This window comes from Chiloscyllium plagiosum, unplaced genomic scaffold (genome assembly GCF_037043375.1).
Source record: "Chiloscyllium plagiosum isolate Xiang-an unplaced genomic scaffold, Cpla_swu_hap1 HiC_scaffold_27, whole genome shotgun sequence".
In the NCBI taxonomy this organism is placed as follows: Eukaryota; Metazoa; Chordata; class Chondrichthyes; order Orectolobiformes; family Hemiscylliidae; genus Chiloscyllium; species Chiloscyllium plagiosum.
This window is the reverse complement of record NW_028270165.1, coordinates 1,469,799-1,541,887: the sequence shown is the minus strand read 5'-3', so window position 1 is coordinate 1,541,887 and position 72,089 is coordinate 1,469,799. Positions and strand designations below refer to the sequence as shown.

General features: G+C 45.7%; 2 non-coding genes and 1 pseudogene across 2 annotated transcripts; 2 read left to right on the top strand and 1 right to left on the bottom strand.

Moving 5' to 3' along the window:
- Nucleotides 1-13,519: 13,519 nt before the first annotated feature.
- Nucleotides 13,520-13,591, bottom strand: trnae-cuc (transfer RNA glutamic acid (anticodon CUC)). Its single transcript has one exon. It is a non-coding gene; the product is annotated as a tRNA-Glu (tRNA).
- Nucleotides 13,592-41,825: 28,234 nt separating this feature from the next.
- LOC148142823 (uncharacterized) lies at nucleotides 41,826-53,671 on the top strand (annotated as a pseudogene).
- A 15,973-nt stretch (nucleotides 53,672-69,644) lies between these two features.
- On the top strand, nucleotides 69,645-69,718 carry trnan-guu (transfer RNA asparagine (anticodon GUU)). Its single transcript has one exon. It is a non-coding gene; the product is annotated as a tRNA-Asn (tRNA).
- The last annotated feature ends 2,371 nt before the right edge of the window (nucleotides 69,719-72,089 follow it).

The following is a 72,089-nucleotide window of genomic DNA, read 5'->3' as shown; positions in this document are numbered from 1 at the left end:
CTTGCCCATAATGTTTGCCATGCCTGTATGTTCAGTTTCTGTCTGGTGTCGGTGCCAATGCCTTGATATCTCATTTCCTCCACCTCCCCAGATGTTAACCATTCCGTGTCTGGTTGTTTCTCAAGAAGCTGCATTGAAGGTTCATCCTGAATTGGTACTTTTTTTGCTTCCCAAAATCAGACTTACTCACTGCTACATATCGTGAAAGATACTAACTTTCAGGTGGAGGTATCCAAAATTCAGAGGTGTCTGTCTTGATGTTTTCACTTTTCGGTCTCTGTAAGATCCTGAATCAGTACCATCGGGAGAATTAGTTTGAGCGGAGTGAGAATAGAGGAGTGAGAGGGGGTGGGATGGTGCTTTCAATTTTGTGGAAAAAGAAAAGAATGTTCTGCGTAAAGTAGAATTGCTTGTTTGGAATTTCTAACCTGGACTGACAGTGATGATTTTTGTAATCTCTTTTTACAGATTATTTGAAGATCTGAAGACGGAAGTTTCAATATCAATAGATGAAGGGCTTTGCCTGAAACATTGACTCTGCTGCTCCTCAGATGCTGCCTGATCTGCTGTGATTTTCAAGCATTGCACTTTGACTCTGACCTTTCAGCATTTGCTGTCCTCAATTTCAGGTCAATGTCTGACAGTCACTGAATCCATCGGGACTATAACAATTTTCGACCATGATTCTGTGAGAAGGAACCAAGCTTTTTGGTTCCTGTTTCAGTACTTTTTCAACATCGGTGAGACTGGAAGAGAGACACTACTGTTGCAGCACTCTGATTGTGGAGCCAGAAAATGTTATACAGACTGGGAGGTGGAATTCACGGCAGAGAGGTGCTGTACACGCGTTTGTGTGCAGGTGAAGCTTCGGTCATGGAGAAACCTAAGGAATCCCGTCCCGTGGAGAAACCGTGGAAGTGTGGCGACTGTGGGAAAAGCTTCCATTTCTCATCTGAACTGGAGACTCATGGGCGCAATCACACCGGGGAGAGACTGTTCTCCTGCTCTGAGTGCGGAAAGGGCTTCAGCAATTCCACCCGCCTGAATTGTTACTTTTTTTGCTTCTCAAAATCAGACTTACTCACCTAGATGCCATGAAAGATACTAACTTTCAGGTGGAGGTATCCATAATTCAGAGGTGTCTGTCTTGATGTTTTCACTTGATGAGCCATCAGCGGGTGCACATTAGGAAGAGGCCCTTCAGCTGCCCTGAGTGCGGGAAGACCTTCAGCAATTCCTCTGCCCTGCTGAGGCACCAGCGGGTCCACACCGGGGAGAGCCCGTTCTCCTGCCTCAAGTGTGAGAAGCGCTTTACCCATGCATCCCACCTTCGGATCCATACGGGGGAGAGGCCCTTCCCCTGCCTAGAGTGCTGGAAGGCCTTCAGCAATTCCTCCCACATGCTGAGGCACAGACGGGGCCACACTGGGGAGAGGCCGTTCACCTGCCCCGAGTGCAGGCGGAGGTTCTCATCATTCTGCACCTTGCAGAAGCACCAGTGGGCACACCAGTGCTCCCAACAATCTGATTCTGCTGGTGAAACTCCTGTGGATCACTGCGAGGACTGAACCCCTGCCCATTCTGACAGTGCTTATAGTGGGAGAGTCGGTCGGATTGTTTTGTTTTATGACGTCGTGCTCCCCCACCCCCGCAACTTTGCTTCCAGTGGGGGAGCCCAGGAGCCCAGGAGCTTTCTCTCTAGTGTTTTCTGTCCAGTTAAAGGATTATTGCCTCTGTCTGGGAACGGGCTCCAGTCTGTAAGAAATAGTTGAATACTTCAGGGTGTCCATTCACATTCAACAGTGACATTGAAATTAAATTTACAGTTATGTGCCTGTGAACAACTCATCATCGAAGGATTGCCCAACGGCTTGGCAATCCATTGTTGGGAACTGTTTGCTTGAATTGATAATTTAAAAAATTCTCTTCCTTAATTTACCCCTTAATTTTGTGTCTGTGGGATGCTGGAGGACTTGATCATAAGGCTTAAATCATTGCTATTAACTGGATTATCTTGTTTAACTTTGCCCTAGTAAATTTGCGGTATTCATAATTGTTTGTTCTTGTTTAAATTATAATTCTGGTCTGCAAGATCTGTTCATCAAGTGTGGTCCTCTTGATGAAACTGCTGTGGGTCACTCCCAGGACTGAGCCCCTGTGCATTCTGACAGTGTGTGTGCAGTGGGAGAGTCAGTGGGCTTTTTTGTTTTATGCCCTTGCCCCACCCTGCCCCGCCGCCAACTTTGCCTCCATTGGGCGTTGCTGCTTGTTGAGCCCAGGAGCTGTTCTCTCTAGATTCTACTGTCCAGTTAAAGAATTGTTGGCTCTTTCTGAGAATGAGTCCCAGCCTGAAAGAAATGGCTGAATACTTTGGGGTGTCTATTCACATTCAGCAGTGACTTTTAAATTAGATTTACAGTTACGTGTCTGTGAAAAACTCATAGTCCAAGTATTGCACAAAGGCTTGGGAATACATTATGTGCAACTGTTTGTTTGAATTGGTAAGTTTTAAAAATAAATTCTTTCTTAATTTGCCGCTTAAATTTCTGTCTCTGAGATGATGGGGGACTTGATCAAAGGGTTTAAATCTTTGCTATTAATTAGATTATCTATTTAACTTTGCCCAAGAAAAGTTGCCTTATTTATAATTGTTGGTTTTTGTTTAAATTATAATGTTGATGGTGCAAGATCTGTTCTTCATCAAGTCTGGTTCGGAACAGTTGAGAAATTGAGGGACATTGCACGTATTAATTTCACTGTTTTGTGAATCTGGTGAGAGTGACATTCATTTGTATTGGGTTGCTTACCATTAGTTGTAATGTCTTTCACCCCAACTATTCACTATGGTAGTGAGTTCCACAGTCTCACCACACTCTGAGGTTTTTCATGAAATCCTTAGTACAGAATTGGAAGGGAAAATGTTGACGAGGGCAGAATAAAGGGTGTTAACTGCAAAAGCCAGGAAGTCATTCGACAAAGTAAAACCATGACAATGTAGGGACAAATAAGGAACTTTGACAGCAATGAAGACGTCACACGTCAGAGTTCAAGATAATGGTCGTGACAAAAAGAAAAAGTACTCTGCTGATATTGGATATTGTAATTAAGCAAGTTTCGAGATGCTGCAATTGGTTGAATATAATAACGTAAGAGATGAAATAACCAAAACCACGAATGTAATTTGATGTCGGTAACCATAAAGCAAGTGTATACTATTGATTGATAGAGGTCAATTGCGTGCAAGTAGGCCATTCAGCCCATCGAGTCAACATTGACTGACCGTCCCACCCAGACCCAGTTCTTTACCCTATCTCTGTAACCCTGCATCTCCCATGGTCAATCTACCCTCACCTGCACATCCTTTGGATTGTGGGAGGAGGCCAGAGCACCAGAGGAAACCCACGCAGACACAAGGGGAGAATGTGCAAACTCCACACAGAGAGTCGGCCCGAGGGTGGGATCAAACCGAGGTCACTGATGCTGTGAGGCAGCAGTGCTAACCACCGTGCCACCACCACATGCTGCTCTCTAAAGAAGTGAATTTCAAAGACTCGGGAACACTTGAGAGAAAAACAAAACTCTCCTATATTAAATGAGAGGTTAGTCTCTGGCTAGAAATGAGTGGACATTACATTTACATAAAGTCCTCTCCAGATGTTATACAGCTTCATCAGATCATCTGTTTCTTCTAAACTCAAACTGATACAAGCCCAGCCTGACATCCCCTTGTCCCCGATTATAAGTTGAGTAAATCAGCGACCCTCGACCTGACTGGCATGACACAGGATGCCCTCAATCCAAGTTGACCTTAATTGTCTAACCTCTTGACGCCACCATGTGGTCAGCCGCAACTCAGCCCTGAACGAGAGCAGAGGAACTGAAGAGACAGCAGTGAGGTGGACATTGTATTCCCAGAGAATATTGTGCAAGTGAGAAAGTTGTTCAGCTCACATTCGGATCATTGCAGGGACCATGTCTCCTGTCATTTAAATATCATAGATCCCAATAACAGTCTACTTTTGTTGTACATTGTGTGTGTTTTACCTGATTTACTGTTGCTGTTATTCCCATGAGGGTGTGTGAATTCAGTACCAGATAATAGTCTCAGTTCTGAATTATCCTTGAGGATTGGTGTAGAACGTACTAAGTGTCAGTCATAATGGAAGAAGCTCTACTGTGCATTTAACCCTTTGCTGCCATTGTCCTGGGACTAAATGAATGGGGAAGTGTAGAGGGAGTTTTACTCTGCATCTAACCCAATGCTGTCTTTGTCTTAGCAGTGTTTGTTGGGGACAGTGTTGAGGTAGCTTCACTTTCAATTTAAGAGTAGAGGAAGCTTTATTCTGATTGTAATCCCATGCTGTCCTTGTCCTGGGAGTGTGAGATGGCATCTGTAATTGAAGTGAATGCAGACTTGCTGTGGGAGTGGAGGTTACTTCTACCTGAGCACACCCATCTTTGAGATTGCTGTGCTAATCAAGACACTCTCATACACCTTCATTCACTTTTCCAACCAACCACAGGGTGGTTAAGGATGGTATAAATGCAAACATTGCCAGCGATGCCCACACCCCATGCATGAATAAATACTTTTTGTTTAAAAGTTACATTCACGTTCCAAACCCTCTAATGTATGATTACTTATATGGAAAATTCCTGTCAGTTTCGAATATCATTTTAAAACATAGGAATGTGTCAACCATGTAGAAATATAACAAGAACAACAAATGGAGAAGTTAACAGGTAATGAGCAGGACCAGAATGCTGAGTCAGTCTGACCTCCATGGCTGAGAGAGTTCTCCCAGATGTTGAAGTTACACCAGTGCCTTTTACTCTTGCAGCTTCCCCAAAAGTTTGTCCCGATTTAAGTTCATTCAATGACCCGAAGAACTAACTATTTTTATCTCCATCGCTGCTGCCAGACTTGCTGAGTAATTCCAGCCCTTCTGCTTTATTCTTTTATCGGATTTGAGCTTCCCTAAGTCAGTGTAATAAAGAACTGCAATGCTGGAGATCTGAAACACAAAAATGCACCAATTGCTGGAGAAACTCAATAGGACTGGAAGCACAAGTGGAGAGAGAAGCAGAGTTAGCATTTCAAGTGCTGTGACCCTTCTTCACAACTTTCTGGACGAAGGTCAGGATATTGACTTTGTTTCTTTCTCTCTCTCTATCCAGCGGTGTTACCAGACTGGCTGAGTTTCTCCAGCAATTTCTGTTCTGACACTTTCAAAAGATTGATGTTTGTTATCCATCCCTAAGTGCAAGGTGTCTTGCTTATGCCAATTCAGAGGGCAATTTAAGAGTCAACCACATTGCTGTGGGTCTGGAGTCTCGTGTAAGCCAGACCGGGTAAGGATGGCAGTTTCCCTCCTGAAAGGACATTGGTGAACATGGGTTTTTATGACAATTGACGTCAGTGCCATCGATACCATACTGAGACTAATTTTGTGTTCCCCATTTATGATTTGAATTATTCACATCTCACCTCTTGCTGTGGTGGGATTTGATCTCATGTTCCCTGGATTACTCATCCTGTGACATTATGTTCACAGTGTTGCTTCCCATCGTTTGCTATTTTGTGTTTGCCCTTTACGTCTTTGTCCTCTGATGTTTGGGAAATTGAACCTGTTTAAAAGATTGCCCTAAACCTGCCCCATTGACCAAGTCTTTGGTCACTTGTCCTAATCTGTGCTCCACTCTTGTGATTTTAAAGGAATTCTCATTATGTTCACGTGAAGCACTTTGAGATAGTTAACTGTACCACAGAAGTTATTTGAATGCAGTTTGTATCCCTATCTTAATATCTGAAAGTAGAGGGTCATATTTTAAAAGTAGAAGACAAAAATGAGGATGATTTTTTTTTTTCTTTCTGATGGTTGTGTGTCTTCCTCAAAAGGCAGTGAATTCAAAATCTTTAAGGCAGATGTAGATAGGTTCTTGATAACCAAGTGGATGACAGATTGTCGGGGATGTGTAGGAATGTCGAGTTGAGGTTGAATTCAGATCAGCCATGATCTTATTGAATGTTGCAGCAGGCTCGAAGGGCCGAGTGGCCTACTCCCGCCCATTGTATGTTTGTATCAAGCAGTCTGTGTCTCCCTTCTTATAGCTATGAACTGGGTCATTCCTTTCCAATATTGCGTCTTGTAGACAGTTAAGTGAACACCAGGTGGCCTCCTATTGGGAGCAGGCATATTGTCGGAATTGCAGTATTTCTTGTGTTAATTTTGTTGCTTCTCGCTCAGTGTTGCTGAGAATCATCTAAATAAAAACCAAAACACTTCTATTATTATCGCACCAATGGAAGTGTTGATTTGGATGTAACATTGTTGAATAAGCCATTCCCAGCTTTTCCAGAATTCTGTGTTTAAAGCCCTCGAGTCTGGTTTCTACCCCTGAAACAGTTCTTATCAAGGTCATATTTGGCATCCTTTGTAACGGTGATAGGGATGAACATTGCCTCGTCGACCTGCGGACAGCCTCAATCAGGGTTAACGACAGTACTGACCCTCTCCAATATCGCTGTATGCTCTGGGAGGGTCTGCTTTTCGCGTCTTCCGTTCTTATTTATTTAACCGTAGTTGCTGGTGTTGGCATCTATACTGATGATATCCAAGTGTGCCTGAACACCACTTCTCTCCCGACTCCTCTGTCATTTATAATTTACCAATAATTTCATCTGAATGCCTGCCCAATTTCCAGCATTGGATAACCATAAACATTCCCTTAGTTAAATATTGTGAAGGGTGAAGCCATTGTTTTAATCCCCAAGTTCGACCTGACACCCCCTCCAACCCCAGTAACTCTGTTGACAGCCTTCTTGTCACATTTAAAACAAGGATCGATAGATTCGTGAACAGCCGGGGGATGAACAGTTACAGGAAAAGGGCAGGGAAGTGGATGTGGGGAATGTCAGATCAGCCACGATCCTACTGAATGGAGGAGCAGGCTCAAGGGGCTGAATGGCGTATTCCTGTTCCTATTTTTTATGGTTCCCGAGCCCTTACCTCTGATACAGGGCCATGGCTTCAGTATGTGCCATTACTGAGCGTGCTGATGTTCCCTTGTGTAATATCAACAACTTAGCAGCTGCTGCAACCTCTCGCTCCTTTGTTACCTCTAAACACAATATGCCAATGTGTCCGGGGAGGCGATGTCCGACTTTATTGTCACCAGACTATTCAGCCAGTTAATGTTCTGGGGACTTGGGTTCAAAACCTGCCAGGGCAGATGGTGGAATCTGAATTCAATATAAATCTGGAATTAAGAGTCTAATGGTGAAATCGTTGTGGTTTGTTTTAAAAACTTATCTGGTTTCCTGCTGTCCGAAACTGGTCTGATCTACATGTGATTCAGATCTACTGTCAGCTGGTTGAATCTTCACTGCACTTTCAATCAAAACATCCAGGCGGAGGTTCGCTTTCACCTCCCCACTTTTATACTCTATTTAAAGGCCAATCTCCCTTTTGCCTTCCCTATTACTCACTGAACTTAGATGAAGAGTTCATAGATGCTTCCAAATCCTCCTATTCAGCAACTTTCTCCATTTAACATTCAGCACATTTCCTGCTGGCAAAGTACACAACCTCATTTTCCCACATTCTATTCCATCTGCCAAGGGTTTGCTCATTTGCTTAACCTGTCGATATCCCTCTCCATGTCATCCTCACCACCTGCATTCCAATCAACTGCAGTCTTGGCAATAGTACATTCACTTCATGTTTCCAAGTAATTCATATCCATATTGTAAATAATTTTGGCCCCAGCCCTGATCCCTGTGGCACATTGCTCGTTACAAGTTGCGATCCTGAACATGCCCCTTATCCCTACTGCATCATTGGTTAGCCAATCATCTATCCATACGATTAGACTGTCCTCGATATCGTGCGAATATCATTGGCTCTGCCAGCAAATCTTTCCAAACTGTCCTTGGAAAAGTGGTGGTGAGCTGCCTCTTAAATTGCTTCACAAATATGATGTGGTCTATAATAAATGTTCAGGAGCGAGTTCCAGGATTTTGATCAATAACATCGAAGCAATGCGTATATGTCACAGTTGGAATGTTGTGTTTACACTTATCTCCTCTTGCTGGTTGAAGTGATGGAGTGGAAGTTGCTCTTGAACAGTCGCCACTCATATAATCAAGCCAGACAGATCGATTGTGGCCAGAGACTCTGCCATTTCGACTTCTCATCAATCTACATTCTTTCCATCCAAGTTTTAGTCACATCAAACTGCCACAGAACACTGTTATGGCCTCAGTAAACTATAATAACGTGAAGATCGCTGGGATGACTTTCTACATCCTAATATAAACACAGATCATTGTTTCCAGTTTTGGTGGAACAAAATACATCATATTGGTGGATAATTACAGTTAGTGCAAACACAGCTAGCCTTCGATAAATATTAATCCTGTTCACTTCAACGGCCAAATTTCAATTCAGAAACCAAGTGCACTCGGTTGCTTGTAACAGAGACAACATGACAAAATGACTCATAGGAGGAGAAATGGGACATTGAGGAGGAGTGAAATGTTTGCTTTTGGTCACCTCCACAATTGTTAGAAAAACAGGTTGAAATGATTCTTTAAAGCTGGCTGAAGTAATGGTGAAAAAAGACATTTCTTATTTCTGAAAGAATGGGGAAACAGAAGAGGGAATGAAATCTGACTTGGGAGCTATTTCCTATTTGTTGAGGATGTTGCTTCATCACAGTCTTGGTTTAGAGCATAAGCTCTTCATCAGGAATAAAGGGTGGCCCAAGGGGGCTGAGAGATAGCTGGGAAGGAAGTGGGGCTGGAGGGAAGGCAGCTGGGAGTGCAATAGATAGATAGAGGTAGGGATTGATGGTGATAGGTCAGAGATGAGGGTGGAGCAAATAGGTGAGAAGCAAGGTGGACAGGTATGACAGGTCAAGAGGTTGGTGTCGAATTGGAAGGTTGGATCTTGGACAAGGTGTGGGAGAGGGAATTAGGAAACTGATGAAATCGATATGGATCCCATGTGGTTGGAGGGTCCCAAGGCAGATGATGAGGCGTTTTTCCTACAAGCGTCGGGTTGCAAGAGCTTGGCAGTGTAGGAGATCCAGGGCTTGCATGTCCTTGGTGGAATGAGAGGGGGAGTTAAACTGTTCAGACACAGGGCCGTCGGTCGTTTGGTTTTATTGTCCCAGAGTTGTTCCCTGAAACGTTCCGCTAGTTGGCATCCAGTTTCCCCAATGTGGATGAGACCATATTGCGCGCAGTGGAAATAATCTTATAAATAGATTGCATAAATCTTAGCCTGCCAGAGTTATTTTCTTCAATTAAATTAAAGAATATTTTAATTAAATTGGGTGACTGCATGAAACGGTTTGTTGGTCAGATTTGAATCATCACTCCCAAATGAGACAATGCCATGAATATCAGTGAACTGCTCTTTTTGTTAAAATCCACAAGTTCTTGATGTATTTTCACAGCTTACTGGAATTCACATCTGCACATTCAATGTCAAACTCTGACACCAGAAATGAAATTACAGCATTAATTTTGACTTACAATATTCGAAGAAACAAATTAATAGCACACAGTGAATACCAAGTCTGATTAATATGAAATTAAATTTGACCAAAAAAATATAAAATCAAGATGGGAGATAAGAAATGGGAGAAGTGCATTAAGGCAAGAAATGCAGCATCATAGAAGGTGCTCCTCCAGAGAGTGTATTTTACCAACTAGCACTGCTAAATATAAACACTCTGATATGATCCTCTGGTTTTAATGTAAACCATAACCCCATACAGTAGGTACCATTTAAATGAGTTAAAAATACAACCCTTGATCAAACCCAGCCTCCAGCCTTACCGCCCGCTTCTTGGAGCTTGGACCTTCCTTCAGCTCCGGGGGGTCGTTGGACTTCTGGGCTCCAGCTGCCACTCCTCCACTGAAGAAGCTTTGGGAAGCAGATGCAAAGGCAAGACACAGAACAGACCATCTTTGTAAATGAAAGCAGCTTACGGAGACATTGAGCAATAGCGTCACATGGTTTTGACCCATCGATCTCTGGTTCATCTGCCCAGCACACTCACGCAGCACTACTCTGCTTCTGTGCTCCCAGAAGCTGGATTGTGGATCAGTTTAAAGTAGGTCCTATATCTCTGATAACATCGATACACAAGGCAGTGAAGAAAGGTTTCAGCACACTGGCCTTCATCAATTAGGGAATTGAGTATAGATGTTGGCAAGTTATGTTGTAGTTATACAGGACGTTGATGAGGCTGCACCTGGAATATTGTGATCAGTATTGGTCCCCTTGGTGTTCTGACTTCTGACGTCTTTAACTCTGGGTTTGTTTTGAACTTGATGGGATACTTTGTGCAACTCAGCATGTTTAAACAGTATCTCTCAGAGGGATTCATTTGAAACTTTTCAGGAGGTGAGCTCAACAAGATTGAACTATTCAAATTTACTTGGACTCTCTTTTAAACTTACTTCAGGACCAGTAGTCAGAGACACAAACAGCATGGAAACAGACCCTTCTGTCCAACTTGTCCATGCTGAGCTGATATCCTAAATTAATCGAGTCCCATTTGACAGCACCTGACCCATATACGCTGGCAGCTTATTTCATATATATACCACCCTCTGCATGAAGACGTTGTCCCTTTAATATATTTCGCCTCTTACTCTAAACCTATGCCCTCTAGTTCTGGACTCCCCCATCCCAGGGAAAAGACCTTGTCTATTACCCTGTCAATATCCCTCATAATTTTGTAACTTCTATTGGGTCACTCCTCTGCCTCCGATGCTCCAGTGAAAACAGCCCCATCCTATTCAGCCTCTCCCTGTAGCTCAAACCCTCCAACCCTCAGCAATATTCCCGTAAATCGTTTCTCACAGAGAAGTTAGCGTTTCAGTCCTGAAGAAGGGTTAATACCCAAAACGCTGACTACTCCACATCCTGGTGCTGCCTGGCTTGCTGTATTCTCCCAACCTCCTGCTTGCCTGCTACGGGTTGCAACATGTAGTGGCTCAGTGTTACGACTGCAGCCTCATAGTGCCGTGGACCCAGGTTTGATTCCAGCCTTGGGTGGTTGTCTGTGAGGAGTTTGCACATTCTCCCAGTGTCTGCGTGGGTTTTCACTGGATGATCCTGTTTTCTTCCATAAACCAAAGATGTGCAGGTCATGTGGATTGGCAATGCTTAATTGCCCATAGAGTTAGGTACATTAGTCAAAGGGAAACGGGTCTGGATGGGTTAGTCTTCGGAGGGTCGGTGTGGACTTGTTGGGGCAAATTGCCTGTTTCCACACTGTAGCTAATCTCATCTGCACTACTTTTGTCACTAAAGAATGGCAGAGAAGACTTGACGGGCCGAATGGACTAACTTCTGCTCCGATGGTCTTGCGGTCTTAGGTTTCTCTGGAACATTTCATTGGCAATGTGCAGTCCCGGGCTCAATGAGCAGCAGTGTCCATTGAAAGCAAAGCTCATAGTATCGTAGAACTCCTACAATGTGGAACCAGGTCCTTCAGCCCAACACATCTGCACTGATCTTCCGAAGAGTAACCTACTCAGATCCATTTTTCTACCCTCCGTATATTGCACACAGACCCCCTAGGGTGGAATTGATCCTGGGTTCCGGTGCCATGAGGCAGCAGTGCTAACCCTGAGGCACCATAGGGTTGTGGTTGTGGGGTGTAGGGGAGGCACTTGCAGTCCAGCAGAAAACAAAAACAGCCCACCTACTCTCCCACTGCACCCACTGTCAGAACTGGCAGAGGTTCAGTCCTGGGGTGTGACCGAAGGCAGCGTCACCGGTGGGATCTGATTGCTGGGAGCGCTGGTGCCCCCGGTGGTGCTTCCGCAAGTTGCAGGAAAACATGAACCTCTTCCCACAGTCGTGCCAGCTGAAGGGCCTCTCCACGGTGTGGACGGACTGGTGCCTCAGCAGGGCTGAGGAATTGCTGAAGGCCTTCCTGCACTTAGGGCAACTGAACGACCTCTCCCCAATGTGGACCCACCAATGGGCCAGCAGGTCGGAGGAAAGAGCAAAGCCCTTCCTGCACTGTGACATCTGGGCAGAAGAATGGCCTCTCCTCGGTGTGGACCCACTGGTGTCTCAGCAGGTGGGAAGAACTGCTGAAGGCCATCTCGCACTTGGGGCCGGAGAACGGCCTTCCCTGGTGTGGACCAACTGGTACGTCAGCAGGGCAGAGGAATCACTGAAGGCCTTCCCGCACTCAGGGCAGCAGAAGGGCCTCTTCCCCTCTGCGGAACCATTGGTGCTTCAGAACAGTTTCAAATTTCACAATATGCTTCTGATAGGAGGGAGACCAGAATTGCACACAATATTCCAAAAGTGGTCTAACCAATGTCCTGTACAGCCACAAAATAACTTCCAAACTCCAATACTCAGTCAGAGGATTGGGAAAGCTTTCGAAACCCACAAAAAACAAGCAGGAAAGAATGGAGGGACAAACCGAATTTTTGAGAGTCAGCTTGGAAGCATCAATGAGAAATCGGCGGACTGGGTTTATTGGGTACCCGTTCTCCTTAAATGCACTATTTCCGTATTTCTCTTGTGCTCTTCGTAGTTTCTCTGTGCTGCAGTGTGTAGTGGCTCGTTGATATAATGTCCTGATGCAGCTTCGTTTGTGGGTGTTGGGATGATTGCTTCTGTGGTTAAGAACTTGGTTTGCGTGTGTTGTTTTTCTGTCGACGCTAGTTTGAAGTTCCCCATTGACTGTTCGTTCTACTGTGACATCTAAGAATGGCACTTTGTTGTTGTTCTCCTCCTCTTCAAACCAGGAGACCCCTCAGGCCACAGTCTCACTACTTGGAACACCAATATACAGACTAGTCAAAGGCCTCCACTGAAGATTAAAACACCAAGTCGAAGATTCACGTCACTCCATTTACTCCATCCAAGAATTCCTGACCACCAAAGACACCAAGATAGAAGATGATGGAATAATGTTGTGCTTTAACAAGATAACAGTGTCAAGCTCGTGGAACTGTGCCTTATCACCCACTTCATATTCAGTAACAAGCCCTACAAACAAATCAACGGAACACCCATGAAACCACCAGTGTCAGGATTCCTAGCAGAAGCAATAATGCAGAGACTCGAACAAACAGCCCTTTCAACGATCCAACCCAACTTTGTGACGGCTACAGTGATGACACTTTTGTCATCAAAAAATGAAACAAATTAGAGGAAACCTACAACACCATCAACAATATCCTTACGGACATAAAATTCACAAAAGAGGAGAACAACAACAAAGTGCCATTTCTCGATGTCACAGTAGAGCGAACAGTCAATGGTAAATTCAAAACAGCGTCTACAGGAAAACAACGCACGCGAACCAAGAACTTAGCGACAGAAGCAATCATCCCTGCACATACAAACAAATCTGAATCAGGACACTATTTCAGCGAGACACGACACACTGGAGCACCCAGGAACTTCGAAGACCAATCGACAGCGCATTTAAGAAGAACGGGTAGCCAACAAACCCCACAGAAAATTGCTTCCCTGACCGGGAATCGAACCCGGGCCGCGGCGGTGAGAGCGCCGTATCCTAACCACTAGACCACCAGGGAGATGTCAATGCATGGTGTCAGATCTGCTAGAAATGACTAACCTGCCCGAAAATCGAACCCGAGCCGCGGTATATCGAAGGCTTTCACCTGTGCAACCACCAATATCATTTCTTGTATCCATTGCTCCCGGTGCGGTCTCCTCTACATTGGGGAGACTGGAGACTCCTCGCAGAGTAAAGTCACAGCGCTGAGGGAACATCTCCAGGGCACCCGCACCAATCAACCCCATCGCCCTCTGGCCCAACATTTCCCCCACCTCCCTCCCACTCTGCCGAGGACATGCAGGTCCTAGGCCTTCTCCATCGCCGCTCCCTCCCCATCAGATGCATGGAGGAAGAACGCCGCATCTTCCGCCTCCGATACATTCAACCCCCAGGACATCAATGTGGACTTCACCAGTTTCCTCATTTCCCCTCCCCTACCTTACCTCAGTTCCAACCTTACAGCTGACCTGTCCTACCTTCCAATCTCCCTGACCACCTATCCGCTCCACCCTCCTCTCTGACCTGCCACCTCCACCCCCACCCCCATTCACCTATTGTACTCTTTGCTACCTTCTGCTCAGCTCCCCCCCCCCACCCCACCACCACCAATTTATCTCTCCACCCTGGAGGCGTCCTGCCTCTATTCCTGATGAAGGGCTTTTGCCCGAAACAGCGATTTTCCTGCTCCTCGGAAGCTGTTTGACCTCCTGTGCTTTTCCAGCACCACTCTGATCTAAACTCTGGTTTCCAGCATCTGCAGTCCTCACTTTTGCCTAACCAGTAAACCCAGTGTGCCGATTTCACATCAACAAACTGACTCAAGCAGACGCAACGTGTGCAGAAACCCGAGCCACATTACTTTACATTCAAGACATCTGGGAAATGATGTCCAGACAACTCAGCCCTCTCAGCATCATGGTAGCCCACAAACCTACCAACACACTTAAACAGCGGCTAATGAACCTGAAATACCCGATACAAACAACCAGCAAACGAATGTTATTTACAAAATACCATACAAAGAAATATATACATGAACTCTGCCGCACAGTTCTCTGTGGCAAGAAATGCTGGGATGAGATAAGGAAGATTTTTTTTCAGCCAAAAAGAATCGGCACTGACTGGACAGCCATTTAAAATCAACGCTGTCAGCCCAGGATGGAAGATCCAAAGGGATGAACAGCTTTCATATTTCCTGAAGATTTACAAAGCTGAGACTGGGTTTTGGTGTTTGTTCCCTCTCCACTCCCAGGAGCCGCAGTGGTTGGGGCGGTGAGTTGGGGAAATTGAAATGTGCCCGTGAGCAGCGTGTGGGGCTCTTTCAGCGTCCCCTCCTCTGACAGCGCTGTGGCTTGACTCTGATGTTCTCAGGGACACTTACTGACGCGAGACAGTGAAAAGATTCTCGTTCCTGCAGATCAGGAATTCAAACCGTATGCCGGCTTCAGGACAATGAGAAAGATTAATTGGGGTGTGTGAAGAAGCTGTGAGTTGCATTTCAAACATGTAGGTGGAGTCAGATGCGTCATCCATTGCGCCCCTGGCACTGTGCGTATCTAACGCCACCATGCTGCAGAGCTCTGACGTGAACACGGACATGCGCAGCAATGGGAATATTCACAAGGTGAACAGCCAACGATAATCACCGTCACTGATTCCCTTCCATTGTCTCAACTTTGTGAAGCAGTATCTTTCATTGGGAAATAAAACACCTTTGTTCTTAGGTACCTGCTTCATTTCGATCACGACTTCATGCCCCTCACTGTTCTAGTCTCATTTCCAAACACTTGACTCATTGCCTCAAAAGCAGCTCTGTGGGTATCTGCTTGTTCCACCCTGACAGGCAGTGGGTTGCAGATTCCCGACCAGTCTCAACGTGATTGAAATATTTCAACCCCTCCACTGATGTGCATCTAAAAAAAAACCGTGGAGCAATCTCCCTTTCTTTCTGACGACAGTTCTCAACTGTAGTCGGCAGGGTTCACACCTCCGTGGGGAAACCGCAATGGATTTCAAGTCTGTCGCATTAACCACTCGGCCCACGAATACAGAACCACACTGACAGCTTCATTTCCCAGGTCTCTCTGTCTGTGGAGCTGAGAAAGAGTGAATCATTGCAGAACTTGTTTGAATCCAATCACTTAACAGGTTTCGAAAGTGTTAAATATCTGCAAATGGCGAGTCTGGGTGTTTCATCCCGAAAGATGAAATGGACGTTCAGTTAAAAACAAAAAACTGAAATTGCCGGAGCAACTCAGCATGTCAGGCAGCATCTGTAGAAAGAGAATCAGAGACAACATTTCAGAAATCTTTTTTTTCCTTATCCAGGTACAGCCAAACCTGCTGAGTTTCTCCAGCCGTTTCTCTTTCTGTTTCGGATTCTCAGCATTCGTAGTCCTTTACGTTCGAAATTAAATCAATTCAGAAACCCCTTTGTGCTTCCTCAGTGGAGAAGATTTCCGTTTGGGAAACATTTTCCTGACACCATTAAAAACGCTCATCTTCGCAGCCAAGAAAGCGGTAGGAGCGAGAACAACAAACACTCCGTGCCTGGGTGGTCTCCAACCACCAACCTTCCGATTAACAACTTACAGGCTGGCCAATTGCGATAGAGAGATACGTAAAAGCACAGCTTGCACAGTCTGTTAGAGGAGGCGGTTCGTCAATGCATAATTCTGTCTGTCGTGCCTAGCATGTACACTGTCCTCTACAGTTTTACTTTTATATGCTAAAGCCTGGGCCATTCATTGTGAAGACATGGGGACAGTCTGATCCCACCATCTGCAGGCACATCCATGTCACTAGGAACTAGCTTTCCTACACCGGGGCCATCGCCCTTTGAGCCTTTCAGTGTTTTGCCTGTTCCCGACTTTTCATAGTGACCCGGAACCGAGAAGGGGTTTGAATTCCTGATGTGCAGCAACGAGAATTTTTTCAATGTCTCAGTTCAGTTCATGTCCCGAGAATAATAGAGTCAATCTCCCGGCCTCTTAAACAAGGGGACGGTGTCTGGACTGTCTCTGCTCAGTCGGACAGTTCATTCCTTCATTCTCCTCTAATTCCATTTCCCAAAGAGTTTCTAAAGAGTCACAAAGCGGGAGACTGGGATTTCTGTTTTACTTCATGAACATTTTTCCACCTGCTAACTGACAATATTTTGCCAAAATCTCTTCCCGATTGTAACACTTGCATCATGTCCAGGCATGAGGTATTTCCACTTTTGGGAATGTTCTCTTTGGAGCAAAGAAGGTTATCTGGAGATGTCCAGGGGCTGTTGGCAATGATGGGAGAACAAGTGGTGGGAATGGGCAGGTTAATGATCAGAAGAACCTATTGCCACTGACGAGGGTCAGTTACTAGAGGAAAGGGATTGAAGTTCTTTAATGGAAAGCCGCATTTGTGTTGAACAAACACAGGGAATACTACAGAAAGCCAACGGGTCGAGCAGCATCTGTGGAAAGGTAAACAGAGCCGACGTTTTGAGTGTGCTGCGGTTTTTGTTCAGAACACGAGTTTCCTGCATGGCAATAAATTCCCAGACGTGAGAAAACGTGGCTTTATTGAGACGGGTTTTGTGAAGTTTGAGCGATAATGCAACCAATAGGAAGTCATTTAAAATCGCCAGCGAAGAAAGCATAGTCAGCAGGTTACCACACTGGGCGGGAGAACCCCAAAGGGTGTCTAAGGCAGCAACGTAAATGTTCGGTCACAAGTGGAGGCCTAATATTTCTCATGGAATGTTTCCAACAGGAAAGGTGAGTATTGGGCTTGTCAGCCTATTTCAGCTTCCCCTCCTCTGACAGCGCTGTGACGTGAACAAAATTAAATCTATGGTATTGAATGACATAGCGTCGGATGATGTGGAGTCTGTGTGTGTGGAATTGAGGAACCACAAAGGCAAAAAAAACATAATTGGAGTTGTGTATAGACCTCCTAACAGTGGTCAGGACCAGGGTCGCAACATGTGCCGGGAAATAGAGAAGGCGTGTCAGAAAGGCAAAGTCACAGTGATCATGGGAGACTTCAATATGCAGGTGGACTGGGTAAATAATGTTGCTAGTGGATCTAAAGAAAGGGAATTCATGGAATGCTTACAGGATGGCTTTTTGGAACAGCTTGTCATGGAGCCCAGAAGAGAGCAGGCTATTCTGGACCTAGTGCTTTGCAATGAACCAGACTCTATAAAAAATCTTAAAGTACGGGAACCCTTAGGAAGTAGCGACCATAATATGGTAGAGTTCAGTCTGGAGTTTGAAAGGGAGAAGGCAAAATCTGATGTAATGGTGTTACAGTTGAATAAAGGTAATTATGAGGGCATGAGAGAGGAACTGACTAAAATAGACTGGAAGCAGAGGCTAACCGGGAAGACAGTAGAGCAAAAATGGCAGGAGTTTGTAGGTATAATTGAGGACACTGTACAGAGGTTCATTCCCAAGAAAAGAAAGATTATCCGGGGAGGGATTAGACAACCTTGGCTGACAAAGGAAGTCAGGAAATGTATTAAAGAAAAAGAGAGATCCTATAAAGTGGCTAAGAACAGTGGGAAATCAGAAGATTGGGAAGGATACAAAAGCAAACAGAGTATAACAAAGAGTGTAATAAGAAATGAGCGGATCAAATATGAAGGTAGGCTAGCCAGTAATATTAAAAATAATAGTAAAAGTTTCTTTCAGTACATAAGAAACAAACGACAGACAAAAGTAGAGATTGGGCCATTTCAAACTGATGCAGAAAGCCTAGTGATGGGAGATAAGGAAATAGCAGGAGAACTTAACAAGTACTTTGCGTCAGTTTTCACAGTGGAAGACATGAGTAATATCCCAAAAATTAAAGGGTGTCACGGGGCTGAGTTGAGTATGGTTGCCATTATGAAAGAGATAGTGCTAGAAAAGTTAAAAAGTCTTAAAATTGATAAATCACCTGGCCCCGATGGGATACACCCTAGAGTTCTGAGAGAGGTGGCTGAGGAAATAGCAGAGGCATTGGTTGAGATCTTTCAAGAGTCACTGGAGTCAGGAAAGGTCCCGGATGATTGGAAGATGGCTGTTGTAACCCCCTTGTTCAAGAAAGGATCAAGGCAAAAGATGGAAAATTATAGGCCAATCAGTTTAACCTCGGTTGTTGGTAAAATTCTAGAATCCATCATTAAGGATGAGGTTTCTAAATTCTTGGAAGAGCAGAGTCTGATAAGTCAACATGGATTTAGTAAAGGGAGGTCATGCCTGACAAACCTGTTGGAATTTTTTGAAGAGGTAACAAGTAGGTTAGACCAGGGAAACCCAGTGGATGTGGTCTATCTAGACTTTCAAAAGACCTTTGATAAGGTGCCACACGGGAGGCTGCTGAGCAAGGTGAGGGCCCATGGTGTTCGAGGTGAGCTGCCGGGATGGATTGAGGATTGGCTGTCGAACAGAAGGCAGAGAGTTGCGATAAAAGGTTCTTTTTCAGAATGGCAGCCGGTGACGAGCGGTGTCCCGCAGGGTTCGGTGCTGGGGCCACAGCTGTTCGCATTATATATTAATGATTTGGATGAGGGAACCGGGGGCATTCTAGCGAAGTTTGCCGATGATACGAAGTTAGGTGGACAGGCAGGTAGTACTGAGGAAGTGGGAAGGCTACAGAAGGATCTAGACAGGTTGGGAGAGTGGTCCAGGAAATGGCTGATGGAATTTAACGTGAGCAAGTGCGAGGTATTGCACTTTGGCAAAAAGAATAAAAGCATAGACTACTTTCTAAATGGTGAGAAAATTAATAAAGCCAAAGCACAAAGGGATCTGGGAGTGCTAGTCGAGGATTCTCTCAAGGTAAACATGCAGGTTGAGTCCGTGATTAAGAAAGCGAATGCAATGTTGTCTCTTATCTCAAGAGGGTTGGAATATAAAAGCAGAGATGTACTACTAAGACTTTATAAAGCTCTGGTTAGGCCCCATTTGGAGTACTGTGTCCAGTTTTGGTCCCCACACCTCAGGAAGGACATACTGGCACTGGAACGTGTCCAGCGGAGATTCACACGGATGATCCCTGGAATAACAGGTCTAACATAGGAGGAACGGCTGAGGATACTGGGATTGTATTCGTTGGAGTTTAGAAGATTAAGGGGTGACTTCATCGAGACGTACAAAATAATACATGGCTTGGAAAAGGTGGATGCTAGGAAATTGTTTCCGTTAGACGAGGAGACTAGGACCCGTGGACACAGCCTTAGAATTAGAGGGGGTCATTTCAGAACAGAAATGCGGAGACATTTCTTCAGCCAGAGAGTGGTGGGCCTGTGGAATTCATTGCCACGGAGTGCAGTGGAAGCCGGGACGCTAAATGTCTTCAAGGCCGAGATTGATAGATTCTTGTTGTCTAGAGGAATTAAGAGCTACGAGGAGAACGCTGGTAAGTGGAGCTGAAATGCGCATCAGCCATGATTGAATGGCGGAGTGGACTCGATGGGCCGAATGGCCTTACTTCCACTCCTACGTCTTATGGTCTTATGGTCTTATGATGTTCTCAGGGACATTTACTAACGAGAGACAGTGAAAAGAGTCTCGTTCCTGCAGATCAGGAATTGAAACCGTAGGGCGGCTTCAGGACAATGAGAAAGATTAATTGGGGTGTGTGAAGAAGGTGTGAGCTGCATTTCAAACAGGTAGCTGGAGTCAGATGCGTCATCCATTGCGCCCCCATGCTGCAGAGTTCTGACGTTAACACGGACATGCGCAGCAATGGGAACATTCACAAGGTGAACAGCCAAAGATAATCACCATCACTGCTTCCTTCCATCGTCCCAACTTTGTGAAGCAGTATATTTCATTGGGAAATAAAACACCTTTGTTCTTAGGTGCCTGCTTCATTTTGATCACGATTTCAAGCCTCTCACTGTTCTAGTCTCATTTCCAAACACTTGACTCATTGCCTCAAACGAAGCTCTGCGGGTATCTGCTTGTTCCACCCTGACAGGCAGTGGGTTGCAGATTCCTACCAGTCCCAATGTGAGTGAAATATCTTTCCCCCTCCACTGATTAGAATTTTAAAGAAGAAACCGGGAAACAGTCTCCCTTTCTTATTGACGACATTTCTCAACTCGAGTCGGCAAGGTTCATACCTGCGTGGGGAAACAGCAATAGATCTCAAGTCCATCGCATTAACCACTCGGCCCACGAATAAAGAACCACACTGACAGCTTCATTTCCCAGGTCACTCTGCCTGTGGAGCTGAGAAAGAGTGAATTATTGCTGGGTTTGTTTGAATCCAATCACTTCACAGGTTTCGAAAGGATTGAATATCTGCACATGGAGAGTCTGGGTGTTTCATCCCGAAAAATGAAATGAACTTTCAGTTAAAAACAAAAACAGAAATTGCAGAACTCTGTTTTCTCCAACCGGTACTGCCAAACCCGCTGAGTTTCTCCAGCAGTTCCTCTTTCTGTCTCGGATTCTCAGCATCCGCAGTCCTTTACGTTAGAAATTAAATCAATTCAGCCTCATGTGCAGGAATGAGAATCCTTTCAATTTCCCAAAAAAATCGGCAGAGATTTCAAGGCGTTTGGAAAAAAAGTAAAAGTGACACTAGGAAGAACATTTTCGCACAGGGAGTGGTTCGGATCCGTAAATCCCTGTCTGACCGTGACAAAGAGGCAGATTCAAAAACACAAAAGGGAATTCGGTGGTCATGTTCAAAGTAACAATGTGGAGATTTACAGGGAGAAGGCAAGGGAATGATACGAATAGAGACTCTCATTTACTTGCTGTGTAGAACCAGCAGAGCTAAGGTGGGCCTCCAAATGCGCTGTGACACGTGTTGTGATTCAGAGTGAACTCACAGTTCGACCAACGGAAGGTGGGAATTTAGAAAAAGTTTATATTTACACAATCTCCTCACGTCAGCGCAACAGCAAAATGGTTTAATTATCCACCAGTGGAGGGAGCCCTGTTCCTGGAGATGGGACAAACAGCTGACTCAGGGATACCAGTCCACATTGCTACCTTTGCTGCCAGTTCAGTGGGAGAACATTGGAGGGACAAAGGCGTGAATAACGATCTGTGTAGGAGGGTGACTAACTGTTAATGGAGACTGTTCCTGGCTAACAATAAGTCGTGTGTAACAACAGACTATGTGATAACAAGGCCTCGTGTGGGTGTGGTAAGGATCAAGGGCATGGGGGAGTTCGGGTCCAAACAATATTGAACTCGATGTTGAAGACTGGAGAGCCATAGGATCTTCTGCAGGCAGAACCAAGATAATTCTGCGAAGTAGTCACCCAGTTTATGCTTCATGCTACGTTGGGGAAACCACACTGTGAGCAACGAATGCAGTAGACTAGTTTGTGGCAAATGTGCAGGTAAAGTGCTGCTTTACCTGGAAGATATGTTCGAGCCCTTGGATATTCAGGAGGGAGCAGGTAAAGGGGCAGGTGTTACGCATTCGGCGGTTGCAGGGGAAAGTGCCTTGGGACAATGGGAGGTGGGTGTGGGATGTTGCGACAGAAGGAAGAGTGGACCCGAGGTGTAAGCCCTGCCCATTTACTTCCTCTCATATATAAATCCGTGAAGTTGAAAGAACTTTCCATAGAATGATTCAGTTCCACGTGACTCATGAACTAATTTGTATTCATGTTGCGGGGCCAGCATCATTATTGTGCAGCTGCAGGCCATCGTCGGCGGCTCGCCCTGTAACGTCACGGCACGGCTGGAAGCCCTCGGGCAGTTTATCAAAGAAACCTCCCTGTGGGTCAGGGCAACCTGCATCGGGAAGCACTGGGATGGTCAACCACCACCAGTTCACATTGGGAACAAATCTCCACATTACACAGCCCTCGAGGCAAACTTCCTTTCCTTCGACTTAAAGTTCAAGAGTCCTCAAATTTCTTCCAGGTGTTCGCTAAATATATCTATGAACACTTTGTTAAAGCTGGAACGTTGCGAGTGTTGAAATTTTGTGCTTTTGGCGAAATCACAGTTCGAAAAAATAGAATGTGGGAATTTAGACAGAGTTTATATTTGCACGACGGCGATATGTCTGTGGGTGCGTGATGGGAACATCACCCAGAAGGGAAACTACTTCTCCTATTCAGTCAATGTCGTCTTTACCAGCTTTCCCATATAACGGCGCTCTGTTCTGCACCCCGCCTTCTCATCTCTTTCCCAAAAAACGTCGACATAAATATTTCACATTGATATTCTGGCCCAATGTGCACAGTTGAGATGATACCCTCGTGGAGATCTGAGTGGTCTTCTGTTGTTCTCTGTACCCTATGTTGAGGAGGGCAATGCTTGTCACTGGTTACTCCGGTGTGAGAGAAAAGTTTATAAATAAAACTGTTCAACTTTCTGCCAGTCGAGCGGGCCCGGGACAAACAGCAGCAGGGAGACAGAATGAGAAGCAGCTGTTCTGGAAACTCTTTGCCGCTTGCAATTCTCAGAGCAATGTCAAATGTATTTCACACTGAGCAAGACTCAGCTGGTTGAAGACGTGGAGTGGCAGTGGCGGCTTGCGATCTGTGTCGCTCGTTCGTCTAGGGGTATGGTTCTCGCTTTGCGTTTTCCCCTGCGAAACATCCCGGGTTCAAATCCCCAGCGAGCCCGCGTTTCCTGATTTGTGCAAAAGTGCCCGATTAACTTTCTCAACCTCGCTAAACGAGGTTGGAGAACGAATTGGGCAGAAAGCAAGCAAGGAAGTGAAATGATGGAATATTGCGTTGACTTCAGTGGTGCCGTGTTTAAGGAATGTCAGCAATGAAGCAAGATTGGAACATTAGGACAGCTCTCCTCGGAGAACAGAAGTTTGAAATCTGGCCTGATTGAAACTTTCCAAGTCATGCGGGATCCAGGCAGAGAAAGTAATGCAGTTAAAGTGCTCCCACGCCTGAAAGGATCGGCAATGATTCGGCAGTTTTAAATTCACGAGGAAAAGAACTAAAGGTGACATGAGGAAGAACGCTTTCGTACAGGGAATGGTTGGGGTCAGTAAATCCCTAACTGACATTGACAAAGAGGCAAATTCAACAGACGCAAAAGGAAATTCGGCGGTCATGTTTAAAGTAACAATGTGCAGATTTACGCTGAGAAGGCAAGAGAATAGAGAAACACGTTTACTTACTGTGTTGAACCAGCAGAGTGAAGGTGTGCGCTGTGACACATGTTGTGACTCAGAATGAAATCACAATTCGACCAACAGAATGTGGGAAGTTAGAAACAAGTTAATATTTACACAGCCTCATTTTGTCTGTGAAACAGCATATTACACGACAGTAGTGGAGATTAGATTAGATTACTTACAGTGTGGAAACAGGCCCTTGGAACCAACAAGTCCACACCGAAGCATAATCCACCCAGACCCATTCTCCTACATTTACCCCTTACCTAACACTGCAGGCAATTTAGCCTGGCCAATTCACCTAACCTGAACATTTCTTTTGGATTATGGGAGGAAACCGGAGCACCCGGAGGAAACCCACGCAGACACGGGGAGAATGTGCAAACTCCACACAGAGTCGCCTGAGGTGGGAATTGAACCTGGCGCTGGTGCTGTGAGACAGCAGTGCTAACCACTGTTCCACCGTGCCGCCCACTTTCGAACGTGCATGCCGCGTGTCAGACGAAAACCTGAAGTGTTCTGTGGAAACCGGGAGCGTGCTGGGCCCATAACCCAGCGGTCGATGGATCGAAACCATCCTCTGCTATTGCTCAATGTCTCCTTCAGCAGCTTTCCTTTGTAATGGTACTCTATTCTGTATCTTGCCTTCGCACCTACTTCCTGAATATCCTGTATCATACCGATACACTCAGGAAACTCACACGGTTCAAGTAACATGCTTTTTGGAGGTCTGAGTGGTCGTTTCCTGTTCTTCGTCGGTTTCCTATGAACTGATTCGCAAAACCACTTCTTTGAGGTGCCAATGAGCTGATAAAGTTGAAACACATGCCTTGCGGTTTCATCCATTCCCTGCAGTAATTCGCCACGCCGGTTCGGACGTGAATGACAAAAGGATCAGCATGTCACAAACCGTATCACCACTCAGACACAGCCCCTTACTATTAGGACAGATATCACTGATTGTGAATAACCTCAGAGAGAGAAAAGTGGCAGAGAGTCGCCGTGGACTCGATGGGCTGAACGGCTTCTGTCTGGGCGAGAATGATGTTATGTGTTTATGCTGTCCCACTGCCTGTCTCTGGGACAGAGAGGCTGAGGGAGCGACAATGGTTCATTTAACAGTCCCTTCCGTGTTGGACTGCCTGCAGTCCCTCAGCTCAGGGCCGTGGGGATGACTCTCAGTGAGTGAAGGTTTCACTCGGATTCTCTTCATCTTGGACACTTGGGGCTCAGATGTTAACTGCTGCGCGGTCGCAGCGATGAAAGCGATGCCCACTTTGCAATAGACTTCCTGTAAGATTACTGCGTGAAGACGAATTCTAGAAAACCAAGCAGGCTGCACAACAATGTGCTCATATGAATTTACTTGAGGGAAGAGTCCTCGGTGTCCATTTCTCTCTGCCCCGCCAGCACAGCATCTTTCTATCTCTCCGATAACAGACTTTGGAGGAAATTCATCATCAAAGTTACTCACTTCCCACGCATTAGTATAAGTGATACCTCTCACCCCAAGGGATTGAGAGAGAGAGCAGAAGAGCGAATGACTCTTCCCTCCCTCCAGAAAAACGGACAAGTAGAAACAAATTGGTTTAATTATCCGCCAGTGGAGAGAGTCCAGTTCCTGGGAATGAGACAAGCATCAGCGCCCCGGGGACAGAATGACAAGCAGATCTTCTGGAAACACTTTGCTGCTTGCAATTCTTGGAGCAATGTGGAACGTATTTCACACTGAGCAAGTTTCAGCTGGTTCAGAGTCTCTAGTGTACATTGCTGTCTGAGTTTATATTTGCACATCGGCGACATGTCTGCACAACAGCACATGACACTACAGCAGTGAAGATCTTTTGACGTCATTCTCGAACATGCAAGTCACACGCCAGATGGAAAGCTGAATACTTCTCTGGAAAAGCTACCGTGCAATGCAGGGGAATGGCACAGCGGGTGCATGCTGGGATGATAAACCAGAAGCGAAACCATTTTCTCCTATTCACTAAATGTCGCCTTTAGCAGCTTTCCCGTATAACGGCGCTCTGTTCTTTTCCTTGCCTTGTGATTTGCTTCCGAAAACTTCGGGTATCTGAGTTAAATATGTCACATCGATACACAAGTCAAATTTACACAGTTGCTCTGGCACCCTTGTGGAGCTCTGAGTTGTCTTGTCCTATTCTCTGTCAGTGTGTCCTGATCTCGTGTGAAACCTCTTCTCTCAGATGGTAATGAACCGGTGAAGTTGAAACACATGACTTTCTGTTTTTGTTCATTTCCTGCAGTAAAGAAACCAACGCCCGTGTCACAAAAAACTTTCTGCAGGATCGCTGTGTCAAGACAAATTCTGAACACCAAGCAGGCTGCACAAAAATGTACTCATATCAATTTACCTGAGGGAAGAGTCTCCGGTGTCCATTTCTCTCAGTCTCCATCTTTCTGTCTCTCCGTTAACAGGATCTTTGGAACAAGTTCAAAGTTGCCCATTTCCTATGCATGACTGTAACTGACTTATCTTGCCTCAGGTAATAGTGCGAGAGAGCAGAAGAGCGAATGGGCTCTGCCTTCCACCAGCACAGCTTGCAAGTAGAAACGAAATGGTTCAATTATCCACCAGTGGAGAGAGCCCGGTCCCTGGGGACGGGACAAACAGCAGCGTCCTGGGAGCAGGGAGACAGATTGAGAAGCAGATGTTCTTGAAACTCTTGCCAGCTTGCAATTCTGGCAGCAATGTACAATGTATTTCGTACTGAGCAAGTCTCAGCTGCTTCAGGAGGTGGCTGCACCCATGGCTGGTGGCTGGTTAGTCTGGGATATGATTCTAGCTTTGGGTCTTCCAGCGAATGCAGACGTGTGAGAGTTCCTGGGTTCCAATCCAAGGCGAACTCTCATTTCTTAAATTGACCTGAGCAAAAATGCCCAATCAATTTTCTCAAAAAGCCGCTTCGTTAAATAAGATCGCTCTGCCTGAATTAGGGACGGTGCAGAGCTGCCATTGCAGTGAACACGGTGAAGAGAAACACTTGTTCAAAGTGAGAACAAGTATTGCAGATTTTTCGCCCGCGCAATCCGAGTCTGAATGAATCCTCCACTTGTATTACGCTCAATTCTGAGGGTGACACTTCAGGAAGCGGGGAAGTGAAGTGATTGCAGATGGCGCTGAACAGGTTAACGTGAATGGTCCCGTCCTGAGGAATGTCAGCAATGAAGGGAGATTGGAAAGTTTGGGGCAGCTGTCTTTGGAGAACAGAGGGCTGAAAGCTGGTCTGATTGAAGTTTTCCACGTCATGGTAGTTTTAGACAGAGAAAATAATGCAGTGTAAATGCTCCCAGGCCTGAAAGAATCGAGAATGATTTGGCAGAGATTTAAAGTCATCAGGAAAATAAGTAAAAGTGACATTAGGAAGACCGTTTTCGCACAGGGAGTGGGGTCAGTAAATCGCTGTCTGACAGTGACAAAGAGGCAGATTCAATGGACACAAAAGGGAATTCGGTGGGCACGTTCAATGTAACAATGTGCAGATTTACAGGGAGAAGGTGATTCTGAGTGAAATCGGAGTTGGACCAACAGGATACTCCATCACAGCAATGAAGGTGTTTTGACGTCATTCTCGAAGGTACATGCCACAATGCAGATTCAAAACTGAGTATTCCTTTGAATCACGGAGTAATTTGTTTACAGTTATTCAGTTGAGGTGAGTGGAGTTGACCATTGGGAGCCACTCCAGTTGTTAGGTCGAAGCCGTTTTCTCCTGTGTGATAGTCCCACCAGCACTCCAATTTGCTGTGCTTCCAGTCAGTAGATGCAGATTACTATCCGATACTGATACACAGACCACGATGACCCAGCTGTGGTGACAAGCTTGTGAAGATCTGAGTGCTCTTCTCCTGTCCTCTGTCTGGCTGCTATGACCCGAAACATCAAACCTCTCTTCTCCGAGATAGAAATAAACTGGTGAAGGTGAAACACATCAGTTGCGGTGTGTCCCATGCGCAGGAGGCCCTGCAGTAATTCCCCACGCTGTTTCACACAGCAGCATCCTCTCGGTGAATTACTCTTGGCAAAAAAATCGATTGAACCAAATCAGTGTCCGCCACTGGATTTTACTGCCACCGTTTATAAAATTCAGGCTCACCGTTAATGTGGAGAGAAACCGTCAGACTAGAGTTTCCGCTTCTCCTGTTGAGTAAAGATAATTTTAACTGTGTCCAGTGAGAGGAAAGGATTTGCTGTTGGTGGGAAACATTTCTATCTGAACTCGCTATCACTCTCCTAATAGATTGAAACAAAAAGCTGGGGGTCTCTGCATATGTTGTAAAATTATCGGCATTACATTAATTCACACCGCGCTGTCATCAACTGAACGAAGCGGCTGCCCAGAGGTAGGCGGCTGTGTTTAAATCCCGTGATGAACTGGGGGAGCTGAGCATTTACTCAAACAATGGGCACACCACCTCCCTGACACAGTGTTCACAAATCAAACTGACAGCAAAGCTTCACGTGTGATCGAAAATTTCCGCAAAGAAGATTTGGCTCAACCGATATCCGGAGTGAACGTACTCCTTTCTTGATTTGAAATATAAGAAGATGACGTCAGTGAGCCTGACGTGATTCGAACACACAACCTTTTGATTTGGAGTCAGACGTGCTACCGTTGCGCCACAATCTCATGCATGGCCCAGAACCTCTACTCATGCTTAAGGGAAGTGATCGCACAGCAATGACTTTACGTTATGAGTAACAACGGAGATCAACAGTTCATGTGTGTTCTGTCTCTGCCCCCTCTCCTTCTGTCTCTCGAAGTAATTTCCAACTCTGCCTCAATAAAAAGGTGAAAGAACTGTGGATGCTGTATATCAGAAACAAAAAACAGCAGTTGCCGGTGACCCTTCCACAGAACTGATGGTGATTGGGAAAATGTTGGTTAAAATGCTGGAGATATTGTGGGAGGAAGGCGGATGCAGTTAATGATAGATCAGGACAGAGCTTCAAGCGAGGGAAGAACTGTGGACAGGAAAGGGAGTTGATAACGATCTGCGTGGGAGGATGAATGGAGACTGTTCGTGGCTAAGAATAGGTAGTGTGTAATGACAGACTATGTGATAACAAGGCTTGGTGTGTGTGGAAGGGACGAGGATACTATGGATTTCAGGCCCGAGAATTATTGAATTCGATATTGGGAACAGAGGGATGTAAGGTCTCCAAGTGAAATATTCGGTGCTCTTCGTTCTGCTGGTGCTGAGCTTCGCTGGAACACAGCAAACCTGAGACAGAGATGTTGGCCAGGGAACAGGGTGGGGTGTGGAATTGGCAGGCAACTGGAAGCTCAGGGTCTTTTTTGCAGGTAGAACGTAGATGTTCTGTGCAGCAGTCACCCAGTTTATGCTTCGTTTTCCCCAATGTCGATGAGACCACATTACGAGCAGCAACTGCAGTCGACTGGGTTGTGGGAAGTGCAGGTCAAGTGCTGCTTCACCTGGAAGTTAAGTTTGGACCCTTGGATAGAGAGGAGGGAGCAGATACATGGGCTGGTGTCAGACATTCGGCAGTTGCAGGGGAAAGTGCCGTTGGTCTATTGCGGTGGGAATGGGGTTAGGCTTGGAGGGAATGAAGGAAGACTGGACCCAAGGTATAACTCCTGCCCATTTACCTATCTGCCAAATAGAGGAATTTGTTAAGTGTGTACAAGGAAATTTTCTAATTCACAATGTGGATGTACATACTGGCGAGGGTGCAAAACCTAAGGGCCAGTAACCATAATTCTATTAACTTTAGAACAGTGATTGAAAATAATATATCAGATCTAAATGTTGAAGTTCTAAATTGGAGGAAGACTCAGGTATTAGGCAAGATCTTTCAAAAGCTGATTGGGGGCAGATGTTCGCAGGTCAAAGGACTGCTGGAAAATGGGAAGCCTTAAAATATGAGATAACAAGAGTCCAGACGCAGTATATTCCTGATTCGGAGATGCCGGTGTTGGACTGGGGTGTACAAAGTTATAACATCACACCACACCAGGTTATAGTCCAACAGGTTTACTTGGAAGCACACTAGCTTTCGGAGCGACGCTCCTTCATCAGGTGATTGTCTGATGCAGGGAAGGAAAGGCTGGTAGGTTTGGGAATGCTGGATGACGAGAGAAAATGAGATTTTGGTTAAGATAAAGAAGGATGGTATATATCAGGTATCGGCAGAGAGATCGAGTGAATCCTTAGAGTATAAAGGCAGTACGAGCATACTTAAGAGGGAAATCATGAGGGCAAAAAAGGGGACATGAGATAGCTTTGGCAAATAGAGTCATGGATAACCCAAATGGTTTTTATAAATACATTAAGGACAAAAGGATAACAAGGGAGAGAATAGGGCCACTCAAAGATCAGCAAGGCGGCCTTTGTGTGGAGCTGCAGTAGATGGGGGGCGGGGGGGTGGGGGGGGGTGGGGGGTTGCGAGATACTGAACGGATATTGTGCATGAGTGTTTACTGTAGAGAAGGGCATGGAAGATCTAGAATGTGAGAAAGTAGATGGTGACATGTTGAAAAAATGCCCATATTACAGATGAGAAATTGCTGGATATCTAGACATGCATAAAAGTGGATAATTCCCAAGGACCTGATCAGGAGTACCCTAGAACTCTGTGGGAAACTGGGGAAGTGATTGTTGGGCCTCTTACTGAGATATTTCTATCATCAATAGTCACAGGTGAGGTGCCGGAAGACTAGAGGGTGGCTAATGTGATGCCACTATTTAAGAAAGGTGGTAAGGAAAAGCCAGGGAACTATGGACCAGTAAACCTGACATCCGTGATGGGCAAGTTTTTGGAGAGAATCCTAAGAGACAGGATTTGCATGTATTTGGAAAGGCAAGAATTGATTATGGATAGTTAGCATGGCTTCATGCTTGGGAAATCATGTCTCATGAACATGATTGGGTTTTTTGAAGAAGTAACAAAGTGGATTGATGAGGGCAGAGCGATGGACGTGATCTATATGGACTTCAGGAAGGCGATCATCAACGTTGCTCATGGGAGACTGGTGAGCAAAGTTTAATCAAGGCATGCAGGGACAACTCGCCATTTGGATACAGAACTGGCTAGCAGGCGGAGGGTTGCTTTTCAGACTGAAGGCCTGTGACCAATGGTGTGTCACAAGGATTGATGCTGGATCCGCTACTTTTTGTCATTTATATAAATGATTTGTATGTAAACGGAGGAGGTATAGTTAGCAAGTTTGTAGATGACACCAAAATTGGAGGTGTAGTGGACAGTAAGGAAGGTTACCTCAGATCACAACGGGACCTTGATCAGATGGGCCAATGGGCTGAGGAATGGCAGTTGGAGGTTAATGTGGATAAATGTGAGGTGCTGCATTTTGGAAAATCAAATCAGAGCATGACTTTTACACTTAATGGTAAGTTCATTGGAAGTGTTGCTGAACAAAGAGACCTTGGAGTTCAGGTTGATAGTTCCTTAAAAGTAGAGACTCAGGCAGATTGGATAGTACAGAAGGCGTTTGGTGTGGTTTCCTTTGTTGGTCAGAGCATCGAGGATAGATGTTGGGAGCTCATGTTGCCACTGTACAGAACATTGGTCAGGCCACGTTTGGAATATTTCATGTAATTTTGGTCTGCTTCCTATCGGAAAGATGTTGTGAAACTAGAAAAGGTGTAGAAATGATTTACAGGGATATTGTCAGGGTTGGAGGTTGGAGGGTAGGAAGGTTTTATGGGTATTTGAGCCAAGTGCTGGCAAATGGGACTAGATTAGGTTAGGATATCTGGGCTGCATGGATGAGTTGGACCGAAGGGTCTGTTTCCGTGCTGTACATCTGTGTCACTCTGTGAGACTCCATGGGATTCTCTGCCCAAGAGAGCAGTTGAGACAGCTTCATGAAGTTTATTGAAGACGCAGTTGGATGGGTTTTTGCATGGTAGGGGAATTAAGGGTAGTCGGGATTGTGCAGGTTGTTGGAGCTGTGATCTTAATGAATGACGGAGCAGGCTTGTCCAAATGGTCTACTCCTGCTTCTGTTACTTTGAATCTGTAACACTGCATTTCCCGCGGCAGTAGTTTTCCCACGGCACAAAGGAGGTTTTCTAAAGTATATTTAAACCCCTTGCTTTGCTTGAACTCAAACTGTATTGACTTGGAGGAGAGTGGGATTTGCAAAGTGCCCTCCCCTCCACATGTGCCTCAACTGCAGGACAGCTGTCCGGCCCGCCCTCCATTGTTGACGTCACAATGCGGATGCAGCCCTGTCAGTTTCAGAGTGAAACTCCCTCCCTCTGGGCAACATCTGGGAGCAAAGCAATGTCTCCCCCTTTCCATATACCATCCTCCAGCAGCGGGGGGGGGGGGGGCGGGATTGGGGAAGGGGAGGTAGGGGTGGGTGAAACACTGTTCACTTGTAGCAACTGGAGTTAATCCAGGGAGGGAGCAGACACTCCAAAGGTGCTCAAATACCTTTTATCTCTCTTAAAGCTATTTTCCTTGTGTATTCCCTCAGTTTGGCACGTATACAGTTTGCACCCTAGAAAAGGATGGCTCCTTTCCTCATGTTCACAACTAAAAGGTTAGATTCTCAAGAAACTGAGCAGCATTTAAAGGATTGGCACATTGCTCAAACAAACGTAGGTCGCATGGGGCATGTGGCTCGTTGGTCTAGGGGTATGATTCTCGCTTCGGGTCTTCTGATGCCTGGGCATGCGAGAGATACCGGGTTCAAATCCCGGACGAGCCCTTGTTTCTTGCACTTCCTTGTGCAAAAATGGCCAGTCAATACTCTCAAAAAGCCGCTTCATTAAACGAGATACCGTTCGAATGAACGCGGCAAGGGCAGCACTTATTCAAAGAGAATACGTGCTTTACTTCACACAGAGGGTGGTGGGCGTTTGGAACGCATTGCCAGCAGACGTAGTAGATTCATTTAAGATGCGTCTGGATAAATGCATGAGTGGGTGGGGAGTAGAGGGATACAGATGCTTAGGAATTGACCGACAGGTTTAGACAGTACATTTGGAACGGCTCAAGCTTGAAGGGCCTGTTCCTGGGCTGTAAACTTTCTTTCTTCTATATGGTGTATATCTGATATTGTTGGCTGTTGTAAAAGTTTCTTTGTAATTATTAGTCACCTTCTAATGTAGTAATGGAGTTACGTCCTTTTTTGTCATATTTTTTATTTAATAGGTCAGCAGGAAGTCATTCAGCAATTTTACTGCCTTTCTTTTCTCAAGCAGCCTGAACATTTCATTTTCATATCCTTGATTCAGCTCCATTTCCAGCATCTTTGTAGGCAGTTTGTTCCATGTTATTATCACTGAAATGAAGTTTTCGTCTATGCACAGCTAAGCCGATCTGGCTGCATGAGGGTTTTCAGGTTTCTGTGGCCTGGATAATATGTGATCAGCAGACATCTCTCAATCTGCAGGAATTGACACCAATGTTATGTTCATTAACTGTACTGACAGTGATCACTTCTTTTGTGATTTTTCTTTGCAGGAAGAAGTGCAGAAAGAAATCTGAAAACAAATGATACATCAACTTCTGACAGAGCCACTTGATTCATTGGGACTTGAATATCAGCAGCCATTCCAATCAAGAAGGCATGTTTGCTTTTGTTTATTTGAGAGATTTTGGACAGTCCTGTTGCAGGAAGAATACTGAGACACCGAGTGAGGGAGATTCAGTGCGCTGACTGTGAAAAGTGCTTCAAACCATTTACTCATCTTGGAGGAATCAAAGTTTCACGCCTCAAGGTGGGAAAGGCTATGTACCCGTTCAGTTTGTAATTTCAATCCCAGAGCAACACAAGGAAAGCTCCCTCCAAAGGAGAAACCTTGGAAATGTGGGGTCTTTGGGAAAGGATTCCCTTCCCCAACCCTGCTGGAAACCCACAGACGCATTCACACCGGGAGAGGCCATTCACCTGCTCAGTGTGTGGGAAGGGCTTCAGTCGGATCAGCCATCAGCAGACGCATGAGTGAGTCCACAAGGGAGAGAAGCCATTCATATGCCCCATGTGCAGGCGGGGTTTCACTCAGTCAGCTGCACTGCTGACCCACCAGTGGGTCCACCCTGGAGAGAGGCCATTCACCTGCTGTAAGTGCCGGAAGGGATTCACCTGCTCCTCCCACCTGCGGAGGCACCAGTGAGTTCACGCGCCATCACAGGGGGGTTGAAGGAGCGATGGTCGAGTGCCAAGTGCCTATGCACGAAACGTCGATTCTCCTGCTCCTTGGATGCTGCCAGACCACCACACTCTCGACTCTGATCTCCAGCATCTGCATTTTTCACTTTCTCCTCGAGGGCAAGGTTGGACTTGTCTTTTATTCACTCATTCACTCCTTACAGCCTGTCCTTTGTTGTGGCCTAACTGCACATACATCAATGCAAGTTTCAGAAAGATTTTTGCAGCTTTACTTTTGAAAAAAATAACATTCTTCCCGACTGTAACGAAGTTTCTGAATATTTGGTTTTAGTTATTCTCAATTTTAAAAATCAGCTATTTCTCACATGCCGTGTTTCCCAGGTAAAGTCATTACCATCCATTCTCTCTCTTCCCTGAGAAAGACTTCATACAGCGATCAAAGAGGGCTGAGGCACGAGAAAGGACGATTGTGGGGGTGGAGGGGGTGAAGGGGTGGCTGGTGGTGGTGGAGAAGGGAGGAAAATTGACAGGGGAACAGACTGGTGTTCAGAGGGTTGGGGGAGAGAATAGAGGGTGCAGTGTGAGGAGAGAGAATAGGCAGGGGGCAATGGATGGGGAGAAAATGGACAGGGGGGCAGAATGTGAAGAGAGTGACAGCACAAATGCCACCTTCTCCAGGACTCGTGTCAGTGTCCCACGAACTGGAACCCACTCCTCCCACATTTCGCAAAATACGCGTGGCCAAGGCAGTGGAACCATATCATCCCTACAGGCCATTCACACCGACCTTCCCAACAGCATCCCACTGAGACTCACTCGTTTATGCTACAGCCCTGCAGTTCCCCATGGCTATTTCCTGACGAAGGGTTTTGCCCGAAACGTCGAGTCTCCTGCTCCTCGGATGCTCCCTAACCTGCTGAGCTATTCCAGCTCCACACTCTCGACCCTAATCTCCAGCATCTGCAGTCCTCACTTTCGCCCAGTAAGGGGTGAATGTTCTATTCCTAGTCTTATGGATCTTTCAAAATCTTTCCCACACACCCTAAACCTTTACCCTCTAGTTTTGGAATACCTCTAACCTGGGGAAAAGACAGAAACGTTGACCAGCCAGACAAAATGCAAAAGAAATAAAATGTCGAGGCACAGGGGAAAAAAATCGGCAAAATAAAATAGCTTCGGCATTTTTCTTTCGTATTCGCATTTGGACGCTTAATATTTGTCATGATCGTGAGGTGCCCGTGTTGAACTAAAGTGTACGAAGTTAAAAATCACACAACACCAGGTTACAGTCCAATAGGCTTGTTTGGAAGCACTAGCTTTCGGAGCGCTGTTACTTCATCAGGTGGTTGTGGAATATAAGATCATAAATTCTGTGTCTTACGATGTTATACTCTACAATCAGCAGATGAAGGAGCAGGGCTCCGAAAGCTAGTGCTTCCAAATAAGTCTGTTGGACTATCACCAGGTGCTTTGTGATTTTTAACTTTAAAATTTGGAACAAATTCCTGCACACTGAGCATGCTCCACGGTGTCAGCAAGCACTGCGCATACTCTTGGGTGTCCGCAGAAACGGCGCGCGAGCTACTTTCCATGGAGCAGTGGAGAACCGGAAGGAGTCTGGTCCTCCTGCCAATCAGAGCCGGCCATTGTGGAAATGCAGAGGTTGGACCGTGAGCTCTGAAGCTGCTGCTGCTGCTCTTTTCTCTCTGCATAAGGTTAAACTTCACCCCAGACTGTAACTTCCTTCCTCTGTCTAACATTTGTGAGTACAACAGTGTTTATCACCACGTTTTCATTCTGGGGTTCAAGAGTGAACCGAGGTAGCGGCCAGACTCTGGAAAAGTTGATCCAGGTCTGTGTGTCAACTTGCAAACACATGGAAAATGCAGTCCCACATTGTGAAGTTATAGCCTTTGCAGTGTAAAAAAATAGCAGGAAGGAGGTGCATTGTTTAAATGGTGATATGTTGAGATGTGGCGAAAGTGAGATGATGGAGATCAGAGTCGAATATTGTGGCGCTGTAAAACCACAGTAGGTCAGGCAGCAACTGAGGACGAGGAGAGTCGACGTTTCGGGCACGAGCCCTTCATCAGGAGTGATGTGTGGATAGACAAAGGGCCCTCAGTGTCATTCCACACCAGTCACTGCCAGTTGTCAGAAAGTGCAGCAAGCAATGAGCAAAGCAAGTGGTATATCAGCAAGAGGAATTGAGTTCAGAAGTGGGGATGTCTTCCTGCAGTTAGGTCGGTTAGTGAATGTATTCAAGGCTGAGTTCATGTGACTTTGAAGAACAAAGAAGTTATGGGAGAATGCAAGAAAATGGTTTTAAAACCAGTACAGAACAGTTACAGAGTCATACAGCACAGAAACAGACCACTCAGTCGAACTAGTCCATTCTGGCGGCGTTCTGAAACTAAACTAGTCCCACCTGCCAATGATTGGCCTATATCCCTCCGAACCTTTCCTATTCATGTACTTATCCAAATGTCTTTTAAACATTGTAACTGTACCTGCATCCAGCAACTCCACTGGACGTTGATTCCTCACACGAACTACTCTTTATCTTTAAAAAAAAATGTGCCCCTCATGTCTTTTTAAAATATTTCTTTCCTCACCTTCAAAATATGCTCCCTAATGTTGAAACATCCACACTCGGGTAAGAATACCTGCCGTTCACCTCATCTATACCTCTCATGATTTTATAATCCTCTCTAAGGTCACCTCTCAACCTCTGATGCTCCAGTGCAAAAAGTCCCAGCCTATCCATCTTGATGCAGGTATATTTATATCCAGTTATGAACTGTTCAATGCTGGTGCCAGCTGGAAAGACAAATGACCTATTCCTGCTTCCAATTCTCTCACTGTGTCTAGGACAGCAAGAGACCATACAACATAGGTGCAGAAATTAAACCATTTAGTCCATCAGATCTGCTCCACCATTCAATCACGGCTTATACGTTTCTCAACCCCATTTTGGAATATGGATTTTGGAAAGGCAGATCAGGGCAGGATCTACACATTTATTGGGGAGTGTTGTTGAATAAACATACCATTGAGTGCTGGTTCATAGTGGAGTCGCAGGTAGACAGGATAGCAAAGAAGGTGTTGATATATTTGCTTTTATAGGTCAGTGCATTTCAATACAGATGTTGGGAGGTCATGTTGCGGCTGTACAGGACATTGATTAGGCCACTTTTGGAATACTGCATTCGGTTCTGGTTTCCCTGCTACAGGAAAAGTGTTACGAACCTTTGCAAGGATTTGGAAAAGATTTACAAGGGTATTGCCAGAGTTGGGGGGTTTGATCTATATGGAGAGGCTGAATAGGCTGGGCTGTTTTCTCTGGATCATTGGGGGCTGAGGGGTGACTTTATAAAAGTTCATAAGGCGCATGGATAGGGTGAATAGCCAAAATCTTTTCCCCAGAGAAGGGGAGTCCAAAACTAGAGGTCATAGGTCTGAGGTGAGAGGGTAAATATTTAAAAGGAACTTTACAGGCACCTTTCTCACGCAGAGGGTGTTGTGTGTATAGAATGAGCTGCCAGAGGAAGTGGTGGAGACTGGTATAATTAAAGCATTTCAAAAGGCATCTGGTAATAGGGAGAATTGAGAGGGGAAGGGGTTATGTGCTGACAAATGAGACGATGTTAATTTGGGATATCTGGTCAGCACGGACAATTTGGACTGAAGGAAAGCAGAAGTGTCATTGTGAAGACTGGACTTTCAGAGCAAGTTTCAAACATGTTTTGTCCATACTGGGAGCAGAACCTACAATGAAATCTTTCATTTGTGAGACAGCAACTGAGTGAGTGAGGACATTCAGGATATTGGTGGAAAGTGGGAATTTGTTGCAATGTGGAGTTGAAGTGATTTAAGTAAAGTGTGCTGAGCAGGGAGCCTAGTGAAGGGTTAGGTGAGTTTTTGTTTTAAACTGCTCATTTCTTTCAGCCTCCAACATTGTATTTCCAGTGCTGTCCATCAGTGGGATTGGTGAATCAGTAACTGGTATCGTTAGAAGCCTTACGACTTTCAGTACTGCAGGTATAGCATTGTCTCATCAGCTTTGTAAAGGTTACTGGCAGCAGCGGGGGGTGTGGGCTGGGATTCACGAGAAATGATTAAGCAGTTAGATAACACACGTACAAGAGGGCAGGGTGGGACTTGTCTTTCGATTTGCAGAAGGTGGGAGGTTCTGGTGCTGCAGTCAATGGCAAACACAACTGCGGTAAATCATAGAATCAATACAGCGTGGAAGCAGGCCATTCATCCCATCAAGTCCACACTGACCCATCCGATGAGCATGCCACCCAGACCCACCCTATCAAGTCGTTTCTGCCGGTGAGTGAGACTCGGTCCCAAGATTAGGGGGAGTAGGTTTAAGACAGAGGAGAAGGAACTGCTTTTCCCAGAGAGTGGTGAATCTATGGAATTCTCTGCTCAAAGAAGCAGAAGAAGCAGCTATATTCAAGACATAGTTCGATGGGATTTTGTATGGTAGGTGAATTTAGGATAGTCAGGATAATGCAGGTACGAGGAGCTGAGACGATGGATAGATGAGCCATGATCCTTATGAATGGTGGAGTAGCTCAATGGACCAAATGACCTACTCCTGCTTCTATTACTGCAAATGTATAAACATGCATTTTTTATGGACAATCCGTATCAAGGCAGGTGAGCAATGTAGTGATGTGGAAATGAACATCAGAGAATGATAGAAAGGGACACGGAAAGTAAATGTCCCAGTCCAAAGATGTGCAGGTCAGGTCAAATGACCATGCTAAATTGTCCATAGTGTTAGGTTCATTAATCAGAAAGAAATGGGTCTGGGTGGGTTACTCTTCAGGGTGTCGGTGTGGACTTGTTGGGCCGAAGGGCCTGTTTCCACACTGTAGGGAATCGAATCTAATCAATCAAAACTGGATTCTACAGAACACAAGAATTGAAACTGAAGACTGTATGGCTGAATGTGTGCTGCAATGTTACACAACTGAATGAATTGACTGCACACATTGAAGAGAATAATTATGATCTGAGACTCCAAACAGGGACGTGGCTTCAGGATGACAAGGATTGGATCTGAATATTGAGGGGGTACGTGGCATTCAAGTTGAATAGGAAGCGAGGTAAAGGTAGAGGGTTGGCACTGCTAATCAAAGCACTAATAACAAATCTGGTGTCAGCTCGGATTTCAGGTCCTGATTTCTCTGTCCCCTTCTCCCTGTTCCCACAGAGTAAGATGTCTGTTCTCAGCTCAGCTGGCTTTCTGCTGAAACTTTGAGCCCCTTTTACACCTTCCAGAGCAATAAAACATTCAGTCGATCAAGGCCCAATCCACAATATTCTCAGCCTGACAACCATCCAGACTGAGAGAGTCATCGGAGCAGGGAATAAAACAAGAAAAATGAAACAAAATTAGACATAAATGCACATTTGGTGCTTAAAGTGTGTTCATTAGATAGTAAACCAGAATTAGGGGTCTCCCAGGATTCTTATCATCCCCTGCTTGAGGAATTCTCTCTCCCTAACAATATTTACATCAACAGAAATAAAGCATCTGTTATCAAATAGACATAGAGATATACAGCACGGAAATAGACTTTTTGATCCAACACATCCATGCTGACAAGATGTCCTATATAAATCTAGTGTCCCATTTGCCAGCATTTGGCCCATATCCCTCCAAACCTTTCCTATTCACACATCCATCCAGATGCCTTTTAAATGTTGTAGTTGTACCAGCCTCCACCACTTCCTCCAGCCTATTTACTCTATTCCTGCCCCTCATGATTTTATAAATGTCCATAAGATCACCCCTCAGCCTCCGACATTCCAGGGAAGCAGCCCCATCCTATTCAGGCTCTCCTTCTTCCACAAACTCTCCAACCCTGGCGACATCCTTTTCAATCTTTTCTGCACACTTTCAAGTTTCACAACATCGTTCCTATCCTATAGTAGGGAGACCAGAATCGAATGCCATAATCCAAAAGTGGCCGAACCAATGTCCTGTACAGCTACAACATGACCTCCCAACTCCTGTACCCATTCAATGAGACAAATGGCCTCTTTCTGCACTGCAGCGATTTAATGATTTGATTTTGTATCAGAGTCAATTTCAGTCACTATCTCTGGTTTATGGTGTGTCAGGGTGGGATCGCTGGTACCAGAATTGCATGCAATACTCCAAACGTGGCCTAACCAATGTCTTCTACAGTCGCAACATAACCTCCCGACTCCTGCACTCAGTGCACTGACCAATAAAGGCAGGTATATCAAACACCTTCTTCACTTTGCTGTCTATGTGCGACTCCCCTTTCAAGGAACTGTGAACTTACCATCGAGTCAAGCAGCATGATCATGGACCTTTGGTCCAACTAGTCCATGCCAACGATAATCCCAAACTAAATCAGTCTCTCCTGCCTGCTGTTGGCCTGTATCCCTCCAAACCTTTCCTATTCATGTACTAAAACAAATGTCTTTTTATTGTACCCGCATCCACCGCTTCCTGAGGAAGTTCATTCCACACATCAACCACCCTCTGTGTAAAATTAGTATTTGAATGGCAAGGATGAAGTTGAATTGAAATGGTTCATTAAAATCAACAGCTTCTACCAAACCCCCTACAATAGGTATGGTAGCAACTCCAACTCTGGAGTCTCTCAAATCGATATTTCCATGGAGTGGAGGGGGGAGTAAAGTGTTGGATTCACAGAGGTGGGCGTCTTCTGAGAGTGTAAAGCTAAAATTAAACCCCGTGCTTTGCTTGAACTCAAACCGCATTGACGTGGAGAAGAGCGAAAGGAGTTTGCAAAGTGTCCTCCCCTCCCCATGTGCCTCAGCTGCAGGGCAGCGCAGGAGCAGTGCGCCCCCCCCCCACCCCATTGTGGACGTCACAACGTGGAGGTAGCCCTGTCAATTTCAGAGTGAAACTCCCTCCCTCTGGGTAATATCTGGGAGCAAAGCAAGGTCTCTCCCTTTCCATTCCTCATCCTGGGAGGAGGGGGAGAGAGAGGCGTGGCGGGGTGTGGTGTGGGGTGGAGACTGTTCACTTGTAGCAACTGGAGTGACTCCATGGATGGAGCAGGCTCTCCAAAGGTGCTCAGATGCTCTCTGTCCCTCTCAAAGGTATTTTCCTTGTGTATTCCCTCAGTTTGGCACGTAGAGAGTTTGCACCCTGGAAAAGGTTTACTTCTTTCCTCATGTTCAGAATTATAAGGGTAGTTTCTCATGGAACTGAGCAGTATTTAAGGGATTGGCACATTGATTTCAAATGTCGACATCTGTTGCTTCATATGGTGTATATCTGATATTATTGGCTGTTATAAAAACTTTGTGACTATGATTTTTCACCTTCTAATGCAGTAATAGAGTTACGTTCTATATCTCTTGTCTCTTTTTTATTTACAAGGACAGCAGGAAGTCATTCAGTAACTTCACTGGCTTTCTTTTCCCAAGCAGCCTTGACATTTCATTATCATATTCGTGATTCAGCTCCATTTCCAGCACCTTTGTCAACAGCTTGTTCCAGGTTATTGCGATCTAAATTAAGTTGTCCTCCATACACACTTAAGGCTATCATGTTGCATGAGGGTTTTCTGCGTCCTGCATAATATATGGTCAGCACTCATCTAGCAATCTACAGGAATTGCCACCGACGTTATGTTCATTTAACAGTACTGGCAGTGATCACTCAATTTGTGATTCTTTTTGGAGGAAGACATGCAGAAAGAAATCTGAAAACAAATGATACATCATCTTCTGACAGAGCCACTTGAATCATTGGAGCTTGAATATCAGCAGCCATTCAATTCGAGAAGAAATGTTTGCTTTTGTCTGTGTGAGAGATTTTGAACACTGGTGTGGCAGGAATAATATTGAGACACCCGAGTGAGACAGATTCAGTACGCTGTCTGTGAAAAATGCGTCAAACAATTTACTCAGCTTGGGGGATCAAAATCTCACTCCTCATAGTGGGGAGAGACTATGTATCCATTCTGTTTTTAATTTCAAATCCAGCGCGACACAAAGAATGCTCCCCTCATGGGGAAACCATGGAAATGTGGGGACTGTGGGAATGGGTTCCCTTCCCCATTGGGGCTAGACACCCACAGATGCGTTCTCACTGGGGAGACGCCGTTCTCCTGCTCAGTATGCGGGAAGGGATTCAGTTGGCTGTGCAGCCTACAGACACACCAGCGAGTTCACACTAGGGAGAGGCTATTCATGTGCCGCCATTGTGGGAAGGGATTCATTCAGTCGTCCCACCTGTAGACACACCAGCAGGTTCACAGTAGGGAGAGGCCGTTCTCCTGCTCTCTGTGTGGGCAGCGATTCATCGATGCATCCCACCTCCCGAAACACCAGCGGGTTCACCTGGGGGAGAGGCCGTTCACCTGCTCTGAGTGCAGGAAGGCATTTGTCGATTCTTACACCCTGCTGACCCACCAGCAGGTCCACATCGGAGAGGCGCCATTCACCTGCCTTAAGTGCGAGAAGAGCTTCAGTCATGTGGGCAACTTGTGGAGGCACCAGCCGATCCACACCAGGGAGAGGCCATTCACATGCTCTGTGTGCGGGAAGGGGGTTCACTCAGACATCTACACTGTAATCTACCAAAGGGTCCATATCATGGAGAGGGCGTTAATCTGCTCTCAGTGTGGAAAGGGCTTCACCTGCTCCTCCCACCTGCGGAGCCACCAGCGAGTTCTGGAATTTTTTGAGGATGTAACTCTGAAGATGAACAAGGGAGATCCAGTGGATGTAGTGTACCTGGACTTTCAGAAAGCTTTTGATAAAGTCCCACACAGGAGGTTAGTGAGCAAAATTAGGGCCCATGGTATTGGGGGCAAAGTACTGACTTGGATTGAAAATTGGTTGGCTGACAGGAAACAAAGAGTAGTGATAAGCAGCTCGCTTTCAGAATGGCAGGCGGTGACCAGTGGGGTACCGCAGGGATCAGTGCTGGGACCGCAGCTTTTTACAATATATATTAATGATATAGAAGATGGTATTAATCGTAATATTAGCAAATTTGCTGATGATACAAAGCTGGGTGGCAGCGTGAAACGTGAGGAGCATGTTAGGAGATTACAGGGTGACCTGGACAGGTTAGGTGAGTGGACAGATGCATGGCAGATGCAGTTTAATGTGGATAAATGTATGGTTATCCACTTTGGTGGCAAGAAAAGGAAGGCAGATTACTACCTAAATGGAGTCAAGTTAGGTAAAGGGACAGTACAAAGAGATCTGGGTGTTCTTGTACACCAGTCAATGAAGGCAAGCATGCAGGTACAGCAGGTAGTGAAGAAAGCTAATAGCATGCTGGCCTGGAATATTGTGTGCAGTTCTGGTCTCCAAATTTGAGGAAAGACATTCTGGCTATTGAGGGAGTGCAGCGTAGGTTCATGAGATCAATTCCTTGAATGGTGGGACTATCTTATGTTGAAAGGTTGGAGCGACAGGGGTTGTATACCCTTGAGTTTAGAAGATTGAGAGGGGATCTGATTGAGACGTATAAGATTATTAAAGGATTGGACACTCTGGAGGCAGGAAATATGTTTCTGCTGATGGGTGAGTGCTGAACCAGAGGACACAGCTTAAAAATAAGGGGTAGGCCATTTAGGACAGAGATGAGGAGAAACTTCTTCACCCAGAGAGTGGTGGGTGTGTTGAATGCTCTGCCCCAGGAGACAGTGGAGGCCCAGTCTCTGAATTCGTTTAAGAAAGAGTTGGATAGAGCTAGCAAGGATAGTGGAATCAAGGGTTATGGAGATAAGGCAGGAACAGGATACTGATTGCGGATGATCTGCCATAATCATAATGAATGGTGGTGCAGGCTCGAAGGGCAGAATGGCCTACTCCTGCACCTATTGTCTATTGAGTTCACATGCCATTGCAGGGGGATTGAAGTTGTGACGGCCGAGTGCCATTATCGACTGGACGATCAACTCAGTTCCGGGGATTCCCGGGGTTTGAATCCAGCCGAGGCAGATGGTGGGATTGGAATTCGGTCAGAAATTTGGAGTTCTGAATCTAATAATGAAACCATTTTTGGGGGGGGAGAAACTGCCATCTAATTCACTCATGTTCCTTTTAGGAAAGGAAACTGCCATTGTGGGAAAGGATTCACTCAGTCATCTCAACTGCATCCTTTATCCGGTCTGGCGTACACCTGACTCCAGACCCACAGCAGCATAGTTGACTCTTGACTGCCCCCCCACCATGTCAAATGAGTGGGAATAACTAAAATGGATACAGTGTGTGGGTGGAAATTGCTGAGTGAGGCAATACTTCCTTCAGCTTAAGGCTGTACCAAGAATCCAATTATAAAGGGACAACTTGGTGCTGACCAACAGTAAAGGAAGTGGAGTTGGGAGGAGTGTGTGAGCTTTGAGCTGTTTAAAAAAATGCTTCTTTTCATACACTTTTTTTTTGCTGGGGAGATCCGAAGCTGTAACAAAGTTGGGTGGCAATAAAGGTTACTTGAACTTAACCCCAGTCTCAGACTGTCAATGAAAGCTATGAGATCCAATAGGTTTTTGTTTTAAAACTGCTCATTTCTTTCAACCTCTTGCACTAAGTTTCCAATATCGTGTATCAGAAGGAGCAGTGAATGAGTAGCTAATATTGTTAGAAATTGTAAGTTTTTCATCTCTGCAGGTATTGCATCGTTTCATCGACATTGTAAGGTTTACTGGCAGCACCGGGAAGTGTGGGATGTATTCACAAGAAACAAAGTTAAAAATCATACAACACCAGGTTATACTCCAACATGTTTATCTGGAAGCACGAACTTTCGGAACACTACTCCTTCATCAGGTGTTTGTGGAGAAGGATCATAGGAGAATTTATAGCAAAAGATCGCAGTTTCATGCAACAGAAATGATATAGAACAACTTAGATTGTTGTGAAGTCTTTCATCTTTGAGAATGGGTTGCAGGTTTTGGTTCATTAATATGTAAATCCCAGAACTTGTTTGAAGACACATTCTCGAGACAACTTAAGGTCTGTATCCCAATCTTGAGTGAGACTGGTTCTATTTCCAAAGTAGGAATTTATAAAATCTCACATGGATTAACGGCCTGTAGATTGTATTTGGCTCAAAAAGCGCACAATGTATCTGCAAATACAAAATCACACCAAAGGCTTATATGTAAGTGCGCATGCATGAGAGTATAGGTGAGTGTGTGCGTGCTTGATAAAGTGTGCGAGTGATAGAGTATCAGCCTGTGAGAGGGTGTATTTGTGTGTGTGTCTGAGAGGGATCTGTGTGAATGTGAGAGTGTGTGCTTTGTGTGGGTGTGAGAGCGAGTGACAGTGAAGTGGGGTTACCTGTCATGTGACATGAATCCAAGGTCCTGGTTGATGCCATCCTCATGTGTTCCGAACTTGGCTACCAGCCTCTGCTGGGCCACTAAAACTGAATAAGCAGTTACATAGCACACATTGTAGAGGGCAGGGTGGGACTTGTCTTTCGATTTGCAGAAGGTGGGAGGTTCTGGGTGCTGGAAACTAGGGAAAACACATGTTGGAGGACCTTCGCCTCAGAGAGATGCAGCTGGAAGCCAGGCTGCAGACACGTTGGGGGAATCATCAAACCCCCTATACTGTGAAAATAGGTCCTCTGGCCCAACAATGCACATTGACCCCCCCTCAGAGCATCCCACTCAATAACCTCCGCAGCTAATCCCTGAATTTAGAACACCCAATCCACTCTAAGCTGCACATCTTGGGAGGAAACCAGAGCACCAAGAGATGGGGGGAGGGGGAGGGGGGTAGGAAAGTGCAAACTCCACACAGACAATCACCCTGAGGGTGGCCTCGAACTCAACTCCCTGGCACTGTGAGGCAGCTGCTGCCGCACCACCTACAGTCTTGGATTGAAGGAATCGATTGGCTTCATGCCAGTCCTGGTGACACTCCAGCCCGTTTGGGGAATTGAATTTGCTTCCACAGAGTTTCCACGGTGCAGGGGTCATTGCGTCTCAGCAGCTTCAACGATCCAAAGAAGGGCTCGTCTACGGCGAGAACACTAGTCCACATTTCGTTGCAGAGTTGAAGTTCTCTGCACAGCCAGAACCCTGGAACACTCCCACGCAGGCTGCGTATAATCACGGGGCTTCTCAAGTCACGTTGATGTTCGAAATAATTTCCCCTCCTGGATTCAAACGCTGCTGATATTCAGGCCCTGAGTAAATTTCTTGTGCACGCCTGAACAGCAAATCCTCCTCTGCTAATACCTTGAGAAAACAGATCATTGCTGTCAGTGCAGGGCAGGAAATAGGATAAGAGAATTTTAGTTTGTACCGAGCAGCCTTCCCTATCTCCTACCCGAAATCTCTGTCTCCCATTTCCTCCACCTTTCAATGGATTCCAACTCGAATTCATCCTTCCATCCTCCTGTTTTTGCCCAGCTCCCCTCACCGGAAAGCGCTGACTCTCGGTTCAGTTTCTTAGTCACTTCTTGCCGTTCCCAGTATATTGCCCACATCTTTATTTACTTTTTAAAACAGAAAGGCAGTGGTTTGCTGATGCCAGGATCTGAGGGTAATTGCGTTCACGCTCCAGATTCTCTCTCGCGTCTTTCACAAAAATCTGCACTGCGCATGTGCAAAGAAGGGGATGCTGGGAGTGGGTGGGACGCATTCACCAACTCCCCATTCAATCAAGATCCAATCATGCCCACAGCGCCTCCTGTCTATTCTCTCTCGCTATCCCAGCTCCCCCCCCCCGTCACACACGCCACCCTCTGCACCTCCGTCCATTCTATCTCCATACCCTCTGCCCCCTGTCCAGTCCAGTCTCTCGTCCACCCTCTGCTTTCCTCCATCCAGTCCCTCTCCCCACACTCATTCTCCCTCTCCTCCCACTCTCTGCCCCTCTCCATTCTCTCTCTTCCCCCATCCTCTGCTCTCCATCCATTCCCTCTCTCTCCCCCCACCCTCTCCTAACACTCATTGTTGCTCTCTTTCTCCCCACCCTCTGCCCCCCTTCCATTCTCTCCCCACCCACTGACCCACGTCCATTCTCTCTCCCCACACTCTGCACCCCCATTCTCTCGCTCTCTGACAAACGCTTTGCCCCCCACCCTGTGCACCCCCAGGGTTTCTCTAACTCCAATGCTCTGTCCCCGTGTCCATTTCTCTCTCTCTCTTCCCCGTAGCCTCTGTTTCCCGTCCAATTTCTCGACTTGCACCCCCACCCTCATCCTTTCTTGTATCAGCCCATCTCAGGATCGAGAGAGCGCGGATGGTGATGACTCTACTTGGGAGATGGGAGGGTGTGGTGTGAGAAATGGCTGATCTTTAACATTGAGAATCGCTAAAATGATATTTTCAAAAACATCAGTAAAGGTTGAAAGCAAATTCAATTATTTTTTAAAAAAGCTCCAGACATTGTTCAGAAACTTGCATTGAAATCTGTGCAATTAGGCCACAGTTGAGGACAGGCTGTAAGGATGGAATGGCCAATTCCTCATCTTGTGAAGTTGGTTCAGATTAAGTAGTAATAGAGTCATAGAGTTGCAGAGCATGGAAACAAACCTGTCGGTGCATGCCAACCACATATTCTAAATTAATCCGGTGATCCATTTGCCACCATTTGACCCATATCTCTCTCAACCCTTCCTATTCATATACCCATCCAGATGCCTTTTAAATGTTGTAATTGTTCCAGACTCGACCACTGTCTCTGGCAGCTCATTCCATACATATACCACGTTCTGCATGAAAATGTTACCAGTTCGGTCCCATTTAAAGCTTTCCCCTCTCACCCTGAACCTATGCCCCTCCAGTTTTGAATTTCCTCTACCCTGGGGAAAAGACATTCAAAAATTGAGCAGCCAGACAAAATGCAAAAGGAATAAACTGTTGAGCCCCAGGAAAACAAAAGAAGTGTGGCTCCAGCCTTTTTTTCTCTCCGATTGGCAGTTGGACCAGCATCTCCACTGGGCATACTGCGCATGCTTCTCGGTGTCAGGAAGCATTGCGCATATACGCTGGTGTCAGCAAAATACGACGAATGCTCTTTGCTGTTAGCGGAAATGGCGCGCAACATTCTTCTGATCGCCCAATGGGAAGCTCTGAAGGACCGGAAGGAGTGTGGTCCTCCTGCAATTGAGAGCCTCCCCCAAATTGTCTGAATGCGGAAGTTGGACAATGCGCTTGTGAAGGTGTTGCTGCTCCTCTCTCTATGAATGAAGATTTAACTTCATCCCAGACTGCAACTTCTTTCCTCTGTCCAACATCTGTGAGTACAACACACTCTTCTCACCCCTTTTCCATTTTATTTTTTCACTCTGGTGTTCAGTTCTTGACTTGCAGCAAAGTTGGTTCAGGTATGTGTCTCAATTGGCAAACACATGGTAAATGTAGTAACGCAGTGTGAAGTTATAGCCTTTCCTATGAAATAAAAACAGAAAGGAGGTAAATTGTTTAAATGGTGATATATTGGGATGTGGAGTAAGTGAGGACTGCAGATACCGGAAATCAGAGTCGAAAATTGTGGCGCTGGAAAAGCACAGCTGGTCAGACAGCATCCGAGGTGCAGAACAGTCAACGTTTTGGGCAAAAGCCCTTCATCAGGAATGATGTGTGGATGTACAAACGTGCCTCAGATACCTTCTGCTCAGGCTTTCTACTCCAGTCAATGCCAGTTGTCACATAGGTGCAGCAAGCAATCAGCAAGGCAAGTGGTATATTAGCAAGAGGAAATTAGTTCAAAGTGGGGATGCCTTCCTGTAGTTTGGGACATATTGAATATATTCAAAGCTGAGTTCATCTGACGTTTGAATGTCAAAAATAGTTATGGGGAAGGCAAGAATTTAAAAAAAAAATTATTAGAAACTTTTTCAAATCTCTCACAGCACCTCTATATACAAAAAAGAACAATACCAAAATACAGAAAAATAGCAGTACAACAATGTCATATTATGATACTATTAATAATGAGCTACCTATTATTCTACTAGAACAAACTTAGCTTAAACTAAACTACAATCAAATTGAATAAAAATAAAATTAAACATAATTTAAGTTAATTTGAATTCCATCACATTACTTTATTCTATTTCACTCACCACACCTCCATTAAGGCTCCCATCCATGGGAGCACCAGTTATTGCACCCGTATTCCTTTCACCCAGCCTTGCCCTCCCAGGGCCCATGAGCGCCCGGACTGATTCCCACTTGATCAGCAGTATTAATTATACCACCGCTCTAATTAATACTGCTGATCAGTCTGCATCAATATAATTTAGAAAGGGCTGCCACGTCTTGTAAAACTACTATTTTGTGGTGCACCATATTTGTGAGGTCATCTTGGGGGGGATGCTCCATCACCAGCATATGCCACCCTATAAGCCCTGGGGGTTTTTCCAACATCCAATTAATTAAAATGTTCTTCCTTGCACAGTGCTTAAGAATGTTACACAGTCTGTTCCTGTGTTCTCCAAGAGAAGGCAAATTTGGCAACCCCAGAAGAAGAAATACCGGATTCACATTAACTTCAATCCCCCAGGATGTCCTTCAGCTCCCTCACTATAGCACTCCAGTATCTCTGGATCTTACAACATGACCAATAGCAGTGTGTGAGTGCCTATACTAATTTTACATTTGGGACACCCTGGTGATGTGCCTATCTTGAACTTAGCTCGCCTCTCTAGCGCCACATAAGCCCTGTGTAAAATCTTCAATTGCATGCCCTGTGCTTTGTTACATATTGAAATTTTCCTTACATTTTCCCATATATCTTGCCATACTTCTAATGAAATATCCTATCCTAGCTCCCGATTCCACATCCTAGAGAGTCCCTCCACATCCCCTAAGGTACGTCCCTTCTGTAAATGATACAACGTACTAACTGAAAGAGCACCTGTACACAGAGTACTCTTTACTCCACATTTGACCTGTAATGCTAAGCCAGAAGCGTGGTATTCCTCTGTATATAATCCCTTAGCTGAAAGTACCGGAAAAGGTCCCTATTAGACAATGCATATTTCTGACTTAGCTGGCTAAATGACATCAAGACCTAACCCTCGAATAAATCTCTCAGACAGAAGATTCCCTTATTCTCCCAGGACTGAAAGCCGGAGTCCATTGCCCCAGGTTTAAATACTTGGGCTGCCACCAGTGGGGTAATCAGTGAGGTCATCAGCCAATTGCCCTTGTCTTGCCTCATTATCCTCCAGGCTTTCACTGTATTTAAAATGATTGTACTCTTACACTGCTCAGTCTCGGATTTCATCTTATCAATGAATAATAGATTAAGTAGGGGACATCTCAACTGCAATGCTTCAACGTCAAGCAAAATCGACCCCGAGTCCCCTCGTGCCCAGTCACACACATATGCTAAGAAAGCGCAGATTTGATATCTCTTCAAGTCCAAAAGGTCCATTCCTCCTCATCCTGTGAGAGCTGCAATTTGATAAACTTAATTAGGGGGCGGCTGCGACACCAAATAAAAGAAACGAGCCAACCATTGAGCCTCAGTAATACTCATCTGGGTAGCAACAACAGGAGCATTCTCATGGGGTACAATAGGCGAGGAAGAACATTCATTTTAATCAGAGCTATTCGGCCTAACCATGAAAACGGTAATCCGTCCCATCGCTGCAAATCCTGCTTTATCCTCTCCAGTAATTGTACATAGTTAGCTTTTTACAGCTGGTGGAAGGCAGGAGTAATAAAAATTCCCAAATGCAAAAACTCTTTTGACGACCATCTAAACAGGAACTGCATTCCATCCTTCAGATCAGGCACCTCCACTAATTCTCTCCCCCCACCCACCCAAATAAATTAATTGTTCGAATCAATCGAGGAACGGACTCCTCCAGATTGGCCAAGAACAAAAGGACATCATCAGCATATAGGGTAATCTTATGTTCCCCCATTCCCACTCCTGGCGCCACTATTTCAGGAATCCTCCTGGTAGCTTCAGCTAATGGCTCAATTGGCAAGGTAAATAGCAGTGGTGAAAGAGGACGCCCCTGTTGACTACCTCTCCCAGTATTAAAGTTATCTGACTTAGTGCCATTTGTGATGACTGCTGCTTTAGGATCATTATACAACACCACCACCCACCTAGCAAAGGTTGTACCCAGACCAAAGCGCTTGAGGACCCCAAGCAGGTACAGCCATTCTATCTGGTCAAATGCCTTTTCTGCATCTAGGGAGGTCACCGAACCCAGGATCAACCTTTGCTGGCATACCTGCACCATGTTCAGTACCCTCCTGATATTGTTGGAGGAGCTACGGCCCTTAACAAAACCCATCTGATCTTCTTTCACAATACAGAACAACACCTTTTCCAACCTCAGGGTCAGCGTCTTGGGTAGAATTTTAAAATCTACATTCAACAGTGAAATGGGTCTGTATGAAGCACATTCTTCGGGCTCTTTCCCCTCCTTTAAAATGAGGGAGATATTAGCCTTCCTAAGAGAGGGCGGAAGATAATCCTGTGCATATGAATAGCGATACATCCCCACCAACATATTTATGAATTCCTTATAGAATTCACTTGGGAATCCATCTGACCCCAGTGCTTTGCCACCTTGGAGATGTTTTATTGCATCCTGCACCTCCTGTATCGTCATAGGCCCATTCAACAGAAAACCTGTTCCGCGTTTATACTAGGGAGATGCAGGATCTCAAAAAAGGCCTGTATTCTCGCTGCACCATGTTCATCTCCCTCCGACCGATATAACCCTGCAAAGTATTCCCTAAATCTTCTTTAACTCACGGGTAACTGCACCAGCCTTCTCTCTAACAGACATAATAGATTGGGAAACATTTTTCTTTCTGGCCAGATATCTACCTGGCTTATCTACAAAATCAAACAATCTTTGTTGAGCAAAGCAGACCTTTTTTTTCCCAGTGTGTGCAATGAGTTGGGAGCAGCCCGGAGAGCTGCAGCTTGACCAGTGAAGGCCTATTGTAATATACTTCCTCAGCTATCTGCAGACGGGTCTCCAACATCTGTTGTTACTCCTTCCTCTGCGTCCTTCTCGTCATTGAATAAAAAATAATCAGGCCTCATAAAGATGCCTTAGTGGCCTCCTACAGTATTTCCGGATTACTGGCCGTACCCGAGTTGATATCCCAGAAGGCTCTGAACTCTTGTGATGTACTCAACAGATTTGCTATCCCTTAACAGGAATGGGTCCATGCACCAGTGCTGTGCATCCATTCCACCACTCTTGATTTTACCATCTAATTACACTGGCACATGGTCCGAGACAGCAATAATGCCAATTTCACAAGCCAATGTTCTGTCCAAGCAATCCAATGGCATTAAAAAGTGTCAGTTCCGATGTGGTACTTGTGTGGGTTGGAAGAGAAAGTAAAGTCTCTTCCATTAGGGTGGAGATGCCTCCACACATCCACTAATCCCAACTCCTCACACATGTCCACCAACTGCTTAGGTTGCGCGGGTGTACCTGCCTGGCCCTTTGGCACCCTGTCTACCTCGGGATCTATTAGGCGATTAAAATCCCCTCCAGTGACCATGCGGCGTCCCCCAAGACTCATTAATTTAGCAACTGCATCAATTAGAAATTTAAGAGGGTGCACCGGGGGGACAATACACATTCAGGACGCCATACTCTTCTCCATGTATGAGAGCTTTAAGAATGACGGACAGTCCATGTTTGTCCTTAATTTGCTCAATTACCTGGAAAGGGAGGTTCCTTCTTACCAGTATAGCCACTCCTCTACACTTGGAGCTAAAGGAGGAGAAGAATACCCTATCATAACCTCCTTGCTGCAGTTTCAGATGTTCCTTATCAGTTAAATGTATCCACCCTTTCCTTCCTGAGGCTTGACAGCACCGTCTTTCTTTTTAATGGGGGAATGGCTCCCTTTTACATTCCAGGGGCACCACCTGAATGAATCAGTAGCCATGGTCATCCAGGGCAGCCCGTGGTTTCCCAAGAGGAGGAAGCTTATCTGAGGTGTGGTGAGCAACAAAGACATTAACTCTATAAAGTCTAAAAACTGCTCCTATTCAAAACTACTATAAATAAAAATCTAACCACCACATATAACTTAAGCAAATGCGCAAATAACCCCCAATTATGCAGAGATCTCCCCCCTCAACCCCCCAACCCCACCATTGCCACCATCCTGCCTCCTTCCCACTGAGGCTGTGCCCCAAACTCCAGGCAATTCACAGATTGAAAAAAACATGTTATTTACATTCTGAGAGTTAACAATGGTTGCCCATCTCCCCACACCCCTTCTCCATACATCTTAAGCACAGGTATAGCCACCCCCAATCCAAACACAAAAGGACAGCAGTAAAGAAATGGCCTCAGACAATACCTAACTGACTGATATACTATATAATTCCAGTTTTACGTCAAGGCAGTACGTATAAAGCCGATAACCACAAGAAAAGGGGCAAAAAAGTAATGATGTCCCTCCCGCCTTCACCCCGACTCGATTTCTTTAATTCAGAGAATTTGCAAAGTCCTTCGCCTTTTCTGCTGAATCAAAATTATATACCATCCCTCCATGAGAGAAACGCAATACGGTCAGGGACCTCAAAGAATATTTTCTGTTCAGATCCCTTAATTTTCTCTTAACTTCATCAAATGCCCGTTTCTTAATCCAGGCTCCCGAGAAGTCCTGAAAATATATTATTCTTGAGCCTTTGTGCATTAAAGCCTGTGGATCTCTTCCCAGTCTTCTTGCTGTTACAATCACTAACTGTTTTTCTCTTTTATGCAGGAGGCGCACTCGGACCACGCGGGGCTGCGGGTCCGACCCGGACCTGCGCATTTCGATCCGGTGGGCCCGCTTCACACTCAACAGGCCCGACTCCAACTCCAGCCCCAGGAATCCAATAAAGTCTTCGCCTCCCTCACATTCCAGAAGACCCACGAGCTGTAAGATATTTCTTCTACTTTAGTTTTCCAGGTCGTCCACTTGCTCCTGAAGGACCCGAACCTGGTCTTCCAGCGTTTAGATCCTTCCTCCTGAGACCTCCGCCACGGTCTTGATGCCACGGTCCTCTCCTCCGCTGCCTATTCTCTTCGGGCCAACATTTGAATTTCCTGCTCCATGCTTTTCCAGTGTGGCAGATAGCGGTTCCACCGCTGCTTCAATCTTATCTCAGAGTTTGGCAAACACCGAGAGTAACTGCTGCTGCCCCATTAAACCCAAAGGGTCTGCCCTGGGAGTTTGAGCAATGGCTCCAGGCGCCCCCGATGCAGTAGGGGAGAGCCCTACCTGCTGCACCCCTGTCGGCCCTTTTCCTTCATTTGCTTTCATTCTGGTCCTAAAGCTGTCAAACCACAATTATAGCAGCTCTAGACGTTCAGTAAGTTTATATTAGCGATTGTTTTCTCCTACGGATGGTTAATGAGGTGGGGGGAGGGGGTAAAAGTCCACCTTGCCGGGGGTATGGCACAGAGCCCAGCACAGCAGACCACTCAAACCACCGCCATCTTGGATTTCCAAGAAAATGGTTTTAAGACCAGTACAGAACAGCTGCACGGTCATACAGCACACAAACAGACCCTTCGGACCAACTAGTCTATGCTGACTATGTTCTCAAACCCAACCAGTCCCATCTGCCAGTGATTGGCCCATATCCCTCCGAACCTTTCCTGTTCATGTACATTTCCAAATGTCTTTTAAACATTGTCACTCTACATGCATCCACTACTCCCTTTGGACACCCATTCCACACACAAACCGGAGAAAGAAATGGAGCTCTTCATATCTTTTTAAAATCTTTCTCCTCTCCCCTTCAAAATTTGCTCCCTAATCTTGAACGCCCCACCCTAGGGAAAGGACACCTGCCTTTCACCTCATCTGTACCCTTCATGATATTATAATCCTCTATAAGGTCACCTCTCAATCTCCTCTGCTCCAGTGAAAGAAAACCCAATCTATCCACCTGGCTGTAGGTATATTCATATTCAGTTATGATGTGTTCAATGTTGGTGCAGGCTCAAATGGCCAACTCCTGCTCCCAATTCTCTCACTCTGTGTCCAGGACAGCATTAGGAGATTGGGAAAGGGGAGGGATAGATATCTTGTTTGTTTTTATTTTTAAAATGCACTTGATTCCCACAAATAAAATCAACAGGTACAAGTACAGCACATTCAGTGTTCCTCATTGCAGCTTCAAGGTTTTGTGTCCTCTTCTTACGCGTTGGCTCCAGCACATTCAGCATACTTCCCCCGCCTCCCCCCCCCCCCCCCCGCCCCCCCCCCCACCCTCCCCATCCCCGCCCTGAGCCGTTGATGCTTCCATTGTTTATAAAATCAAGAGAGGAATGGATAGGGTAAATAGACAAGGTCTTTTCTCTGGGAGTGTAGAACTATAGAGTAATAGGTTTAGGGTGAGGTGGCCCGGGGAGGGGGCGAGGAATTTAAAAGGAACCGAAGGGGCAATTCATGCAGAAGACGGCGCGTGTAAGGAAAGAGCTGCCAGAGGAAGTAGTAGATGCTGGTATAATTATGACACATTTAAAAGGCATCTGGATAGGTTTATGAATAGGAAGGGTGAAGAGGGATATGGGCCAAATGCTGGCAAATGAGACCAGATTCAGTGAGGATATCTGGTCAGCATAGACCATTGGACCAAAGGACCTGTTTCTGTGCTGTATAATAGATGACTCTGGTTTGCCATGCCAGTCTGTTCAATTTCTCTCTGGTGTCATAGCCTTGATGTCTCATTCTAAAACTCCCCTGTGGGGGCACGTTTACCATTTTGTGTCTGATTGGTTGCCAAGAAGCTACATTGCCGGTTCATCCTGAATTTACACACTATATTTTTGCTTCCAAAAATCAGACCTGCTCACTCTCAACAGTATCCCAATGTCGTGGAAGATATTAATTTTCAGGTGCAGATATCCAAAATTCAGAGAGATGTCAGTTGTGACTGTTTTGTTCTTCTGTCCCTGTCAGATCCTGAATCAGCAATTTCAGGAGAATTAGAATGGAGTGAGAACAGAGGGGGAGAGAGAGAGAGAGGGATGGTGCTTTCAGTTTTGTGGAATAATAAAACAAAAGAATGTTCTGCAGAAAGTAGAATTGCATGTTCTGAATTTTTACCCTGGACTGACAGTGTTGACTTTTGTAATCTCTTTTCAGACTATTTGATCTGAAGATGAAGTTTCAAAATCAACACATGAAGGGCTGATGCCTGAACCATTGACTCTCCTGCTCCTCAGATGCTGCCTGACCTGCAGTTTTCTACTCTGATTCTCCAGCATTTGTGAGTCACTCAATCCACCGGGACTGCAACAATTTTCAACTATGATCCAATTGGTTCCTGTTTCAGTACATTTTCAGCATCAGTGGGACTGGAAGAGAGACCCTACTGTTGCAGCAACGCACTGAGTGTGGAGCCTGAAACAGTTATCTGGCCTGGAAAGAGGAATTCGAGGCAGGGAGGGGACATACACGCGTTTGTGTGCAACTGTAGCTTCGGCCATGGAGAAACCATGGAAGTGTGGCGACTCCGGGAAAGGCTTCCGTGTCCCGTCTGCCCTGGAGACACATCGGCGCAGTCACACCCGGGAGAAGCCATTCTCCTGTCCTAAGTGCAGGAAGGCCTTCAGTGATTCCTCCGCCCTGCTGAGGCACCGGCGGGTGCACACTGGGGAGAGGCCCTTCAGCTGCCCTAAGTGCAGGAAGAGCTTCAGCGATTCCTCCGCCCGGCTGAGGCACTTGCGGGTTCACACAGGGGCGTGGCCCTTCAGCTGCCTCAAGTGTGGGAAGGCCTTCAGCGATTCCTCCGCCCTGATCAGGCACCAGCGGGTGCACACGGGGAGAGGCCCTTCCGCTGCCCCGATTGTGGGAATGTGTTCACTCGCTCCTCCCACCTCGTGATTCACCGGCGGGTCTACACCGGTGAGAAGCCCTTCCCCTGCCCCAAATGTGGGAAGGCCTTCAGCGATTCCTCTGACCTGCTGGCTCACCAGCGGGTCCACACCGGCGAGAGGCCATTCACCTGCTCTGTCTGCGGGAAGTGCTTTACACGCTCTTCCGACCTGTTGAAGCACCAGCGGGTCCACACTGGGGAAAGGCACTTCAGCTGCTCTGTGTGCGGGAAGGGCTTTGCTGTCTCCTCCACTCTACTGACGCACCAGCGGGTCCACACTGGGGAGAGGCCGTTTGCCTGCCTCGAGTGCGGGAAGGGCTTTGCTGTCTCCTCCACTCTACTGACGCAACAGAGGGTCCACACTGGGGAGAGGCCGTTTGCCTGCCCCAAGTGTGGGCAGAGGTTCACAATGTCCTGCAGCTTGAACAAGCACCAGCGGAAGCACCAATGCTCCTAACAATCAGATTCTGCCGGTAACGCTGCTGAGGGTCACCCCCAGGACTGATCCTCCTGCCCTTTCTGACAGTGGGGGTAGTGGGAGAGTTGGTAGGCTTTTTTGTTTTCTACTGGGGGAGTGGGGCGGGGGAAGGGAGGGTGGTGGCTCAGTGGTTAGCACTGCTGCCTCATAGCGCCTGGGACCCAGATTTAATTCCATCCTCAGGGTGACTGTCTGTGTGGCGTTTGCATGTAATTCCCCGCTGTGTCTGCGTGGGTTTCCTCTGCGTGTTGCAGTGTCTTCCCAAAGTGCAAACGTGCGCATGTTTGGGCGAATTGGCCAAGCTAAATAGTCCCATAGTGTTCAAATATGTGCAGGTGTGGTGCATTAGTTAGGGGTAAGTGCAGAGTGATAGGGTAGGAAAATGTGTCTGGGTGAGTTACTCTTCAAAGGGTCGCTCTGAACTTGTTGGGCAGAAGGGCCCGTTTCCACACTGTAGTGCCTCTATGTTTCTATGAACCTTGCTTCCAGTGGGCGCTGCTGCTCATTGAGCCCAAGACCCGCACAAACCTACGACCGCAAGACCATTGGAGCAGAAGTTAGGATATTTTGACCCATCGAATCTGCTCCACCATTTATTAGAGACAAAATAAAAAACTGCAGATGCTGTAATCTAAAATAGACAAACAGGAGGCTGGGCACAATAAGGCAGGCAGCACCAGCAGGTGGAGAAGTCAGCATTTCAGGTATTATCCCTCAGGACTGAAGAAGGGTTCTACCCGAAACGTTGACATCTCCATCAGAAATGATTTATCAGTATGTTGTTAGAACTAGAGGGCATATGTTTAGAGTGAGAGGGGAAGGATTTAAAAGGGACCGAAAGGAAAAACTTTTCATGCAGAGTGTGGTGCGTGCATGGAATAAGCTGCCAGAGGAAGTGGAGGAGACTGGTAGAATTACAGAATTTAAAAGACATTTGGTTGGGGACATGAATAGAAAGGGTTAGAGGGATTTGGGCCAAGTGCTGGCAAATGGGACTAGATTAATTAAGAATATCTGGTCCGCGTGGACGAGTTGGACTGAAGGATCTGTTTCCGTGCTGTACCTCTCTATGACTACCGGTCCTGATGTAAGTTTCGAATTTAGTAACTTTGAATAATTCAATCTTGTTGAATTCACCTCCTGGAAGGTTTCAAATGAAACCCTCCAAGCGATATGATTTCACTACGCCGAGTTGGATAAAGTATCCCATCAAGTTCACATGAATGCGCAGTTGAAGAAGTTGAAGTCAGAAGTCACACAACGCCAGTTTACAGTCCAACAGGTTTATTTGAAATCCCAAGCTTTGGGAGCATTGCTCCTTCATCAGTGCTGCTCCTTCATCACTTCACCTGATGAAGGAACAGTGCTTCGAAAGCTCATGAGTTCAAATCAATCTATTGGGATTCTCACCTGGTGTTGTGTGACTTCTGACCTGTCCACCCCCAGCACCTCCACATCAGAGTTGACGAATGAGATCAGACTTTATTCAGCATGATTTAGTGAGATATTCATCTGGATGTCCTTATGCCTCAAACATCGATTCTCCTGCGCCTCGGGTGCTGCCTGACCTGCTGTGCTTTTCCAGCACCACACTCTCAACTCTGATCTCCAGCATTTGCAGTCCTCACTTTATCCTGGTTCATGTGGAAACTCAACACTGTCAGAGTTACAAAGAGATTCCAGTCATAGAGTACTATAGCACAGAGACAGGCCCTTCAGCCCAAACTGGTCCATGCTGACCAAAATGTTTGTCAACACTAACCTCATTTCCCTGCACTTGGCCCATATCTTTCTAAAGCTTTCCTACCCATGTATTTTTGAAACGCCTTTTCAATGTTGTTAATGTACCTGCTTCAACCACTTCCACTGGCAGCTGTTTCCCCAGGCGAACTACACTCTGTAAATATTTTGCCCCACATCTTTTCTTCCATCTTTCTCCTCTCACCATAAAACGCGTCCTTGCTCTTGAAATCCTTCCTCAAGGGAAGAGACAGCTACCATTAACCCAAATCTACCCCTCATGGTTTGAAAATATTGCCTCTCAACTTCCTCTGCTCCAGTGGAAAAACATCCCAGCCTATCCAGCCTAAATTCTAATTTGATAATAATGGCAGTGATGATTTTGGCTGTGTGTGTGTCAAGGATCTCTCCTTTCTAAGCCAATGCTGTGCCTCTTAAGTTCACCTGATCTTAAAACGAATGGCACCCCATTCATTTAAAATGTCCATGTTTTCTGTGTAAAGTCGGTCCTGGTCGGCAAATAGGCAGTGGTGTCTTATATTCCCGTAGACTTCTTTTGACCGGGTTCATATGCTCTGTTTTGAGATGTATGAGTAAATCTTCAGAACAAAAGATTAATGCAGCCTTTATTCATGTCTCATTATTAAAAACACTTTCTCCATTTACAGATGTGATTGAGAAGCTTCTCCCAATGAATCTTTGACTGATAACAGCATTTGTCAGGCTTTTGAAAGTCACTGCAGCTCTGTCATAGCACAGGGGAGGGCTCTTTCAGACACAACGCGTCATGTAGAAAATTCTCCCACATTAGTCGAGCAAAGTAGACGTCTTTTTCAGACATTATGAAACTTGAAAGGGTTCAGAAAAGGTTTGGAAGGTTGTTGCCAGGGTTGCAAGGTTTGAGCTACAGGGAGAGGCTGAATACGCTGGTACTATTTTCCCTGAAGCTTTAGAGTCAACCAGAAACATCTGTTGAATCAGAAAACATGTCTTTCTGCAGCAGCTTTAGACAGACTGCTTGCCAAAACCAAAACCAGGGGAAAAGAATGGGACAACTGCCCTTTCATTGTAGAAGCGTTTTAGAAAAATAAAATGTCAAACCCTTTTCCCGGATTGTTGCCTTAGCCAGTATCTGTTAACCATTAGTGAAAACCTTAATCCTAGATGAATGGGAAGCCTTTTACAACCCCTCCTGAAAATAAACCAACAACGTAATCTTCTTAAAGGAGGAACATGATCACAACAAAAAGCACTTGAACTGAAACATTTGTAACAAAAGGCTGTACAGTTAGCAGGACAAGAAAACAGGTTTTCAATTTCACCAATCAATTTAAATCAGCCCCATTGGCTACCAAAAATTTATTAAATTTAAATCCTAAAGTTTTGACAACAGGACCAATCCTATCATAAAGAATTGGCGGTCTCAGTCATCTGTGTATTAGATAAAGCATCATTTAGAAAAACAGAGAAGGACATTCCTGACGGAGGAATCGGAGGAGGCATCCCCGACAGAAAATGGCGCAGAATATTCCGGAAGACACATAACCTGGTTGTAATCTGAGAGATTAAATTCTATTTTGTGTCATCTGAGTGGGACATGTATTGATTGGAAAAGCATACCAGAAGAATCTTGATTTATTCCAGAATACTCAGTAGTTAGGAAGGATTTATTCAGTTTGTTAGTAGTTTTGTTCATTTGTTCACCGTGAGAGTTGGTTAAATAAATTGCTGATTGTCGGTTGTAAAGTGTCAGGGATTTACTTTTAACACTACAGCAGGTTACACCACTTATCACACTGACTTTACAGATTAAAGGGCAACGTGCCACTCTTTGGACGTTTCAGTTTGAGATCTTGGTGAGGGGGGGGGGGGGGTTCAGCCTTCGCTTTGTAACAGTATTGATAACATTCTCTTGAATGCAATGGAGTCAATATTAATCCTAGCCTCTTGTTGTGGTTGTGGGTGAATCACCTTAATTTGGCTCCTGACTCAGAAACCGCACAGACAATCAACTGCTGAAATAATGATTTGCACTTTATTGCACGTCGCAACCACAAATAAAACCTCTCAAGTTCATTCAGCTTCACTCCCCAAACTTGGCTATCACCCAGTTGATGTCTGAAGTTAACTGGTTTTCCACCGACGGTGCCCATCTCTGGAAGTTCCAGGGGTTTGATGCAGTATTATTCTTCTGAGTACTGCTGCGGCTGCATCATTCTGGAGTTGAAGTTTGGTGGCGTTTCCTCAATTTCCAATCTGTGGTGTGACTTTTGTTTTTAAGACTCTAACATCACCTCACATTGCTGGAGACCTCAGGTCTGCAGCTTACCTTCTTATCCTTGAGGGTTAGCTGTCTGTTTGAAACAGCCTGCCATGCAATTAACCCCTCTATGTCAGGGCTTTCCTTCTGCAGGCAGAATTAATTGTTCTTTTGTCACACCATTATTAAACAACATTATCTTGCCTGTCCCAAGAAACAACTTATTGTGTTGCCTCCTTCTTCCCATGGATGTTCATTAGCAGAAATTAAGCCATTTATCGTATTGAATCTGCTCTGCCATTCAGTCATGGTTGATATTTTTCTTAACCCCATTCTCCCTGTAACCTTTGAGCCCCTTGATACTCAAGAATGAGTGAATGGTGGAGCAGACTCAATGGGCTGAATGGCCTAATTTCACTTCCTGTGGTGTCACAGTTTCTCGTCGGCCCTTTCGTTTCTTGGTCCAGAAAGAGTTATTGTTGGCTCGTGAAGTTTGGGAAGCTCTGGAGTTTACAGGTGCACACCACTCTCCTCTCTGCCTCCTCCCAGAATAACGATTCCTCCTGAGATACTGGCAGTTCTTGAGATCCCTGGATATCCAAGAATACAAATCAGTGTGTCTGGAAGTCTCTGCTGCTACCCTGGAACAGAAGGATTATGGGGAGAAAATTCAGAAATCCGAAGAGCAAAGAGACTTGGGACTTCTAGCCCAGGATTTTCTCAAGGTAAACTTACAGGCTGAGTCAGTAGTGAGGAAGGCAAATGCAACAATGGCATTTATTTTGACAGGACTTGAATATAAAAGCAGGGATGTACTTCTGAGGATCTTTCAGGTTCCAGTCAGGCCACAATTGGAGTCCTGTACACAGTTTTGGTCTCCATATCTCAGGAAGGATGTACTGGCCCTGGAACATGTTCAGAGGAGGTTGATGAGAAAGGTCCCAGGATTGAAAAGCTTAACATATGAAGAACATTTGAGGACTCTGGGTCTCTACTCAATGGAGTTTAGAAGATGACAAGGGAACTAATTGAAACCTACAGCATACTGAACAGCTTAGACAGAGTGGATGTTGGGAAAATGTTTCCATAGGTAGGAGAAACGAGGACCCGAGGGCTCAGCCTTCAAGTAAAGGGAAGACCTATTGGAACGGAGATAAGGAAAACTTCTTCAGACAGACAGTGGTGTATCTATGGAATTCACTGCCCCAGAAGGCTGTGAAGGCCAGATCGTTGAATACATTTAAGCTGGGGATAACTAGTTTCTTGAGGATCAAGAGGATCAAAGGTTATGGGGAGAATGGGGTTGAGAAACTTATCAGCCATGATTGAATGGTGGAGCAGACTCAATGGGCTGAATGGCATAATTTCTGCTCCTATAATCTTATCATATGCTGATGTGTGGAGGGGTGAGAATGGGGGAAAAGAGATAAAGAGGGGAACACAATTAAAGTGAAGCTGGGTACAGATACATAGGAAATACAATAATTGAACGATAAATTTCAGACCACATAGAAGCACTCGCATACAGAGGGATCTGGCCACATAGATCTCCAAAATTGGCAATACAGGCGGGTAACGTGATCAAGAAGGCACACAGCACGTTTGCCTTGAGTCTAAGAGTTGACGAGTTATGTTACAGCTATTTATTCCGGCCACATTCAGAATATTGCGTGCAGTTCTGGTCCCTACACTCCCAGAAGGACATGGATGCTCTGCGAGAGGGTATAGAGAAGGTTCACTAGGACACTGCCTGGTCTGGAGGTCTCATTATGAGCAGAGAATGGGATAAACCTGGATTATTTTCACTGTGAAGATGGGGCAGAGAGATAACCTCAACAAAATGATGAGACACACAGATTGACTGGACGGGGGTGGCATGGTGGCTCAATCATTAGCACTGATGCCTCACAGCACCAGGGAAACTGGTTCGATTTCAGTCCCAGGTCACTGTCTGTGTGGAGTTTGCACATTCTCCCTGTGTCGATATGGGTTTCCTCCGGATTCCTCTCACAATCCAAATGTGTGGATTCGGGTGGAGTGGCTATGCTAAATTACCCCAATGCCCAGGGATTGGGAGGTTAAGTTGGATTGTCCGTGCTTAAATTGCCCCACAGTGTTCAGGAATGTGAATGTTAGGTACATTAGTCAGGGGTAAATGTCGAGTAATAGGGGTAGGGAAATGGGTCTGTGTGGATTATTCTTTGGATGTTTGGGGTTGGGCCAGATAGTCTGTTAGATAGTCAGAGGCTTCCCCCACCCCACCCCCAGGGTGGAAAAGTCAACTACAAGAGGGCACAAGTTCAAGGCGAGAGGGGGACAGTCAGGGGGAGAATTGAAAGGGAAGATTTTTCACACAGTTGGATGGTTGATGCCTGGAATGCACTGCCAGTGGACGAAGTGGAAAGAGGCACCTTAGCAACACTTAAGGTGTATCTGGACAGACACATGAAGGGGAGGTGAATACAGGGACAGAAACCATGCATCGGCAATAAATAGCAGGTCGAAGTTAGGATTAAGAATTGGCACAGGCTTGGGCGGGGAGGGGGTAGGGGGCAAAGTCAACTTTCCAAAAGCAGGGGATACCTGTATGGTGATGAAGGGGTGGGTGGAGGCTCAGGTGGAGCATAAACACTGACAGAGCCCAATTGGATTGACTGTGGTGGAGACTCAATGGGACAGAGACAAATGTATCTATTTCAGATCTCCCTGCACTTCAGCCGCTTCTGTGGACTGTTTCCGTAGGGAAGGTGCAATCCCAGGCTCAGAGAGCATCAGCCCCCACTGGAAGTAAAGTGGGTGAGAGAGCGGCCATTCAGCATAAAGGAACCCCTTGCCCCTCCCACTTCACCCACTAAACAGGGTTCAAGATGAGACTCTCAGCAGCGGTAACAGCAGAGTCCAACCCGAATCCCTGCGCCATCTAACTTATGAAGTTGCTGGTGTCTCCACAAGTTGCACGACTGGGTGAAGCCCTTTCCATACACTGGACAGGTGAACGGCCGCTCCTTGGTGTGGATGCGCTGGTGTTTACGCAGGGTGGAGGAATCACAGAAGTCATTGCTCCAAACGGGACAGGTGAACGGCCTCTCCTCAGTGTGGTAGCGGAAGCTGAGCAGCAGGTGATACGACTGGGTGTAGCCCTTCCCGGACACAGAGCAGGAAAACGGTTTCTCCCCGGTGTGCATCCGCTGGTGCGGCAGTAGGTGGTGTGACTAAGTGTAGCCCTGCCCACACACGGGGCAGATGAACGGGTTCTTGTTGATGTGGACCCACTGGTGGGCCAGGAGGTGGTGTAACTGAGTGAAGCCTTTCCTGCACTGAGTGCTGGCGAACAGCCGCTGCCCGGTGTGCAAACGCCGATGAATCTCCAGTGTAGATGGCGAAGGGAAACCATTCCCACACTCCCCACATTTCCACGGTTTCTCCATGGTGCAGGTGCCCTCGTCTGTCTCAGACCATAACAATCAGTTGAAAACTCACTCACGCTTACAGCATGTGTGTGGTGTTACTGGTGAAACCTCTGATAATTGGAACACTCATTCAGTCTGTAAAGCTTGTTACAGTCCCTACTCTGGTGTGAGGGTATGCGAGACTCTGAGTTTCCAGTCATACTTACGTTTAAAACCTAACTAAGCAGACAGGCCTTTTCCCCTTTGTTTTCACGGCCATCAATATCCACGTCCTCGTGAATCAAGTGACTGTCAGACTTTGATGTGATGTTTGGTCTGAGATTTCTTACGCCAAATTCTTCTCTTGTAATATTCCAGTGAAGTGATTGCAAGGGTCATCACAGTCAGTCCATGATAGAAAATCTGAACGTAATTCTAGCTACTGTGGAACATTCTTTCCTCTCAATCCCAAAGATCTTTGTGTCGATCTATATGTAACTGTAAACCGACAGGGTTATGGGGCAGACTGCATACCTCCACGAAGAGTTCACATGGACTCAAGTTGCTGAACGGATATCTTTAGTGCAGTATTGACACTCTTACTGAAGATCTACAATATGCTGCAGTACGATATTACAAGCCCAGGAACAACTGCAAATCAGACAAGGTCTTTTCAGAAGTTGGACCCTGAACTTCTGAATCTGCTGCTGCTCTTCCTCTCTCTCTCTCTCTGAATGAAGATTGATCTTCACCCAGACTGCAACTTCCTTCCTCTGTCACAATATTTGTGAACAAATCCATTTTTTTGAAGGATGGCCTGTTTCCTGATCATCACAATTAAAAGGGTGTCTCCCCCTGATATGCAAAGTGACAGTCAGTCAGGGGAGGGCAGGGTCACGTCTTGTGTTGTGTGGAATCTGTGACAGCTGCAACAATTCATCCCAACTCCTGTACTCAGTGCTCCGACTGATGAAAACAAGCATGCCGAAAGTCTTCTTCACTGCCCTGTCTACCCATGACTCCACTTTCTAGGAGCTATGAACCTGCACCTTTACATCTCTTGGTTTGAAATACTGCATATGAAACAGATTTGGTGTTTGTTGGTATGTGTTATTATTTGGTGCTTATCTCGGCTCTAATTCGGTATTTTATACTGAATGCCATGACTGATGAAGGCCAGTGTGCCAAACGTTTCTACCTGTGACTCCACTTTCAGAGAACTGTGAACATGTACTCCAAGATCCCTCTGTTCCACTACACTCCTTAACGTCCTGCCATTCACCATGAAATTCCTACCTTGATTTGACTATACAAAATGTAAGACCTCACACTTATCTATATTAAACTCCATTTGCCATTAACCTTAAACCTATGCCCTCTAATTTTGGACTCCCCGAACCCCAAGGGAGAAGACCTTGCCTATTTACCCTACCCATGTCCCTCATGATTTTATAAATGTCTTTTATGTCACCCCTCAACCTCCAAAGCTCCAGAGAAAATAGCTCCAGTCTATTCAGCCTCTTCCTGTAGCTCAAACCCTCCAACCCTGGCAGCATCCTTGTAAATGTTTTCTGACCCTTTCAAGTTTCACAACACCCTTCCTGCAGCAGAAAGCACAGAATTGCATGCAGTATTGCAACAATGATGGCACCAATGTCCTCTCTGAAGAGGGTTTTAAAACAATATTTATGACTACAAGCAAATCAGGTTAGTTGGGCATGACTTTCCCATAGCAGTTGGTTTTGGTTGTCCTTCAGTAACCTATGCTTTATAATATATAAGAAAATATTTTGAGGGATGGGATTGTTGCTAGCACGTCCAACATTTGCTCCCCATCCCTCATGGCCTTTGGACTGAGCAATTGGCTACATGCTAGAAGGCAGTTGAGAGTCAACCACATTGTAGTAGGTCTGGAGTCACGTGATGTGAGCGTGTGCACGCGTGTGTAGGGTTGTGAGTGGTAGATTTCCCTCCCTAAAAGAACACTTTCACAACACTCTATAATGATTGGACAAAAATAACAGTTCTGGTAGCATCTATGAGGAGACGACAGAGTTACTGTTTTGAGTCCGGTGGCCCTTCAAAATTAGGCTGGATTCAAAACATTAACTGTTTTCTTTCCACAGATGCTGCCAGACCTGCTGCATTTCCCCAGCAATTGTGCCTTTTGTTGCTGATCTCCAACATCTGCAATTCATTGTCTTAGCCAATAATGGTTTCCTGGTTGCCAGTACAGAGACAAACTCTCACTTCCAGATCTTTTTATTCGTTGAAAATAAAGTCCACTAGCATCCATGATGGGATTTTAATTTTTGTTCTCAGAAGACCGAGATCTCTGGGCTACTTAACCAGTATCACGAGATCACAATCTTCCCTTCATTGACAGTGACATTGACAATCTTGTCCTGAATATTTTTCTTTATTCATTCATGGAACGTGACACTTGGTCTCCCAAAAAATAACCAAGTGCCAATTCAGAGGGCAGTTAAGAGTCAACCACATGACTTTCGATTAAGGGTGACACATTCACCAAACTGGGACAGGACTGAAGATTTCCTTCCTTAAAAAAAAGGTTATTAGTGAACAAGATAGGTACTTATGACAATTGATAAGATCACCAAAGCAGCGATAAGTTTATATTCCAGATACATAAATTGATTTCAAATTGCATCGGGGCCATAGCAGCATCAATTTGAAACTCCAGATGTTAAATCCAGGAACAATTCCCAAATGCCACCAACTCCCTACAATCTCTAGGCTTCCCAACACTGACTGGTCTGTAATTGCCAGTTGCATGCTTTTCCTCCTTACTATTTACTGTTCAATTCAGCCCATTGAGTTGACTCTGCCATTTATTCAGATCACGATAATTCTGGGAAACATTTACTCCATTTTGCTGCCATTTCCCCATAATCCTCAATTCCCTTACTGGTTAAAAAAAATCTATCTCAGCCTTGAATGCACGTAACAACCCAGGCCCAGACTCACCCACTTTTCCACGTCTAGCCTGTCAAGTCGCCTCAGAATCTTGTACGTGACAATAAGGTTACCTCTAATTCTTCGAACTTCTAATAAGCACAGGCCCAACCTATTCAGTTCTCCTCATAAGACATTCTTTCCATCCCTGGTATCATCATGGTCAACCTTCTCTGGACTGCCTCCAATGCCAATATATCTTTCCTCAGGTAAAAGGCCCTAAACTGTTCACAGTATTCAGTTGTGGCCTGACTAATGCCTTACATAGATTCACTATAACCTCCCTACATTTCTACTCTATTGAAAAGGCCAACCTCCAATTAGCCTCCCTATTACTCACTGAAAGTGGATGAAGAGATTCGTGGTTGTGATTCCAAATCCCTCTATCTAATGTCATCCTCACCACCTGCTTTCACATCAACTGTGTCTTCTGCAAATTTAGCAATAGTACCTTCACTTTACTTATCCAAGTAATTCGTATATATATTGTAAATAATGTTGGCCCCAGTGCTGATTCCTGTGGTACACCACTAGTTACAAGTTGTCATCCTGAACATGTCCCTTACCACAACTGTGGTAGTTAGCCAATCCTCTATCCATGCTAACATACAGCCTCCCAACACTGTGGGCTCTTTGCTTACTATTTCATGAGATGTGAATATCATTGGCTGTGCCAACAACTCTTCCCAAACTGACTTTGAAAAGGTGGTGCCGAACTGCCTCTTAAATTGCTTCACAAATATGATGTGGTCTGCAACAATGTTCAGGAGTGATTTCCAGCATTTTGGTCAATAACAAAGAAACAATGCGATATATCTTGCAGTCGGAATCCTGTGTTCACACTTGTCTGTTCTTGGTGGTTGAGGTCATGACTTGGAAGGTGCTTTTGAAGAACCACCACTCATGCAATCAAGCCAGACTAATAGATTGTGGCCCGAGACTCTGCCATTTTGACTTCCCTCATCAATCTACATTCTTTCCAGCGAAGTTTCAGTCTCAACCCGCCACGCAATGCCATCTGTTACGGCTTAAAAGATAAGAATACACATGATTACCGACCGTATTTTGGGTTGTATAAATATTTGCCTGCCAGAATTATTTTCCAAAAGACTTTAATTAAACTGGGTGACTGCATGAAATGGTTTGTTGGTCAGACTATAATCATCATCATCCAAGGAGACAATGCCAGTAATACCATTGAACTCTTTTTGTTTAAAAAGCACAAGTTCTTGATTTATTTTTACAACTTACTAGCATTCACACCTGCATATTCAATGTCAAACTCAGACAACATAAATGAAATTACACCATTAATTTTGTTTTACAACAATCCAACAGATTAATTAATGATACACAGTGAATACCAAGGCTGATTAATGTGAAATGAAATTTGACTGAAAATGTAAAATCGAGATGAGAGATAACAAATGGGGGAAGGGCGGAAGGCAGGAAATGCAGCATCATAGAAGCTGCTCCTCCAGGGAGTGTATTTTATAAACTACAACTGCAAAATATAAACAAACACTCTGACATGATCCTCTGGTTTTCATGTAAACCATACCCCTTCCAGTAGGTACCATTTAAATAAGTTAATAGATACAAGCCATGAGCAAATCCAGCCTCCAGCCGGGCCCGCCGCTTCTTGGAGCTCAGAGAGGGGTTCCCACTCATTCATTCAACAGGAGGCGGCTCAATTTATTGTAATGGGCACGGAGGGTACAGTGGTCGTGTATCATGTTGAGGAGGAAGCTGTTTCCTCTCATTCAACAGAAGTGGACCTATTTACTAGAGTTTTTTGTGGTGCAGCTGTAGTCTCCCATAGAGCCCTGAGGCTCAGGTTAAAATCCCACTGCTCCAGTGTGTGTAATAACATTACTGCCCAAGCCACGTGCCAATTGGCAGAGGGATAAGAAAATTAGGGAAGTAAACACGTCAACCTGTTCAATGCTATCTCCAATCATTTCACTTCCTGTCCAATTCGTACTACAGGGAGCCCAGCCTCGTTTCACGGAGGTTCTTTTTGAGAAGTTTAATCGGGTATTTTTGCACAAGTCAAGTTAAGAAAGCCGGGATCTCTCGCAAGACTGCGCGGGAGACAACAATTGTAATTCGAGGCGGGGTGTCTGAATTATGAATTCACTAATAGCCTCATCTAAGCGATGGTGCAGCCCTCGCCAGCCTCTGTCTCTGTGGCGCAATTGGTCAGCGCGTTCGGCTGTTAACCGAAAGGTTGGTGGTTCGAGCCCACCCAGGGGCGGTGTGTTCGCTGTTCTTCACTGGCTTCGAAGCTGAGCGCTTTTAATGGGGTCAGGAAAATGTTCCCCAAACGGAAATCCTCTCCACAAAGGGGTTTCTGAATTGAATTAATGTCTAACGGAAGGAACTGCGGATGCTGAGAAGCCGAGACAAAAAGAGAAACTCGGCAGGTTTGACAGTACCTGTCGGAGAAAACAGCAGAGGGGCAGCCGAGACCCGGAAGCAGTTAGTGTAAGCTTAGCTGGGTTAGTTTTTTTCCCCCTTTAAAAGCGTGAAGGAGAGGAACCCGAGGCACTACACGGGTAGTGCCTCCCACCCGCCCTCCTCCTCTAACCTAATAATAACATCTGTTGTGGCAAGCAGGTAAGTGCTGAATTTTGCTTGTATTATTTAGACACAGTTTTTGTTTAAACAGTTAGCTTTAGAGGGATGGCAGTGAAGGCAGTGCAATGTTCCTCCTGCAACATGTATGAGGTGAGGGATGCCATCGACGTCCCTGCCGATTACACTTGCAGGAAGTGCACCCATCTCCAGCTCCTCCAAGACCGTGTTAGGGAACTGGAGCTGGAGTTGGATGAACTTCGGATCATTCGGGAGGCAGAGGGGGTCATAGATCAGAGTTATATGGAAGTAGTAACTCCAAAGATGGCAGATAGATGGGTTACAGTGAGGGGGACTGGGAGGAAGCAGCCAGTGCAGGGACCTCCTGCGGCCATTCCCCTCAAGAACAAGTATACCGTTTTGGATACTTGTGGGGGGGATGACTTACCAGGGGTAAGTAACGGGGCTCAGGTCTCTGGCACGGAGCCTGTCCCCGTTACTCAGAAGGGAAGGGTGAAGAAGAGCAGAGCAGTAGTAATTGGGGACTCGATAGTTCGTGGCACAGATAGGCGGTTTTGTGGGAACGAGAGAGACTCACGTTTGGTATGTTGCCTCCCAGGTGCAAGGGTACGTGATGTCTCTGATCGTGTTTTCCGGGTCCTGGAGGGGGAGGGGGAGCAACCCGAAGTCGTGGTCCACATTGGCACCAACGACATAGGTAGGAGGAGTGCTGAGGATGTTAGACAGGCTTTCAGGGAGCTAGGTTGGAAGCTTGGAGTTAGAACAAACAGAGTTGTTGTCTCTGGTTTGTTACCCGTGCCACGTGATAGAGATTCGAGGAATAGGGAGAGAGAACAATTAAATGCGTGGCTTCAGGGATGGTGCAGGAGGGAGGGGTTCCAGTTTTTGGATAACTGGGCTTCTTTCTGGGGACGGTGGGACCTCTATAAACAGGATGGTCTACACCTGAACCTGAGGGGAACCAGTATCCTTGGGGGGAGGTTTGCTAGTGCTCTTGGGGGGGGGGTTTAAACTAACTCGGCAGGGGCATGGGAACCCAGATTGTAGCTTCAGGGTGCAGGGCCTGGAGTGTAGGGAGGTGAGGAACATGGCATCAATTTCCAAGGAGGGTGCCTGTAAACAGGGAAGTGGCTTGAAGTGTGTATACTTCAATGCAAGAAGTATACGAAATAAGGTAGGTGAACTTGCAGCGTTGGTTGGTACCTGGGACTTCGATGTTGTGGCTATTACGGAGACATGGCTAGAACAGGGACAGGATTGGCTGTTGCAGGTTCCGGGATTTAAATGTTTTAGTAGGTTTAGAGGTGGGGGTAAAAGAGGGGGAGGTGTGGCATTGCTTGTCAAAGATAGTATTACAGCGGTGGAAAGGACGATGGATGAGGACCTGCCATCTGAGGTAGTTTGGGCTGAGGTTAGGAATAGGAAAGGTGAGGTCACCCTGTTAGGAGTCTTTTACAGGCCTCCTAATAGTCCTAGAATCATTGAAGAAAGGATTGGGAAGGTGATTCAGGAGATGAGTGACAGTAATAGGGTGGTTGTTATGGGGGACTTTAACTTTCCTGATATTGATTGGGAAAGCTATAGCTCAAGTTCGTTAGATGGGTCAGTGTTTGTTCAATGTGTGCAGGAGAGTTTCCTGACACAATATGTAGACAGGCCAACAAGAGGTGAGGCCATACTGGATTTGGTTCTGGGTAACGAACCAGGCCAGGTGTTAGAATTAGAGGTAGGTGAGCACTTTGGGGATAGTGACCATAATTCGGTGATTTTTACACTCGTGATGGAGAGGGATAAGTGTGTACTACAGGGCAAGAATTATAGCTGGGGTAAGGGAAATTATGATGCGGTGAGGCATGACTTAGGATGCGTGGCTTGGAAAAGTAGACTCCAAGGCAAGAGTGTAAATGATATGTGGAACTTGTTCAAGGGGCAACTACTGAGTGTCCTTGATAATTATGTACCTGTCAGGCAGGTAGGAAAGGGTCGTGCGAGGGAGCCGTGGTTTAATAAGGAATTGGAATCCCTTGTTA